This window comes from Apaloderma vittatum, unplaced genomic scaffold, assembly GCF_000703405.1.
Source record: "Apaloderma vittatum isolate BGI_N311 unplaced genomic scaffold, ASM70340v1 scaffold6061, whole genome shotgun sequence".
Lineage (NCBI taxonomy): Eukaryota > Metazoa > Chordata > Aves > Trogoniformes > Trogonidae > Apaloderma > Apaloderma vittatum.
Genome location: NW_009699508.1, coordinates 8,427 through 68,634, shown reverse-complemented (window position 1 = coordinate 68,634; position 60,208 = coordinate 8,427). Strand labels below are relative to the sequence as shown.

General features: G+C 38.8%; 1 protein-coding gene across 1 annotated transcript; it reads right to left on the bottom strand.

Annotated features, from left to right (window-relative positions):
• Nucleotides 1-17,534: 17,534 nt before the first annotated feature.
• Nucleotides 17,535-53,116, bottom strand: LOC104280668 (GDNF family receptor alpha-1-like; the record flags this gene model as incomplete). Its single annotated transcript, XM_009878397.1, has 6 exons — nt 17,535-18,472; nt 20,449-20,505; nt 43,669-43,847; nt 47,564-47,698; nt 52,833-52,942; nt 52,999-53,116. Coding segments are annotated over 6 exons (761 nt in total), but the record flags the coding sequence as incomplete, so codon positions are not given.
• Nucleotides 53,117-60,208: the final 7,092 nt, after the last annotated feature.

Sequence of the window (60,208 nt, the reverse complement as noted above, 5' to 3'; positions counted from 1 at the left end):
CTTTCCCCGAGAAAGCAGAAAGACAGGGGTCATAATCTTGCTGTAGCTTGTACAACACTTACAACACCGATTAATGTGTATACACATGTTCCCCTCAATTTCAGTGGAAATTCTGTGTGGTTTCTGTGAATTTTGAAACCTTCGGATGAGATATTCATTGAGGGTTACAAGGAAACAACAACTATCTCAGCCAGCATTGCTTTCCAAACCAGCTTCACCCAGAAATGCAACAGGGCCAGGCCAGCCCCATGGTTTGTACTCCTCTGAAAGGCACAGCATGAATTTGAACTCCTTTGGGACAAGCTTTGGGCCTTTAAGAAATAGAAATTAGCAGCAGGAGGCAGCATCAGCACAACAGCATGCTCCAGCAGTGTTCTCCATTGAGAATCCAGGCAGAGTTGAGGTAGTTTTCTGGGAATCCCTGAGGTGTGATTGTAATTTAGGTGGGAGAAAGGTGCCCTTCTGCTCCACCTAGGGAGCCTCCCAGCATGCAAAGGGGCTTAATGAGCTCTGGCGTCCAGCATGAAGGAATTAAGTCTGAATTAATTCTGAATCTGACCGAATTAAGTCATCTTAGGGATGAGGCAGTGCGGAGAGCAAATACTGTACATCACCTTCTGAGAGGCTGGCTTCTAACTTCAATTTAATCCCTATTTAGACTGTTTGAACCTTTATGTCCTGATCCATAAAATGGATTTAATGGCATTTTCCTGCCTCTCAAGACAGCTGGGTAAGCACACAAAGGTGTGTACCTTAGCACTAATGAACTCTTATGAATACTGTAAATGAGGACCATCTAGATTAGAAAGCTACAGGGGCTTTTCTTTATTTTGCTGAAAATAACTGAATCATTAAGGTCACATTTGAGGGGATGTCCCAGGGGAAATCCTTCTATTTTGCGGAGGAAGCAGTGGGGTCAGAATCCCTCAAATGTAAAGGTACCTGTATAAATCGGCACAGGGCAGCCCAATATTTTCACCTTGGGGAACCCTTTTGTTTTATTTTGTCTTATTTTAATTTAATTTATTTTATTTTACCCACAGTAAGAAAACTTAAGAAGAGACAGCTGCATTGCAGCTGATGCTTCAGATGATGGTTTTTGAGCTCTGAACTCCAAAAGTGATGGAACAATTCCTGGGCCTTTCACTCCTCCTTTTCTCATAGAAACAGAGGGTCAAATGAGGGAAGAAAAAAAATCCATGTTTCATACACAAACTATTTAATCCAAATCAATACATTATTATAATATGTGTTTATAGACTTTGACTCTACTCTTTAACAGAATATTTTTGTTGTACAGAAGGGACAAACAAGTTTGAAATGCACACATAAGAACAGGCTATACCTACTTGCCCAGAGGAGCCATTCCTCTCATGCCTGCTTTGCCTTTTGCCCTTTACTCATGTGTATATCCCTTCCTGTGCTTGTGCCCATTACTAAAGGGTGACGCAATAAAATGTTAATTTGCGGTAGGATCAGGAAGCAATACCTTTAAGCAAGAGAGGGATATCACAGTATAAAACGACTTGAACTTTAAGTTGTCAAGTAGACTTCATTGCTTATAATTTGAACTTGAGCAAAACACTGTTCTTTACTTGGCTTTCTTTTCCAGGTGTTTGAAGTATGATCTTTCGAAGCATCCTCTGCTGTTTAGCACAAAACCAGCCACGGAGCAGAAACCTGTGAGATGTACAAGGCAAAATGAATAGAGGTTGTCATTCTTTCTGGCTTTTCTCTTCCTAAGGGGCTTTCTGAGGTTCCCTCTCAGCGATACCAATCATGTGATTACAGTGAGTATGTTTATCTCTGTATGCTTAGTACCAATTTCCGAGCTGATAACTATGATTTCATGTGTATTATTTATAAAGTTCCTGCTAGGCCTAATGCTTGTTTCATGCAAAATCACTGCTGAATGTTTGAACTGAACATGTCTCATTCCACTTAAAACCCCACTTTATCAGCATAGTGTCCAGAAAAGTGCAGAACCATGACCGCTTCACACCAGGGTAAACTTGAACTGTTCCATTACTTTGTCAGAAGGTTGGCCTTCCTTGCTGAAAAATACATTCCTAATACCTTGTACTACGTGTGTCACCTGACAAGAAGGTCAGGATTTCTCGCACACAGTTGACTATTCTCAGTTTTTCAAGTCAGCAATTGGATCATATTTATTTAGGTCTGGCTGTGCAAATATATTGATTTGTAGTCTGCTATTGTTTTGTGCCTTGTATTTATGTGGCTCTAATGGACTGAAAGTGTTTCAGAACTGAAGGGGATTAAAATATAGAGCTTTTTCTCTGAGCAAGCGTAGGGAATATTATCACCTTGAAATCTGTTTTAAAATATAACTCTACAGTATATATATATATAGATATACTGTTATTTTAAACCTAGAAATGCTCTGCCATCCAGTAATCGAGCACAAAGCCATGAAAAAAGTATACAGAAACTACTGTACAGAGAGAAAACAATGAAGTTGAAAACCCTTGTCAAATGTGAGGAATGTACGTTGAAACAGGCTCTGACTTTGACTTAGCATCACTTGCTTCGTCAAACAATCTCACCCCCTAGCCAGACGTCACCATATGGCCGGTGACAACTTCCCATTAAAGGCCTGTCATGTTTATCATCTCCTTTTGCATATGGATAAAAAGCAGTCCTGTGATCTGCCCACTGCCTCCAAGAAGTGTTTGTGCTTCTGCTTTAAAAGACATATGTGCCTAGGCTCACCCTCATCCTTAGTGCTTTAAGTTTCCCAGCCCATTTTTAGTGCTTTGAACCCTTGGCCAGCCACTGCCCACCATGAAAACTGGCCCAAGTCTGCACTTTCAGCAGTCACTAGGTATTGAGGATGGTTTTTGGAGATGCTTAAGGGCCAACTCTTGACAGTGCTGAAAATGTCATTGTGCACATGCGGCCACATGGCTAACCTAAGGGGCCTTCTCAAAGCATGGCTACACAAATATGGGTGTTGTGTCCATGGATATGAATGTTGTGCCATGCACCTCACCTGTCAAGTAAGGAAACTACCGTGTTGTAGCAGCACCGGTCACACTTATTAAGGAATGCACCCTTAATGAACGAGAGAAAGGTACTAATGATCCAACCACGTGCTCATTATTGAGATTGCTTTATACAACAGGTTTGAGTACAGGAATTACCATGTGGTTTAAGTTAACTGTATGTCCTCATATGCATGCGTGAGCTTTCCTAGTAATCCTATAGACTGCATGTGACCAAGACACTATTCAGTGGCTCCTTGCAAATCCCCACAAAGCAATTACTGGCCTTTCTACATATTCAGGAATTGTCCATTTCAGGTGCAATTAAAGTAAAATTGCTTTCAGTAGATACTTGGCTGTGATGACTTTTTCTGGTCATAATTCTCCCTACACTTTGTTGTTTCTTCAGGTAAAAATTATATTTCTCTTGTGCCCTGGAATGTCAAGCTCATTTTTGACCCAAAGTGTCCTCAGAGAGTTATAAAACTGAGATGTTATAACTGCACATTACCTAGTAATGAGCATTGTGAGAACCAGGCCAGGAAGATGAAGACAAGAGATATGAATTAATGTTTTAATAATCTTCCTCAGATTAGTACAAGTCATACAGTTAGGGATCCCAGTAACTGCTGGTGAGCGATACAGCTCCTCCTGTATGGACCAATATCACAAGGAGATGATACTCCAGTGTCTGGAAGGACAGATGGTCACTCACCTACCAGTAAAGTTATGACCTTGTCCCAGCAGTGTGGTGCAACTGTGTAGTTTGGACAGAACTGCTATTTACAGTGCCACAGCTTTTGCTGAAGACACAGGAACTTGATTAGTTTTTACTTTAATTTAATCTTAGGCTATGCAGGACATTCACTTCTACCTATCCAGGCCATTCACCATTTTTATAATGGAAATGAGGATCTGCATTCAGTTTCTGATAAACCAATGCTAGATTTGAATTGAAATACAGCTGTGAATCATGGCACTTGCTTCTACAGTGGTGTGGCAGAATACTTGCTGGAGCGATGTCTCTGACTGCACCCTCCTGATGTTAACCTTCCCCAATACAGGAGTCAACTAATATGGGACATTTTGCAGACCTACACCACACCAGCCTTCCCACGCGTACATCTATGCCATCAGTCAAGATCTGCTGGGGTTGCTCCACGTTGAAATAGCCAGAAAAATAACATCTTGCTCTTGCATTTAAGAATGAAAAGAATCTTCAAAGATAGTGCAAAGACTCTGTTCTGACATCTCAAAGTGGCAACCCCAAACAGTACAGAACTGCATACTAGAGAAACAGGTTTACCCATCGTAGACTAAGAGGCTGTCCTCTGGCATGGTACAAGGTGTAGGACTTTCCTGAATTATTCTTTGAATGCAGCTTTTCTTTGGGAAAAACACCTTGTCTGGTTTTAAAGATTTTGTTCAATGATGGAGAACACAGTACAAATCTTGTTTATTTGTTCCTCTGTTTACTTACCTTCTCTGCTAAAAATGTGACACTTTTCTATTCTGAACTGGTCTAGATTTAACATCTAGCCAGCCAGCCGTGTTAAAGCTTTGTTTATTGGATGGAAAACTTCCTATTTTCTGATTTCTGTTCCTTTTTAGGTACTTACAGTCAGTCTTCAAGACGATACATAGTGTTCTTGTGATGTCATTGCACTGTCAGAGAATTGCTATTAGCCATGCTTTTCATGCATCATCCTTTGTCTCTTCTCGGAACAATCTTCAATTTTCAGCACCAGATTGATGAGATTTACTGAAAAGAGACAGTACTGACCCAGATGGTTTCCCAGACAGGACTTTCAAAACAGAGAACACAACTTTCATTCCATGCACATTGCTATCAGCATAGCAACAATCTCTGAAAAGGATTTAATCTTACATTTTCTAAGATCCCGAGTGCTGTGAGAAAGGTGCAATGTTCCAGAAATAGCACTCAGAGAAGCCAGTGTGCTTCATTTGATTCTATTCCTCCATTTGGGTGGTTCAGAACATTTGGCTTCAGTACAAAAGGGAGTACATCTGCAGTGGCTCGAGGAGATATAGTCTTCTCAGCAAATTTCACTGATGTCAGTAAATGAGAAAACTGGGAATGGGGGGTGGCAGTTAGTAGAGAAACTATCGCTGCAACTTCCTTTGTTTTCTTTAACATACCATCTTGATAGGTTCTGTGTTCAGGGTTACCTTCCAGTTCATCGGCCACTGTTTGTCCAGCTCCTGGTTGACAAGTGTTTTAAAAAGTCAGTTGACCAATAAAAACCTCAGACAAGATCCAAACGAGCATCTGGCATTGGTTGTTTAGATGTGTCTGTGAGTAATGGCAAGCTACAGGAAAGCCAAGGCAGTATTCAGACATTACTTTTTGGCAGCGCCCTTTGCTGTGTTATTTCTCTTATGTATTAACGGAAAGGGTCTGGGTTTTTGTTTTTTAACCTTGTTGTTTCAATGCCAGAACAGTAGAAATATGGCACAAGTTAAAACAATAGCTCTTAAAAGATGTGATATTTTCTTTCATCTCCTGTTTAGTAAGCAGCCTTGGTAGTGCCATTTCATATAAAGAACTGCAAAAGTCACAAGGTCCAGAAAAACAATAATTCCAGCAATGACAGAAAAAATGACCTGCTTTGTCTTTTTATTGGCTATAAATGTGGTGAAAAAGGCCATTCCACATCCTCAGCCGTAACTAGTTAATTATTTTCTGTTGTTTCTTGTAGATGTTTCTAACTAACATTAAGCAAAATGTACATTGTGGAACAAACCATCCATAGAGTATATGCCATAATTACTGTTTAGCAATTTCACACCAGCAAAAATTTATTAAAACTTCATGACTCATTAATAGTAAGTGATCATAATCACTTAATAGAAAAGGAAACCAAGCTAATGATAGAAGTGCTGATTAATGGTTTTGACCTTAAGAAAGGAAGTCAAGTGAAATTAATGTCACTGGGTGTTGAAAGTTAAGTTATTATCAAATGTAGATAGTCTGTAATCCCAACAGAAACCCCACAACTATACAAATTCAGTGTTCTTTAGCAGAAAAGCATTCCTTTCCTATTCTGGGTGGCATTTTTGAAAAATCTCACTCCTACATTGCAAGTAAGCATAACATTGTCTTATTTATTATAAAAATTGGTTTAAAAAAAATGTTATCTAAATGTGCATGTCTATGCTTGCTTCAGGAGGAAATCTCACAGCAATACTTAATGTGGTAGCAAAAGTGCCAGGTAGCTATTTATCTCTTTTTTGGTCAATGGAATTTCTTTTCTGAGCTCAGGTTAAAGATTATTTAAGAGAATACCACAGTACAGCTCACCAGGCAGTGGCCTAATCACATACCAGATACCTGGGCACCTCCAGACCCGATAGAACTGTTTCTACAGTGTCCTGGTTTGAGAGCTCCAGGATAAAAGTTCTCCAGAGCTCCCGGCACACGTGTCAATCACAGTGGGGGAAGGAGGGCAGCTGTGCCAATGGGGAGGAGAGGTTGGGTCAGGTGACCCAAATGGACCAATCACAGTGTTCTTTCCCATGGTGCTCAGTATATAAGGGCCCCTAAGAAACATCTTAGGCCTTTACTGTGTGCTATGCTGGAAGGGTTGCCACTGGTTGTGTGTTGTTTCTCCCTGTGCTTCTGGTGCTCCTGTCTCCTGTTTTGCTGCCACGTCCAGTCTGGGACTTCTTCCACTTGGGATGTATTTGTCTTCTGGAAGGTGTATGTTTTGTAATAACATATTCTTCTCTATATGACTATATTTGCATGCTTGTATAATATCTGTATATAGTTCAGCACCTTCATTGTTATTCCAAGTGCTATTTTCTTTTTCATTATATTGGTTCAAGTTGTTTTTTTTCAACCTCAAAGACTGTCTCTCTGGTTTCTGTGTTATCCTTCTCTGGGAGGGTGGTGGTGGGGTTACACAGTGTCTGTCAAAGTGTAGTGGCTGGCCCAGTCTTAAACTTTGACATACAGCCAGCTTTGTGCTTTCACATCTGGCTGAGTCTGATGCCTACTGGGGCTGTAGCAAGAGGTGGCAATTGAGGCACAGCCAGCATTAGACTGCACTAACAGGTTCTGTGACCAACTGTGGGTCAGAGTGTAACATCCGGGTAGATCCCAATGAGCAACATCGCAATGTCCGAGGTCACACAGGTACCAGGCTGCAAGTAGAAAAGTCTCCTGCTTTAGTGGTAATTTCTTTTTCTTTTTCTTTGAAATGAGGCATTACTTTACAACAGTTACCAGGACATTTTAGTTGTTAATTATGCCACAGCCTCATGTGCTAGACTTAAGGAGGATGAAGGCTCTGGAGCCTCTCACAAATTGGTTTAACCCTGACCCAATGAAGAGGTTGAAGGAAGATGGCTTAGCCTTTCACCCAAGAAGGCAATCTTCCTTCCATATGGTAACTCAGGTTGCTAGCACTCCAAAACTCAGTTTCAATAACGTTCCTTAGATTAATCAAGAACTCCCATGATGGGCAGAGGAGAGACAAGTTCTTGCAAGTACAAGCAGAATCCTGGCTATATGTTAGTGAGCTTTAAGTTATTTGACATCAGTCAAAGTCACAGCGGGAAGGGCAATCCCTTTCTAATAATGTCACTCAATATTTAGCCTACCTACATTTGTATTAATAATAAAGCCCTCAGGCAGTGAGTTATGTGCAGCCATTGATCTCCTCAAAACAGCACTGTAGTATTGACAAATATTTTTTATGAGACAAAAGCTAAACTGTATTTATAGCCACTGGATTCTGACCTCTGACAAACAGGCAAATAGCACTTTTCAGCCAGGTTAATACTACATTTGAGGCCTCTCCAATTCAGAATGAAGCCAGTAGCGGACTGGTGAATGGAGATTTATAATTTAATTTTGGGGTTTATGCTTGTGTAGGTCTTTGTGTGTACTTTGTGAGACACTTTTGCAACTGCCTCTCTTCAAGATTTTTGCGTTAACATCTCTTTTGAAAGCAAGAGGGATGTGGCACACTTGCAAACCCAGAGATAAATACCATCTGTTTAGCTAACCTTACTGAGAACATTGCTGGAACGCTGTTCTTTTTTTTTTTTTAAATATAAATATACATAGTAGCAATTCAGAGGGTTGAATGCCAGATGCTTCCAAAGAATTTGACTACTAGTCTTTATTTTATAATGCTGCAAAACATAAATGTGGGGTTTTTTATTAAAGACTCTGTGAATTATGCTTTCTACCTCAAAGCAGCATATTTTCTAACATCCTCTTTGGGGAAAAAAAGAACCCAAACCCCAAACCTGCACAATTATTTTAGAGTAACGTTTTCCAGTTCCTATTTTGGCTTGTTGCTGGATGTTGCTCTGCAGTTTTCTGTAATTAATATAGATAAAAAAAATAAAATTGGCAATGCAGAATTACGGAGTGTAATTTGTATGTGGAGCCAAAAAGAGACGTGAGTATCACCAAAACAATTGAGTTTATTCTTACCAAAAAATTGTTTCAGGAAATCATATTCCTGTCTCTGAATGTAAAACAGAAGCAGACAATAACACAGACAGTTTTTGTTGCCAGCACACAGGAACTGTGCAAGCGTTGAGGCCAGCCGATTGCTTGGGCAGAGTAGTTTGGAGAGCTGCAGGAGCACGCTTGGAAAATGGTTAAGACCACCTTTGAAAATTCATATTCTAGACAGCTGAGCCCCTCTACAGGTTTAATGGCACACTGGAACTGCATTTCTGAGAAAACTCCTAATGGAGAGATGGCCGAATGGCCTTCTCTAAGATGTTCAGCATATACCTACTTTGAAGATGTCAAACCACTTTCTTCATCTGTTTACTAGGGTGTCATTTAAAATGCCTCTTCACAACTCAACCCATTTAACTGAAATCCTGGCATCATAGAATTATAGAAAATTTTGGATTGTAAGGGACTTTTAAAGACCTTCCTACCAAAAGTAAAACTTCGTGGTGTGATGGGCACTGTTTGTTTAACACCTAGCATCCGGGACAGTGGAGAGAGAACGCAGAATTTTTCCTGAGGACACTGGTCCTCCCTGTCACGGCAAGAGATTGATGCTATGAGGCATCATTCATTATTAATGGCATAATATATACATTTGGAAGAAAGGAAATGTGGTACAAAGGTTTGTGCACCTTCTAGGCAGACCTTTGTACTAACCTATCCACTTGGCCCTTGTCCTCTGAACGTAGCCCTGTTGTCATTATCTCTCAAGCCAGAGGGAAACTGTCAAAGTGAGCCTATGTGCTTAAAAATCAAACCCACAGACAACGCGCACAAAAGAACCCATCTGGTCATGCATAGCTGGCTGCTTCGTGGTGTTGAACACAACTTGTTTTCATCTGTCCCTGGGGAGGCTGCTGCTCAGCGAGTTTGTCATGGAGCTGTACCTCTTGAACGGAGGCTTCACTGCTGTCCCTCCCTCCCTGTTCTCCTCTGTCACAGCGCTCGTGCTTCGGCAGCATAAAGAGGGAAAGCATAGTGCTAACTCGTACTGTTGAACATTTTGATTGCTTTTGTGCATCACATTCCCAAACTCCGTGTCTTTGAAATGATTAAATACTTGGAGATGGCACTGCAGGAGCTGAAGTACCTGCAGCACTTTTTCTTGCAGGACTATACTAGCAGCCAAGTGACTCCTAAATCCAAGCAACCTCAATAGGTGGCCCAGGAACTCGAGCTGAGCTGTTGAATGCTCCCATACAGATTCTGCTGCTTTGCCCTCCTGCCTCCAAAATCCAGATCATCTAAGCAGCAAACAATGCCACAGCAGCTACACATCTCCGCCTGCTCCGATGCAACTCTAGCCACTTCTGGAGCTGCCAAACATGATGGTGAACGTGTAGGATGGTGACCTGCTCCTGTGTTAGCTGGTAAAGTATTTTTTCAGCCCTAAAAGAGCACCATTTTCATCTTGGTTTAAGGTGCATTTCTACCACTCCCATGTTTTCTTTTTGCATCCTGCCCTCAAACCTTATTTCCCCTTTCTAGAGGCAACAGCAATTGAAATTGTTTTGCCTTAAATTCGCAGGAGTCTGTGGCCTGCCCTTTGCCGTGCAGCAGTTTTTCACAGGCAGGTGTGATTTTTCTTTGCCCATAACGTATTCATTTGTCTCAGTCTGAATACGAGTAAATGCTGAAATAGTTTTCCTGGTGTCTAGTCATCAACATGTGGATCATGAAGGCTTGTTTGTCCACCTTCCCCTTCCACACGCTCTGCATTTCCTAAAACATCCCCCCACTGCCACAGACCCTTTTGTCTTCCAAACCTTTGCAGCTCTTCTGCTCCCATTGTGTTGAAACAGGAGCAAGCCCTTTCTTTCTGGCCAGGCAGGATGAAGGGGTGGGATGGATGTGGAGGCATGTTTGCGTGCCAGAAAGTGAACAAGTCTGAATGGGGCCAGCTGGCCACACTTGTGCCTGCCTTTCCAGCATTTCCATCTGATATTCCCTGCTCATGGTAATTTTGCAGGCCACTTTCACTAACACAAAAAGACTAGGGAGCAAACAAATGCACAGATATTTAAAGGGAAAAACTTTATTTCTTATTTTCTTAGATCAGAATGGACTGTAAAACAACAGGGAACAATGAGATCGACCTTTAATAAGCTTTTTTTTTCCTTTTTTTTTTTCCTGCCGGTGAAGCTTCCCTTTTTTGTATAAATCAAAACAGAACAACCAACCAGGAAATTTTCCTCACAAAAGCATGCTTTTTAATTAAAAAGAAAAAAAAGAGAATTATGTTTATTGAGAGGGATTGTTTTCTGGATATGTACAATATTAATGCAGGAGGATTATGCTAACAGAAAACGCCAAACATCATGAATTGACTTCCAAAGTGTGGACAGTGCAGAGTAATGTCCCCAGAACAATGTCTAAGTCAGTCAACAGGAACGAGTGAACAGTGTTTTTATTTTTTTTTTTTTTACAACAAATTACCAGCCATTATGACTGAAGACATGACACATAATAACCTGTAGCAAGATGTACAGAAATCCAAAAGACAACATAGAATTTACACAAGGTAACTGTTTGTATAAGAATTCCCTCCAGAAAATGGAAGCATGTTCCAGACAGATAGTTTTGGAAGAAAAAAAGAAAAAAAAAGAAAAAAAAAGAAAAAAAAAAGAAAAATCTGGAAAATTCTAACATTGGATATCCTCACTTCACAGTGAATGTCAGTCTTCCTGGATTCAAATGCTACCTGTTACCTTTGCCTATCCTCAGTTACTCCCTTTACCATTGTGATGTATCAAAAATTACTTTTACCTGAGCATTCCCCTGCTATTTTTTTCTTTGCTGCAGCTCTTGTCAACTTGCAGTTAAAAAAGTGCAAACTTAGACATACTTTCAGGTAAAAGACGTGCACCTTCCCAGCATGAGCAGTGCTGATCATTTCAACACTAAGTAATGCTACATCAAACATCATCCCAAACTTGTTAAGCAAACTCAGCAGCAATAATTTTGGGGGAGGAGAGAACACAGAGATTAATGATTGCCACCAGTTAAGTTTCCCACATGTTGCAGCTTTGAAGAAATCTCTTCCACCATCGGCTTCTGGGATTGATACACACATTTCTTTTTTTCTCCAGAAAGAGCAGAATTTGATTTTATGCCTCACTTCTACTGTGATCCTTCCAGAGATGAGGAAATGTAAGACCATATTTTTGGTTTTTGATTTGTACCTCCACTTCTTATTAAGCGGTGTGTGACTTGGCTCACTCCCGACCTCCAGATGCAAACCACTGCGGGGCTTTGCTCAACCTCTAACAATCTTCACATTCTTTTGCTTAAGGGTTAAAACCTTTGTCCCAACTCAAAGCATGCAGAGGATGTCATTACTAATAATCTGTTCTGGGGGTGTGGGAAGGAGATCCTGTGCTCCCATCAGCTGTATTTTGGTTAGCATACTCCTGAGAGAATTGCTTTACCTCTCAAAAGGAGGAACAGTTTCCATGGGCCAACTCACAAAGTCAAAGAAAAAAAAAAATATGATTTCTCTGTCTTCTACCTAGCAGGATGTACTTTTCTATTTCTCAGCAGTGTACTCTCTGCAGTAGCTTTTGCTAAAATAAATGGCGGTTCACTAAACACTAATTTTTGCTCTTCAGGCTTTTTCCTGTTTTTGATGAAAGTTTCCTGCTGTCGTATCTGTCCTCTACCATAAATATTATTATTAGAAGACCATGGTGTCTTAGTTTGAAACTTACTCCAGAGGATCACCACACTTTCTGGCCTCTGTTCTTGAAGGAGTTCACATCTCCCTGTGATTCAGTAAATCTATGGGGTTTAGCTTTTGTACCTTTTAAGCTTCGACCTAAGGAAAAATGCAGTGGTCAAAATCCACTTCGTATTCTGGCCAGACCAGCTAAAGACTTGGAGCTAGCAAGCCTGACATGACTTACTTGTAAGCTTGAAGCTCTGAAAAGGTTAATTAGTGTGGTTTAAATGAACTTCTCAGCGGCTAGACAAGCCTGGGTGATGAAGTCAACACAAAGGCAAGGTACAGTACAGCTGCTGCCTGTTAGTGCCCACTGTGGTGCTGCTTTTATGCAACTGGCCAGTAAATATGCACCAAAATTACTGTGACATGGACTCAGGTTCCCGAGACTGATATCAAGACCTCAGTGGCATCAGTCAACTATTTTCAGCTCCTTGGTGCTTCCAAGCAGATTGAGTGCATGAACTCAGACAGGAGTGGAGTGGGATCTGTACTTCAGACAAGAATAAAATGATAGAAGACATCACATTTTGCACTTACAACAGCAGGACTTCAAATGTCACCTCTTACTGTCAAACCAATGTCATAAGGAACTCTGTATCATTGGTACCAATGCTGGAAAACTACTTGATATGAGCTGGCCAACACAAGGAGTAGTGTAATGCTATGACACCATATCTAATTACTTATGTTTGTCCATAACATCAATCTGTAGGAAAAGTGTCTTGAAGAAGCCTCAAAACAAATGTGGCCTCATTTACCGGAACCTGAATCCCCAAAATTCCTGCTCGGTTTCACTGAAGGTGCTGAGCAGGAAGTATTTAATACTTTGGAGGATAAAAGTCTACAAGAGTTCAATTATTATGGTATTCTGTCAGGAGGAACGTGAAGAAAATTGTTTTTTAAAGCTATGACAAATTTTCTCCTGGATTCTAGCAAATTCTCCATTTGACAAAATGTGTTGGAATCACTAAAACCAGTGGAAAATAGGCTAAGGGGAACCCTTGCTTTAGTGGGACGGAGTTTGGCTGCCGTTATCTGGGCAGCAGTTAGCTCTAAGTATATGCATGGAAGAGCAGCTATTGGCACCCGGCGAAGGTAAAACATCAGAAACTGCAGCTGCTCTGGTTAAATGTGCTCAGAGAGCTTCAGTGAGTAGACTAGATGGTACCAAATTATAATACCACAATCTGTATTGATGAGAAATGCTACTGATAACTTGGTTGATTCTTGTGCCCTTTTAAATTTCAGATATCTTTAGGTCCCATGTTGGAATTTGTTGGTCTGGCTTTTATGAATGATAAAAGAGATGGAACATCTAAGTAGGAGTTGCAGGACTGGGCTTCTGATTATTGAGGTGACCATATCTAGTATCTATAAGCATAATTGTCCCCTGAAGGCAAACATGCTCAGATGAAGAAAATATGGAACAAACGTGTATGAAAGTCAAGATAATACTGAGTCAAAAATGGGAATTCACCACTCTCCCTGATTTTACCTTAAAATTGGACCCATCAAAATTTTCCAATGAAACTTCTTACTCTTGAAGAAAAATACTACTTAGTGAGACTTTATCTGTTTGTCTGAAACTCCAACTGGAAAATACATTAGAATTATTTAAATATTTCTAAAAGATTGTAAGACTTTAAAACTTTTTAATCCTTATTCAGTACCAAAATAAACTTTACATTCCATCTGGGGAATAACATAATGTTTGAGCTTGTTCTAGCCAAACCAGCGCTAAACAGGTAAAATAGAAACTTGCAATTTCCTTCCCCTACAAATGTGTTGGTCATTCAGTAGAGATATATTCCTGACCACATTCTTTTTCTCTGAAGTGAAGGCTATAATTAAAAAAAACCCCAAACAACTAAAAACGAAACACTGAGGCAAATCTATAAAGTGGATTGCTGTAGAGTATGGAGAAAATGACCTTCCGAAGTTAAAGGAGAAGCTGAAATAGCCAATAATTGAAATGTTCTAGGAGGAACTAAGCTGGTAAGAAAAAGCAAATATTTAAAGAAGGGAAATATTTAACAAGTCACTGGATTAATTTCTCTGCCAAGTTCATCAAAAGCAAATACATTTCTATTTGATGTCAGGGACATCAAGTAAAATCTGACTAACCTTTTGGGCACAAAACAACCTTGGAGGCTTCTGTAGCCCAGAATAATTTTAATGCAGAAGTCCTGTCAGTGAAAGTATATTTTTCAGTGAGGTAGATCCACCTTGGTATTGAAGAAAAACAATTGCATCTTATGAAAGGAAGTTATAATTGCTCCACAAATAAGTGCTCATTCTTCCATCTTTTACTGCTTGCTCTAAAGGAGCTGCTGTTCTAGCAGAATCCAGCTCTTTTATTATAAATGAAGTATGAGATAGTCTTGTCACTTGACATACACAAGATGTATGTCCCTTCAGGGATCTGCTCTGAGTTTTGCTCTTCTCCTTCACTAGTTTCTCACCATCACTCCTCCGTGAACACATCATCATGATTAAGTCAACAATCACAAATTAAAATTAAATCGAGATTTCAAGGTTTTCTGTTTTCTTTATCTCTAGCCTAATTGCACAGCCTTACCAAATGGTAAGCCGGATGGACGGCTCCTGCTCAGTGCTCGGTACCTCTCACCTCCCTCTCCTGAAGCAGCCACGATCTCAGGGAGCCGAGTCAGAGACAGGAGGGCTGCACTCCTCGTTCCTGAACAAATCTGTGAGCGGGCCCTCCCACAGGACTCTGCCCGTGGGTGGGTGGCACTGCCTGCACCAGCTCTCCTGCACTGGGGCAAGGGAAAGCCTCAGTTGCTATTACTCTTACTAATATGTGAAAGGTTCACCTTCACTGCCTCTTTCATCAGACTAGCTTGTGGAATTAATAGCTACATTCAGTACTGCGAAGCCTTAGCCATATATTTAAGTTCAGGCTGAATTTTATCTTTGCGTGGACTACTTTTAAGAGGAAACATAAACATAATCATCAGGTTATTGAACATGGCAAAGTATACACACTCCTAAGAATACTAATGACAACGTCTGTTCCGTTAGGTACCGTATAAATGAAAAAGATGATTTGTCTACGTCTAAGTCATTTAATTAATGCCCCAGTGAACTGGTTAAATTTACAATGTATGTACATCCTGTATGTACATCCTGTATTTGGATGGTTTCTATATTATTATTATATTGATAAAGTTAACAGATTAAAGGAATATATAAAGCTCAGTCTAAGTTTGTTCACTGAGCTCAACATAGGGCACTTTAGTGACTGAAAGGGAAAAAAAATTTAAACAATTTGCATACTTCAGTGCTGTAGCAAACGACTGCATTGACAAGGTCACCGTGCTAAACTTACATCATCCACACCACATCCAACTTCCAAAAAACCTCCAATATTAGCATGGTGATGCCTGTAAAAACCTCATTAAGTGTCAAACTCTTAAGGTTTTTTTTTCCCTCTTGCCTGTTTAATAAGCAATTTATTTTTTTAATTAAGAATTCAGTATGATTTTAATTTACACAGGAAAGAAAGCTTGAGTGCTGTGGGGTTTTTGTGGCAACGTGGCTAGCTATATAAAATGCCATTTCTTCCTCTACTACATACATAATTGTATTTCCAAAGGTAACTCTTGCTGAATCAGATATCTAGCCATTTTTTTTGTAATCAGAATCTAATTAGGTTGTTGTTTACAATATAAGTGATCAATAGCTTTTATTCTGGATCACACGGTGTCAAGGCTCTAATAATTGGTATTAAATGTAATAGAGATACTATAATCAAACCAAATGTAAAAAATCTTCAAAAAGTATGTACTATACTGGGAGGTTATTAAAATTCCCAATTCTGCTTAAAATCTTTAATGTGCTGAATATAAATGATATTTTAAAGAAAGCTTCGTGGATCAAAGATGGATTTAATAATTGTAATGTTTATAAATTTGTTTTGAAAATATTTTTAATTGGATAATGTCAGACTTTTTAATTATAATGCTATGCTCATTAGCATTTCAATAGGTTGTGCTAGCAACTCCTTTTGACATAGAAGAATTCGATTTATTTTTAAAATCATGACTCTCGTAATCTTTTTTTTCTGTTGTCACTAGTTTTCAATAATTTGATTAGCTTCTACAAGAAGAGCAACAGGAACCACATGGGCTTTGCTGGTAATGATGTGCCATGTATTTCTTCTCCGAAAGCAGCTCTGCTGCCTTTGAAAGTAATTTGCAGTTTCTTATCAGCCCAGAATTAAAGAGTAACATTGTCTATTTTGTTATGTTCGGTGGCACAGAGTATCATAGAATTCCATCACATGCACAGTGCTTTGAACCCTATATTATGTGACCATAATCAAGAGTATATAAATGAATTTCAGAATTTATGGAGGTGTTTATTATTAGCTAAGAAAAAGCTCAAAAGATGAACTTGTCAATAGGTTTAATAATCTCTTAGTAAGATGTGTATTTTCCACACTCTCAAACTTCACTGCACTTTATAAAACAGTAATTTGTACTTTATAGTTGTGTTGCAAATAACTGATCTGGACATTTTGGAGCAGGACAGGACATAATTGTGTAAGTCTCAGTGAAAATCCGTAAATTCAACATGATGAACTCCTTGCTTGGCGAGGTTATCTTCCACTTTCAATAGAAACAAAACCTGATTACTGTTGATCATTTAGACATAACTGCTTGTAACAGTCAACAAGCCATCACAGTAAGGTACAAAGACAGCCCTTAGGAGAAATGCTGCCTATTTGATGACATTTAAAGCTTTAAAGAATTCCTTCTAGATACTGTGCGAAATCATCACAAGCCATCACAGGCTGTCAGTGTCACTGAACGAAAACAAAAGCAATCAAATCATGCTTACTGGCAATATTGCCATCAAACCATTAAACCAATTTATGGAACTGGTCTTGCAAACAGTTCATCATGTCTGCAGTAGGAACTACCAGGGTGAGAAAAGCCCGTCACACAGGTGAGTGTGTGCAACTCTGCCTTGTAATTGGATGAACCATCCTTTTGTGTTGATTTTAGCAGTCTAAAAAATAAAATACAATTTAAATTATATCCTACTACCTCCTTTCCCTCTACATGGTTGTGATAACAGAAATAAGGCATGACATTCCTGTGGCTTTTTGAGGTGACATTATCAGCTATGTATAAACAGATAATACTGTTTCAGTAGAGAAAATAAATTTTATGTAATTTTTTATTAAACAAACAGTATAATAACTGGACTATATTATCACAATGGAAGCATAGAAGAGACCGTAGACTGTACAGCTGAAACCCTGTATTAAATTTGATTCTACTGCTTATCCTCAAATTTTTAAAAAATGTATCTTTATCAAGCTTTCACAATGGCTGCTTCTTGTTAATTTAAGGAATCTTCACCTTTGTTAAGGCTAGATGACAATAATTAAAAGATAAATGTACTGTTAGAAAGTTCTATGCCACACGCTATTTTGATGAGAATTTAACTGAAAGACATACATTATACCTGTATGCGAATTATAATGGCTTCTCAGCAGGAAACGCAGAATCACTTACAGTACATAAACATTTAGAGAGGAAAATGCTAATACACTGAAAGAGTTTAACATCAGTAGCAATTTACCAAATGAAGAAGTTTCATAAAGTCCACTCTCTGGGAGAGCATTCACCGTTAGACAAAAGCCTGGCATCCTTGAAAGCCTGAAGTTCAAAGAATTTGAAAACCAAAACCATTCAATGAGATAAACAGGATCTTAAGAAAACTGCCATCCTCCTTCTCAGGTAAAAGCCAGAATTAAAATAATTATTATTAAAATAATCCAACCAGGTCGCTTTACAGGCAAATTTACACACCGTCTCTTTAAAACACTGCATGCCCAAAAGCCTTTTGGGTTTGGAATGTAGCACTGCACCAAGTATTTCACAAAGCCTCTAAATATCACAAGAAGCTTTCTTAGAGAGAGAAAAAAAATTCCAGCTGACTGAAACTGTTCTAGCAGGAGTGCCTCAGCTTAGCTCCCAGACCTGGAACTCCAGATAAACAACAGAGGACAGGAAACAGATTTTTTTTTTTACACGTCCTTTTGTAATGCAGCTACAAGACGACTGATGAGCTTAGAAACAAACAGAGTGAGAGTGCAAGTGTCATCAGAGTGAGCGGTGTGCTTAGGTAGAAGCTTCTAGGAAGAGCGAGCGAATTCTCTGAAGATATGTGACTGGTGGAGACTCCGGCTGTGTTGTCTTTCCCAATAGCGTTCTGCAAGACACAACACTTTCCTTGGTCACCGTTACACATTTTCATTGCAAAATATTTAAAATCCACACCAGGAAATTAATCTTTTGCTTGTTCATGTCCCACCCTCCGCTGTTACCTATATATCACTGTCACAGATAGAAAGATATGAAAGTCATAAAATCAGGTGTTAAACCAACAGCATTTAAAAGTTTATTTAAAGGATAAAAACACCAGTACAGCACAATTAAAAACCCCAAACCCTACCCTTGTTAAATATGGCAATTTTTTTACCAATCTGTGTTTATGATGCCAGTTTATTTTAAAAAGCCAAATGCAGGATCCACAGGAAAACTGCAACTTCTGCACAGTCAACAGAACAACTTTGACAATAAGTTGTTGCTGGATAACAATAAATGGAGTCTAATCCATGGGTTCAGAAAATAAAGTTTTCTAGGCACTGAGAATATTTTTCTCACACCTCTCTTCCCTTATTTGCTGCATTATTTGCATTCATTGTCTTCTCTGCTACCAATACGCAAGTACAGATTGGCAGATTACAGTGAACTCTTATTTAAGGAGGAGGAATATTTCTCACTGCTATCATCCTCAGTAAAGAGGAAAACCTAGTAATCACAGAAGTAGAACAATTTAGACTAGAAGGGACCTCTAAGGTCATTAAGTCCAACCTACTTCATGCAAAATTGCTCAGACCCTGCACACTCAGGATCTGAAAATCCCCAAGGATGCAGGTTCTACAGAGGAGACGAGCTTCTCCCATCCTGGAGAGGCAATGGGTCAAGGTCCAAGATAGAAGAAATAAGAAGAGCAGATAGAAAGAACGAGTACAGAGCATCAGTTTCCACAGGAATGACTGTGTGCAAAGCCAGGGAAGCATTCATGGATAAACCTCTGTGCCATTCCCTCACTTTGATGTCACCTGCTCAGATCGGCTAACTGGAAAGCCTTGAGATGCGAACTGTTAGAAGTAGTAGGGGCATTGGGGGAATTATCACAATATGCTTTCTTATACTCAGCCCTGGGCATCTGCTTTTTGGAAACTGCCACAGAGAGAGTATGGCATAAGTTGGACCAGCAGATTTTATGGTAAGAAACAGTAACTAGGGCCTTCTTGTGTAAGGTCATCTAGGCAGTACAAGATTGTCAACAGATCCATTAACTGTATCGTTCCCTCACATTATTAGGCTTTATTCTAGCATCTATAGGAAATTCTTAATAGGACCTAAAGAATTAGCAATGGGCTATAGAACTATCATTATTTACAAGAGGTGGGCAAATCTGGACTGGTGAAGGAGAACCTGAAAGATACGGTCACATCCTTTTGGTGGCTTGTGCCTGTACAGCAGGTCTTGCTCCAATGCCTAGACTCTGTTCTTCCACCATTGTAAAAATTAATTTATGTACATCACTAATTATTTAGTTTGCTGAGAGACTCAGTACAAAGCATATGGACAGACATGGAAAGTGATGTAATGTTTACGTCTGAAAGACAGCCTTGGAGGTCAGACTACTTGAACAGCACTGGGAGGTTCACGTCTCTTGGGGCTGTCAGTCCTGATGTATGAGCATCACATCTCCTGATGTGAACATCACTTGATGCCATAATTTGGTCATTTTTGTTAGCCAAGGAATGATGTCTAGTACGTTTCTATTTACTCATTAAAAGCCATAGCCATATAATCTTGTGTTCCTGCAAATTATTAACTAATTACACTTGCTAGGTGTAATGGTAATTACCACGGGATCCATCTAAATATGTACTATACAGCTATTAAAATAAAAAGTCGGCAGAGGCCATTTTGGGCCCAGCTCCAGATTTCTGAGTAAGATCATTCCTTAGTACATTATGGTATCCCACCATACCAATACTAACAAGACTTCAGTGTGAGATAAGCTCATCATAATCTTGACAGACTTTGGACATTTTATATTATGGGGAGATACCTGTGCTGTGAAATATTCAGGATCCAAAATCTTACCTCATTAAGACAGAGCTCTGTATCTATGGATTCATTGGATTTCCGCTTCTTCTGTGCCTATGAACAAATGCAAAATTTATTCCCTGTACAATTTATACATATACCAGCACAAAACAATTAGATAAATTTGCATGGGTTGTCACACTCCTATAATTTTGACAGTGATTTGCACACGATTAGCAGATAAACTCTCCCAATGTAACTGCATGTTTTCCAATAACATTCACATTCTTATTTGAATTTACAGCAAAACTTTAAACAGTCAGCTAAGGGTACTTAGTAATTACAATGATGAGTGTCGTCAGCTGTAGAGAACATGTTATGTTCTGTGGCCCCTTAAAAATGTTGTTGGATGTTCATGAGAAGAACTGAAATATGACAGTTAATAATTACCACAGTACCACTGCATATTAACAAAAAAATCTATCACATGCCTCAGTTTTAGGAAAGTGTACAGCACAGGAGTATTTTATACTTAATGATTCTTGCAATTTCTCCAAGTATTATCATGAAAATACAAATATATTCTAAAATATTGCATAGCTGTCACAGTGCCTTTTCTAGAAAGTCACAAGAAGAACATTTAACGTCTTTTAACATATGCACCTGTAAGTCGAATTGAGCTGTTTGTTTACATTGCATTCACTGATTATTATACATGGAATATTATTAAATGCAGGAATATTTTAGATAATCAAAACCTAAAAAAAATTAATCTACTATATCTTCAGCCATGATGAGCATCCATCTGTTGAGTCATTGTGTGCTCTCCACACTCAGTCAAGTAAGAAACATTTCTGGTGGCAGCATTGTACAAAATGAAAGCAATAATGTGCACTATATCTAGCACCATAAGGTATTTACTATTTCCACTGCTCAAGTGAACATGAGAAGGCTGGGAATTTTCTGCTTTTCTACAATAGCAGTAGCAATTCCCATGGTGCTGAAGATATTTTCAGTAAATGGTGCTGTGGCTGATTTAAGTACTTCAGTGATTCTCAGTATCATTTATTTCTTTGTATATTCAAGAAACATAAACAGCTTCTTTCATAGGAGCTATCGGTGTTAAATGTACAGTCAAGTCTTATAACAGAAAACTTAGATTTACACACAGAAACTGCTGTGAATGCACTGAGCACCTCTGATACTTCCTCTTGGAAGTTTCATTGGACTTGCAATTTGTTTCCTGCAAAAAAAATGAGGGTCTGAATCTGACCATGTTGCATTCATTTCACACTGCAGAATCCCACTAGTTTTGGCAGAGATGGATTGGACTAAAACTGATGTGACGAAGTGCTGAGCATTCTGATTTTATACCCTCAAAAATTCTGTTCCACATACAGCTATTTTATATCTGAGAGCCATTGGTGATGCCTATGGATACAAAAGTCTTCAACCTAATTACTGATTTCAGAATCCAAATGAAAGAACTGAACTTCTCATTAAGAAGCACATTCTCTGCTTTACAGGATACTTTAATATTTATAGATAGATATATTAGAGGCAGATGAAAAAAAATAAAACAGTTGGGATGTAAAAGAAAGATTAGCTATAGTTAAGAATGCATACTGTATATATGTTGACAGTTTTCAATTATATGACAAAACAATAGCTCAACTCACTAATAAACACCCTCAGTGAAACCTCCCTCTTACATACCCTTTCTTTTAATTAGTATCAATAAAGTGGTTAGAGTAAGCATAAATCTATCTAAATGAAAAAAGCAATGCCTGAAAGTATATTTGCTACAACAAGAAGCAAAACAGTGCAGTGGTGGTGGTGTTCACAGAGGTTAGGAAACTTCTTTTAATGGCAGCTGGGTAGATTTCAAATCCTAATGGCTGGCTCCAAGGAGACGGGTAAAGAAGGAGAAAATGGATTTCAAGTCTGATTTTCTTGTATCCTAAACATGCACACTACACTGAACTGGAATGTGAGGCTTCAGATGAGGCCTCAAGTTCAGAGGTTCAGATCTTGACAGTGTAAACGGAAAGGATCATACAAGCCTCTACATCTCTTAATTTGCCATTCCGCGCTGAATTTCCTTGTCCTCACAAGCATCTGTCTATTGGAAACATTGTGCTTTGCAGCTTATGTCTGCTTTGGACTCATTTGGATTAACTCACTGTGCTAAGCACAAGTGTCCACTTGGTCTGAACAGCAAAGTTGGAATTTATGTTCCTTCTGTACTGTGATTCTTAAATAAGAAAAGAGAAAAATATCATTATTTTGTCTATATGTAGTAAAGTCTTCCTTTACCTCATTCAGCCTGATAAACAATAGAGCGCAGCAGCTAAAACATATTTACCTTTGAGAAGCTATTTTAAGGGTAAAATCAACAGCTAGAAAGAAAATTAACATTAAAAAAAACCCCTTTTCAATCATTTTGATCAATATTCCCTACCTTTCAGTTGAAAGGTAATACTCCCCTGTACCCATATACTTATTGTAGTCATTCTGACATCTCTATTCTAAAGTCCTCCTTTCTTAGAATTGAAAAGTAATTTTAGTAATCAGGGAGGCTTCTCTCTTATCAAAATACGAAGGAGAGTATCTTCCATTTTAAAATACAGGTGGGAGGAAGGCTAAGGGAAAGAAAAATCTATCCTTTTGAGGATGAAATGAGACATTATATGCCAGGCTTCAAACTGGAAGAGTACATTTTTACTACGGAGTTATAAATGTGTAAAAACAGGTTACAATGGAAATGCTGACATAGGCTGCACTACTGTTGTAATACAACAGTGGATCACTAAATCACAAATAGTGGGAGAAACACCCCAACCAACGTATGCATTGAAGAGAGTGTAGAGAAAGTGTGTCCTTTATTTACAATCCAAGGGCAAAAATTCTTCCTGCCCTACTCTTAGGCAGAAAGGACTCTGTGTGTAGCAAACCCATTGTATTTGTGCTGCAGTGGTAAAAAATCAGGTCTTGGAGGCTATGCTGACAGCCTTGGTGGAAATATACCCAGGCTGGGAGACATGCCTTTGAATTATGAAGGATATCCTCAGCCATTGGATATTTACTTTATAACATCTTCCATTATTCTAAAAAAATTAAGCAATAGAAATGTATATCCATCAAGTACAGCTGCAGAAAATTCTGACATAACTACGCCATCAATAAATTTGGGAAATGAGAGTTGTTCATTATATAAGTTCCCTTCCAACCTAGGCCATTCTATGACTCTACGTAAGATGTCAAAGATTCACTACCAACCCTCATCTCAGGTATCCTACATGCCTAATATACAGGCAAGAAGGTATCTTCAAATCTGTTAGAAGTACCTAATTCCACAGGAGTAAAACAGCACACACAAATAGTTAATAAGTCTGTATTCAACCTTATTTTAAAATATTTTTTAATACAAAGCTCTGGTGCCAGAAAGATCAATGAGAATTTAATCATTAAACAAAACACAAGCAGGGCTGGGCTGATAAAAATAATAATTATAAAAAACCCCACAACAAAAAAACAGTGAACAAAAAGCAGCTTAAAATAACTGGTTAAACATATGGAAAGAGGTATGAGAACTTTTCTGCTGAGGTAAAATAGCATTTGCTAATGACATACACTCAGCTGTGACATGCGTCTGACTGTAAAACAAAGTTATGTAAGATGGGTTGACACTCACCCCAGCTTCACAGGGAACTGTAATTCAGTAATGTGGGCTACTCTGACAAAGCTGCCCCCATACTGCCAACAACCTTGCACTCACTTAAGCTTTTATATTCTGTAAAAATGAATTTCTGCTTTTACAGAGAAAGTTATCACTGTGGTAGCGCAAGCAATAGGTGATATTTAGACATAATCATATTCCTGCACCTCGTGATGAGCTTCAGTGCCCGGTACACCAGTCAGAAAAGCCTTGTTTTGTTCTTCGTAACCCTTAGCTTTTAATATTTAAACTAAAGTGTTGAGTTTAGACAAGGGTTGGTGGAGAAACCAACTGCATGCCCAGAAAAGAAAAATAGTCCCATGACCAGAAGCAAAATTTTCCCTATTTCTTTCCTAGAAAGAAAGGAGAATCAGGACTGGCAGAGGAGCTACTTTACAGAGATATTTCTCCTCCAGACACCTGACTCTCTAGACCTCCATGTTTCCTTCAAATCCCAATGGCTCCTAGATGAGTTCAATCATAAATCTTTGCTCAGACACACCTTAATCCACTCTTCTCTTGTCCTGCACCTAATAACCACCATAAGATCTTCCCAAATCTAGTAGCTCTCTGCTTCCCATCCCCCAAATCCCCTTACCTCCATCATATAATACAGACCTGGATTTATTCCCAGAAACGCTGCCTTGCAATTATGCATCCAGCTTCCATAAATCACAGCACTACATGGTTAATAAATGCATTAAACACTGCAGCAGTATCTCACCAGGAGTCAGTACACACATTATTTATGGCTTGTCAGCCAGCAGTATTTTTATATATCCACTACAGCATGCATATCTATGTTGCTCACAGCAAGGAGAAGGTCTGACTAGGGACAGCTCCAAATGGAGACAAGCTTTAATTTGGAGGAAGGGGAGGAAAGGAGAAGCATGTAAATGCATTGGACCCAAACGCAAGCCAGCACAGAATGAGCATCCAAACTCAGAGACCAGTCCCTTGCTGTTAGCTACATACTTTAGGCCTTATGTACTTTATAGAACGTATTGCTTAGACATTACAGTGAGACAACACAAGCTATCATTACAATAGATATCTGTTATGCGGGTTTTCAGCTAGTTTTAATGAGTGCACCTTTGTCCCTTCCTGAGATGCCTGGTTAGTTATGCCCATATCAACAAGACTTTCTGAAGAAGAGGGACAAATGTCCCAAAATACATCCTTCAGATGACCACACTTCAGAGGTAGCTGCAACAAATGAGGACGCTTGTTCTTCTTGTCTTTTCTTGTGTTGATTATAGAGATTTGCTATGCAACTAAACTGTTCTGCTAACAGCAGGACACAAACAATAAGCAGAGAAATATACAGACTGTAAAAATGCAATTAGTTTAACTCTTCTGCATTCACTGAGCAACAGATGCCATCTATCAGACTGTCAATAGTATTTTCTTATTAGCACAGTGGTACTATGCCCTGTTGGAGTATAAATTACTTTTAACAGGGAAGATAAGCAAAGTGTGGATCAGAAACACGGGTCATTAAAGTAAGGGTCCAATTCACTAAAATAAGGATCCAATTCAGCACAGAGTACTTTTGAAACCCATAGCATATAGCCAGAGATAAAGCTATTTAAGCTATAAAAACAATCAGCTTTGCACAATCTTATAAAAAAGAACTCAGATCTTTTTTTTTTCTGCTGTATTTTTTCTTTTTTCTTTTTGTTTCTCTGCTGAATCAGCCCTTAAAATGCAAGCTTGGGGCACGAAATTATCGGTCGTCATTCTGCATAAAAGAACTGCAAGTGCTGTCATCCCACTGTTGTACAGTGAAGAAAGTATCTTTTAAAAACAAGCATTACCAAGACACTACTGGCACAAATTTCCAAAGCTATGTAGACATCACCCAGCACACTAACAATCAAATCACAAATTCTTCAGCTGGGAGACATTAAATAAAGCAAACCAATTATCCCCTCGTGCCCAAACGGGCAGCAGGGAAACACACACAGCGTTTTGCAGGCTACAGTACAGTGCCACGTCCAGCTATCACCCAGTACCTTCAGATCCCACCGCCTCCCAGCCTCCGTCACCACAGCTTTCTTCCTGTCCTAAAATCACAGTTTGTCCCCATTCTCCTGCGTTCCCCTGCAGCTGTGCCACAGCTGGGCAAGACAGCAGAGCCCAGCAGTCCCAAGTCCTGCAAGGTGGGGCCAGTGGTCTTCTGGCCCAGACACCCTCTGGTTCACCACTTCAAGCACTCAGAAACAATGAGTCAGGTCCTATCTGAGACCAGTTGCTCAGCTAGGCAACAGCACACAGTGACAGAACCATCTAACAAACTTCTAAGTTTTCTCGAGGGAACACACAATTCATTTAAAAAATACCCTTATCCTTCAACATAAGTAGATTCTTGGAAGTTTTAAGTACTTAAGCATCAGAAACAAGGGATAGAGGGCAACTCCAAAGTAGGGAGGTTTGTTTTCTGGTCAGGAACGGGAAAAAGGGATGCTGGGTCTCCTGAGAATGCCTTCAAGCACTCCTTCAGGAGGAAAGGGGGTTTAAAAGAAGTCTTCACCCTAGGACGTGCAAGAGGAATCCTCTGGAAAGAGGGCTGGGACACACATAGGTCTCTGTTCTGCTAAAGCCAGCTTTCCAGCTCTTTGAGAGAGAGTGCTGCCCAGTCCCTTCTGGACATGGCCAGGTGGGCTGGGAAAAGTGTCTCTTGTCCAGATCATTGGGTAACGACAGCTCAGATTAGGTCTGATCTAACAGGTGTCCAATGAAGACACTTGTGTTGCCTGATAGCTGTAGCTAAGAAGAATACTTAGCAGCAGACTTGACCTCAGAAATCTGACAAACAGGCCTATTAGTTGATAAAGTCCAACAGAAGTAGAAGAAAACTTCCTCCTTCTAACTTCTTCCATCTTAAAATTACAAACAAATTTGACCGGGGGCGGGGAGTAGTCCTCCCAAAACAAGCAGAAACAAGTGCATAAAGAAGGAAAGTTGACCTGTACCGTATGAATTATTGACAGACTGTTCCCAGATCCTTATGTTAGTAAAGACGAGAGCTAATTAAGTGCCATCTCTCACTGCACTTATATGGCTGGAACAATACAGCATAAAAACTGCCTAACAGCCATCTCAAAGGTTTTATAAAACACAGATCCTATCAGAAACACCAGACTGATCAAACAGCTTACAAGGACCAGACACAAAGATCTTCAAATATTTATTTCAAGCAATTAGTCTCCCAGTGAGCACAGCACAAAATATGACACCCAGCCAAGACAACTGAACTGACTGACTTACCTTTCATGGCAGTACAGGCACTTGCTAACAATTTTGTTTTTGTGTTCAGTCATTCATTTATCTGAGTAAAATGAAATTCTATAGTCCTAGATTCCTGCTTCCTATTTTTAGGAGATATTATGCAATTCTCCTAATATGGTCTTTTTATGGATTTGCCTCAAGCAAATATTTTTGCATTAAGAAGGGCAGAGGAGAAAACAGAATGCTAAAAAGCATAGATGAAATAAGTTTTGTTAGGTTAATATCTCAATGGCTTAGGCTGCTTAGGTTTTCTTTTCTTCTTTTTTTTTCCTCTAGTTATAAAACTGAACAGCCATGTAATCCAAAGTCGTTTGGGATTTTATGATTAAAACCCACTTCCCTAGTGATTCACCACAGCTACCAACCTAGTGCCATACATAGTAGTTACAGGTAGCATCTGGCTGCTGCTCACTGAACGGTGTGAACACATAGTGGTTACAATCCCAGTTAAAAGACACGCTCAGCTTTTAATTTTTAACACAGGTAAGTCGTTGAAGAACTACAGATCCCGCGACACTTCCCCAGACTGGAGTGTGTGCCCTTGCATGTCCAAATATGCAAACAAAGTTGTTCTGTTTGGCAGCAGTCGAAGTACCTACCTCCCCTATTAGACTGGGCTACGTGGTGCGCTGGAGTGTGGTGTAAACACTCCTGAGCAGCTGTCAGCCACGGCTACTCGGGGACTAAAAGCAGCTCAGCCAGAACAGCACAGACCTGCGTTGCACTAATGAGCCTTGGAAAGAGCCAAGGTGCTAATGCAGCTGCAGGGCTTCCACACCGCAGCTCACTCCTCTGAGGTGCGCCTCGGCCGAAGGGCGGCTGCGGTGTGCTGCCCTGCCCTAGGCAGGAAGGCACGATGCCTGTTACAGACAGGCAAGTTCTCCTTTGCACTGAGGACTGGGACTCTCTGCTGAGAAGAACTTGGAGTGGCAGGGAGCGAGCTCAGGAGGGATGCTCACCGCCTCGGTTGGCCCCATGAGACATCCCGCTCCGAGCTGTCAGGAGGTGGAAGAGTTTAAGAAAACAAGGTCACGCGTTGCCTCCGCACTCGGGCAGCAGGACCAGGGGTGGTGTCCTCTGGTTCTGCAGCTGGAAGGGAAGATCAGGCAAGCTTGCCTGAACACCAGCCTGCACGAGGCCTTGAGCGCTGAGCATTACAGGAAGCGTCCGTTCGTGCTATGCCAACCTTAAGCAACTGATATTATTGCTGCTTTCTTGAGCACTGCGTTCACTCATACATTTTTAAAAAGGGAAGGAAAAAGAATTGACCATGAACATCTGGTTTTGTTTAAATGACTAAAAAGGCAAGACTTTTTCTTAACGATATCTGTATACGCGTGTGTGTTGTGAGTATTGGCATGGTTACGCATGGAAAGAAAACACAGAAAGCCCTGAAAGGGTTCTGAAAACACTTCGGATAACAAGCGACTTCACTGCAATTGCAGCGAGACAAAAGTAAAGGCTGCAGATATCAAAGCAACCTTGCACAACAGAAAGGTAGAAGAAACTAGCTGCTTAGCCGAGCACTCATCATACAGCTGTGCCCTCCCCTCCTGGGTTTGTTTAAACCTTTCAGCCCAGTGTATCAGTTTCCCCACATCCATAGCTATGTGCTACGCCTGTACCCAAGTTTCATTAAATCATGACATGATTCAGAGACTGGTGTGTTGGGGTTTTTTTTAAGTAATTTTGAACAGCTGTGATCTGGATTAGTTGGTGAATTTTGCAGGTTTTGGCACAATCCGCTCTCCAGAAGTGCCACTGAAATAAAAATTTAAAGCATTTTCTCCTTGTTCCTCTAATCCTTTAGCTGAATTCTGCAGGTGCATAGATGTGTGCTCAGAACTGCCAGGGCTGAAATTTTAGTGAACTTGCTGCAGTACTTGCCTCAGTATCCATGTTCTTTCTAGCATTGAAAAGAACATTCAGAATAGAAATACAGGAGATGTTTTTTTTTAAAAAAAATAATGCAATCAAATTTACCAAGGTGAGCCTATAACAAAAAAAGTTATGGCATACTGGGGTTTTGACAGGCAGTTATTCCCCAAGAATTCAGCCAGAGTCACACATATAAAAACATGAAAAATTTCATCCTTTGGCAAAGTTCAAAGTCACTGAACACAGGATTCTTTTAATGCAAAATGTAAGACAGCTTCAACTTTAAGCATAGCTGCTAGCTGTGTCTATAATAAGCTATTTTTATTTTCATTCTAATAGCTGCCTTTATACTTTTGTAGAACAGTATTCAAATTCACTGCTAGTATTCCTGATTAAAATATTTTGATAGCATTTTAATTTCTAAAAGTGAATTAATATCATACAATTCTTATTGTGGGCATTTTATTTTCTACAACAAGCATATATATCGATGGATTTTTTAAGTCATGACTGAAAAAAAATAAACATCCAGTTGGTCTTGTCCACAGATCCCCATTAGCTAAGCTAGGCCTTGGTTTGTCCTGCCACCTTCCGAAATGTTATTCAAAAGCCCTTGCAGTATGGATCTTAAACTTTATACTTGGCGAGAGAGTTTGACTTAGCATCGCGTATTTATCTTTTCCCTGCTGAAGTGAGTGAAGGGAAGAAAAAATAACCTTTCTGAAACATACCAGGAGTGAAATCCTAACACTAATTCTCTTTAATGGGCTATACTGTAGTGGACTATACTTTAATGGATGATGTTTTAGTGGCCTTCCTCATATTCATTATTTACACATGAACGATGCTCTCCCACACAACAGTTACACTGTAGGTAATGGAGTTATTCCAATAAGCAAACTCACATGTAAAAGGAGTTTGCAGAATCATGACCTTATTAGAAAGATGCCTTATTCTTTATTGCCCTGATCCCACCACACCAACGGGAATTCTTCCACTGCCCAGGAAGCAGCAAGTGAAAGTGAAAAGTAATTTCCTAGTATCATCTGCATATATGGCCTCAAATTTTAGCTCAGTAAGAAATACCGAGAATTTTTTTCTATCACTGAAACAATTTCTGAGACATAAAAACTATTGTGAATGTTAGATATTTAACAATTATAACCCTATTAAAACAAGCCTGAGCCCATAATAACCAGATTATGGAAATAAATATCAGATTATGCAAAATTTTATTCATAGGATATGATCCTGCTTTGTTTTATCACACAAATAGTTCACAGAAGGACAGAAGGCTTACATTTTTGTTTACATTTAAGAAGCCAGAAAATACAAATAAATGAATGTTAATAATGCAAGTAATGGAGATCAACAGGATCACTTTGGGTATATTTTGTGAGGCTTCCATACTAAACTAGAAGAAGCTTTTGAAGATTTATTGTGACTAGTTTGCCTACTTTTTGAAGTATTATGTTGTGGCAGACTGGATAGTTCAGGGGATTATTAATGGGATATACAGCCTTATATTCTGAGGCAGCTAGTTTAATCTAGCTCAGGTCAATACTGACAACTATTCTGTAGTATTTTTGAAATGAAGAGGCGGTTCTGGAGCACTTCTTCTCGTAAGAGGACAGGTTCAATGCACAAAAGTGGCACTAATTTGCACCTCAGGCAGTGCACTTCATCAAAGAGACTGAGGAATTAATGGGATATAGGTTTATAACGCTGCAAAGTACTCAGGACGTTTCCCCATGCCATTCATTTCCCTTTCTGTGAGATGAGCTGTTCTGTAAAAAAGGGACAGTTCTCCTACGTCCTCAGATTCTTCCAATTCCATTGCAAACCCTTCAAGAAAAATCTTGAAGGTGCCCTATGCTACTAAATTTTAACATCTTTTAGTGGGACTCGAGAGAGAGATTAGATGGCTTCACCTAGAAAAACATATTGAGAGTGCTATCTGAAAAGAATCTTGATTGATGATGGTTGGCAGCAAATATTTCCCTGAGTGCATAACGATTTTATTAATAGTTCTGGACCGAGCTGAAGCAAGTAGAAAACAGACTAAGTGAGGGGTGTCTACCTACTCAGCTGCAACTAATACTCGCAAGCATCACCTTTGTCTTACCAGCAAGTTTCAGTGTCACCACATTTCCAGAAAGAAAGCATTAAAAAAACCCAAAACATCTGGGTGTGTGTTATAGGGCTTGTGTTACTCCTTGTGTTACTTCTACCGTCAGACCAGTGGGTGGAAACTCAGAACTAAGCCTGCATCACTAGAGATGAAGGATGAGTATAACACAGTCTGTGTCTACTGTACATTAATGTATGTATATTGTATAGGCATGCTGAATATGAACACCAGTGTATCAAGCTGTCCCAGTGAGAAGCAAATTTAAAATGTTTAAAGAGATGCTGTGCTCAGTGGCCAAAATGGGATTAGCCTCTCTGGCATCTGAGAATAGCATTCTTAAAAGGGATCTGTGATATCACTATGCTGCTCACACTCAAGTGACCACTTGAACAGCACAGGACATCACACTTCTGATATGCTCTGCATGGATGAACATAATTGCACTACAACATAACAAAGGGCAGCAGATGATGAATGAGGACTTGCAGAGCATATATGAGCAGATGCGTCTCACTGGCTGGGAGATTATTTGGAGCTGCAGCTTTGCCAGTTGCTCTCTTTAAATATTTGTGAAACACTAGAATCCAGTCCCCCGTTGCACTGACAAGAGACAGCATGACTTGTATTTTAGGGGCCGACCTTGTAATGTGGACCCAGTGCGACCAGTTAAGAAACTAAAGGGCAGAGCTCTCTCACCAAAGGTACTTACCAGAGAGTTGTACTGCTGCTAAATACAACATTGTATCTGAGCCATCAGCCTGAAGGTGAAAAGCCTCTGCTTAATTAATGATTCATAAGTATGCTCATTAAGCTGTTCTCTGGGTATAGACTGGGTGTGTTTTTTATCTAAACCTTTTCTGTTGTGTCTATAACAATCTGAATTTCTCATCTGCAAATAACTGTGACTGAATCCTTAGGAATAATCAGGAAATCGTAATCAAAAGTAATAGGGGTTAGGCCAACTCTTGATGAAAGCATGGATCTGCAAATAGCTGCAAGAATTTTTCAACCTAATTAAGTTCAAAATCAGTATGAAAAAAGGGACATTTTTTCCTTCTGAATTTGTATTTGACTTCCAAAATTGCATACAGGCAGTTAGTTCCCTGCAGGAACAGATCCCCAAATTTGCCCTCAGAACCAGATAATTACAGTGCATATGTGATTAAGTGTGCAGAATAGCCCACTGACAAAGAATTCATTATACAATGATCTTCAAGATTTTAACTTTGATACACACAAATGTTAATGCACTACTTTTTCTAGAGGGGAGCAAGCTATTGTAAACGACATATTACACTGTTGATAAGAAAAGTTCTGATCAAACCACTTTTTTTACATTTGTGCAGATACAACTTTATGTGTGTGCTTTATATGTCCATTTATCCAACTTTCTGCAGAAATTAGGTACTTATGACCACAGGTAGCTATTTAGATCCTACTTGGTACATGTCTTTCCTGCCATGCATGTATAAAGCACATTTCACATCTGAGCATGAAATCAGTACATCCAAATGTCTATGTGTATGGGGTAATGCCTATCCAGCCTTGAATAGAGGCAACTTGAGGCTTCTGAAAATGTCAATCTGGACAAATAAAGCAGTACCATGTAATGCAGTATTTAGTAAATTGCTGTCCTGAATACCTAATTCTGTTTCAAGAAAGACATGAGGGAGGATAATCCCATAATTCTTTAGGACACATGCTGAGTGAACCTATGAAAAAATATCCTGCATTATACACAACAGTCAGTCTGTTTACTTGCGGCTCACAGAAAGAGCTAAGCACACAGGAGGGCTTAACCTGAGGTGGGATTATTAGGCCAAGTCCACTGATTAGGACTACAATTTAGCATGAAATAGTTAGGCTCTCCTCCAAAGTACAGACTAAAATAAACATTTTAAACTCCTGTTGGCTTCGAAGACAAGGAAGTGAAATCGGTGACAGTGTCTCCTGTTCTGGAACTCAACAGCAAGATGAAAAATGCTGTAGAGTAGATGGCTTTGAAGGTAACGTAGAGGTCTATTACTCAGGTAAAACTGCTGATTAGGAGTCATAGGGATAAAAAGTAAGTAGGAGATAAAGGGTGTGATTTATTTCCAGTATTTGATTACTAATACACAGTGAAGACTATAAGTAAAAGGAGCAGACAGGTTAAAAGCAGAACAAAAAAATTCACAACAAAAGTGTTCAGATGTTTTGTTATCATTAATGTGGGTTTTTTTTATTTAGAGTATATGTTACTCAATTTGGTTAAAAGACTTTGTTCCATTTTCTGTCCTATAAACTTGGTTTGACTACTTGCAAAACTTAGGCAGACTATGGAAAAGCTTCCCAATTTTAGCTCCTCAGCAGTACACTATTTTTGCAGCTATGCTGTCTTGTAACCAATGTATGACTTAAAACTATTACTTATTATTGTATTCTAATTTCCATTGGGATTCTCTATACTTCATTTGCTGCCGGTTACAAGCAAGAATCTATTCCTAAAAAATCTTCTTTATAGTTACTGGAATGCTTTTGATTATATCTGCCACAGAATAACTGTGAGCCTGGGTAGTTTATTTTTTAAGGACTTTAGTTTATGGGTTACATAGAAACACCAATGAATGATGTATATGTATGTAAGTAACTGATAATTACAATGTACAATTAAGGATAATTGCAATGTACACAACTGTGAAGTTATTCTATTTTTACAACTGTATAAACAAAAGCAGAATTTGATTAGGTCATGTGATTGCCTCTTTAGACTCAAATTACTTTATGTGCATAAACATACTTCATGTACTTGGGTTTGCTGTTGGCGATGCAATCTCTTTACTCAAGGGTAAAGAAGGAGGGTTGCCTCAGACTTTTTTCCCCAAGTCAAAATACAGACCTACTCCAATTCTTAATTGCACCCCTTTGTTTTCTCCCCCCAAATCTGCATTTAGCCATTACATCATTGGGGGAGTATAGAAAAATGTATACTGATAAATTACATACCAGAATAAGTCTATGAGGCAATTGAGTGCCCAAAGATAACAAAATAGACCTGCAAGAAGAAAGGTAAAAAAAGAAAAGAAAAAAAAAAATAAATAGGAAAAGACAGATAGAAATAGGATCTAATAAAGACTAATGGTTAACTGCAAGTTAGGCTTCAGAGGTGGTGTAGATATACCAGTAAATTGAGAGCAATAGTCTAACAACTCAGACAACAAATAGGCAGTACTAGTCTTGGCTGTCGTTTCCTGAAGGGGAACTTTCCCCCATGATAAAATAGTGAGTTTCTCGAATTTCTATTATTTCCAATAGGGAGGGTTTCCAAGTGCAGGAAGGTGTTTTAAAAGGATCTTTGTGTTTAGAGATGTTATCTGTGTATGAGTTTTAGGGAATCTATCTCTCTAAAAGCTGTGTGATTTTCTTTGCTGGTACTGCAGAGATGTTTAGACCTCCAGAGGAAAGGTTGCAGTTCTGTGCCAGGGAAAGTAATATGGCCATGAGGCTGAGTGTAAGAGGATGAACAAAGATACCACATCCACTTCCACAGCTGGCATGTTCTGCAAGATGTGCAAAAGGAGAGAATATGGTAAACGCCTTCAAGCTCATTTTCATCCAGTGGGTAAAATCAGGTTATCCTTTCTGTTTTCCTGAGAACTCAAACTCATACACCTTCCTCAAACACTACAACTGTACTATATTCTTCATAATGAATCAGCTAAAATCAACAACAAAGCAATCCAAACACTTGAAACTACTAAGAAATAATCAATTAAACATGTGCACAAGGCTCCTGAGGCTTGTGGAGAATTCTATTTGCCTGATAACTGCTCAGCACCACAACAGGGCAATGGGTTCTGCACACTACCCACTTCTTACCTTCTTTAAAATTATTTTGGACTGAAAATAATTCAGACAGAGCTGTAAACAGAAGACTGAATTCTAACAAACACTTTGCTGTAGTGGTATAGAAAATACTTTCAACTACTTGTCCCAAACTAGAGCCTAGGTTCAGTGTATTCCAGGAAATAGATAATCTACGCAAACAACCTGCTGATCATTAAGAAGCACAAAAGTGTCCAGAATTGTCTGCAACAAGCAAACTGCAAGAGCCAACAAGGGCGACAGCAAATGAGAGAATTATAAAGCAATCTGAATGCAGTGGTCATCTGTGAGCTCTTCTCTACCCACTCATCCACCCAAGGACTCATACCAGGGAGCAAGGATTTGGGGGAAAGACTATGACACAGGCAGCCCCACAACCCTACTCCAGGATATGGGGACACATCTCCAACTTCTGGGTATTTCAGGGAGCGCAACAAGAGATGAGGCAAACCTCATGACCCCACACCAGGACTGTGCACAACGCATCAGGGTCCCTTCCTGAGAGTGAGACCTTTCTCCACCACGGAACAACAAATTTGTTCAACAAATTGCTGCAGTGCTCCTCTGACTTCTCATCCCCTCTGAACCATCCCCCAACAAGATGAAGAAGGCATGTAAGTCATAGACGTGTAGCACCTGTCATTAAAATGCTTTGTGATCCAAAATTATTTAGCTTCCACACTGTCACTTGTCTTAAACCCTCACACTACAAAACAAAAACATCAATATCTGCTTCAATAACAGCATTTAAAAATAAGTTTCCATTACAAAAGTTTTGTGAAATCCTTTTGCTTGCCTAGTAAATAAGAATTCTTTGCAAAAATGGCAGAATTGACATAAGAAAGATTTTTTTTTGTTAAATTTTGGTGTATTCTGGCAACTGCCAAGCTATTTCCATACTTCAGAAACAAACATGTCTGTATTGACAACTGTATCAATTATCTGAGATAGTGCCAGTCTTTTACTTTGGTTTTCCTCTTATATCTCTGTGGATACACTTTTTGAGACTAATATAGTGCATTAATATAGTTTATAATAGTAAAATATTTATTGTTTCTAGAGCACTCAAATACACTATGTGGTTTTTCAGAATAAATAAAGCCTATGAGGTGATACCTTAGCTTACTGAAGCCAACTGTAATTCACTGGGTTTTTAAGGTCAGGAGTACCTTTTCATTATGAGCCTGTGGAATAGCTAGTGTGATGGGATTCTGGTCTATAAGTAGGGCTCCTGCAAGCTATTTCAGTTAAAGTAAAAAAGTACTAATGATTCCAAGGATTCTGTTCTTTTTCTCTGTTCCATTAGAAACCTGGTGGCATGATCGCTTTTGACTGCACTTGCTCTCCAACAGGGTCAGCCTACTAGCATAACCCGAGTTACTTTCACTTGAGCAAGTATAAATGGAAGCAGAGTCATGGCTAAAACCTAGTATTTGCTAACAGCACACAATATGTCTTAAACAAAGCACTTTGTCAAATCCCATAAATGCACAATATATTATGAACTATACCTACAATGACAATATAACTAAACATCTACCACCGCAATGCAATGACCTGGAATTTTTATTAGTAGTAGCTATGTCTTAAAATTAAATTATAATACTGTACCGCATTTTATGGCTATTATTTGCAGATTATTGTCAGCTGTCTATCTTAAAAGGGGAAATACATGATGGACTAGATATCTGATTGAGAACTAAAGTTGGCTGGCATTAGGAATACCTTTAATATGATGAAGAACCACATAAAGTAATAACACGGGCTATGAATAGTTTGATTTGGCTTATCTGATGTGATCCGATTTTCTGAGTTGATTCTAGCACTTTGTATTTTTTGCGGGCATTCTTGTAAGAGGATACTGATGTGAAATGTATAAACAAGTGTGGCTTAGGGAAACACTGCAAATGCTACATCTGCTTTTAGTAGTAATAATTTGCAAAGTTCTTTCTGAGGATAAGAACTATAATCTGTCCACAGAAATTTCCATTTTCTGTAAAGGTGTGTAGTACATTTTAATAAAGTTGTATTTTTATAAGTCATTAAACTGGTTTTTAGTAACCTCGTACTCATTTTCAATTGAACAATTATTAAACTATAAAACAAAATTGCATGATTCCTAAAACTGCAGTCTGGAGTTTTACAGTCTGCTATAAAGCGCAGTATTATTATAATACACTAAAGATGCTCAGACTATTAAAACTTTTCTTTTTTAAATGAACTGTAAAATATTTTATCATTGACGAAATAATGCTAAAGTATTATGCTCTCCAGCAGTATGCATGCACAATATTTTGAAATAATAAAAATTACGCTAATAAAAAAATCATAATTCAGACTGTAATTCCATTATGCAAAATAAACCATTTTGCTGTCTTTTAGTAACAGAAGTTTATTAAACCTGACTTCTGACATTAAAAATGTTTCATTATAACATCTTTCAGTATAAGGTGTAGTCTTACAGAGAGCTCTACATGCCAAAGAGACTGAACATTAGCCAGCCTACATCTTTGTAGCTCTGATGGCAACAACAGAGATGTGCTGACTTACATTGTTGGAGAATTTTAGCCTTTATTTTACTCCACAAATCATGACTGATCTTGCAAGGGGGCCCAATGTTCAACTAAGTTCAACCAAGGCTGGTAAATGAGAACAATTTCCTACTGACTACTGACGGCTGAGGTCTCATAGCAACGCTGACACTAATATGATACATCTGAGCCTATAGGGTATGATACTTGGCTACATCCACAAATTGCTCCTCTGATGTTCAAAAGAGAGGCAAAAGACTCTCTGTACTTAGAAATGAATCAGCTTTATTAATTGGATCTTTAACTTCAGTAGGATTTCAACGAGCTTGAAAATGATCTATCTTGTGTGGTCCTGAAACTCTTTGGGAAAGATGGTGAAGATCCCAAGCACAGCAGCCTTGCTCTGAATGGGAGCAGACTGCATGACCATACCATGAGTACATATATATGCATATGTTCCCTGCAAAGCAGCCTTTTGCCACTGAGCTCCACAGTATGCACAGTAACACAGGTGAACAGCCAACCACTTTCCTGCCTGTGAGCACCAAGACTGAAACCCCAAACCTGTCCCTCACTCACAGAGACCTCGTCTTCTCTGCTTTTGTCTGAAAGGTGCACGAGCCCTGCAGTAAATGAACGCAGTCTCAGGGAATTTTATACTTGCCCATTTTTTGAGGACCCACTCCAGCACTGGGTGCTGGAGAAAACAAGGATTAACTTCGCTGAAATCAGTATCAATGCAATCATTGGACGAAGCAGTCTCTCTTTTGATAAAACACAGATTTTTGTTCAGTGGTCCCCAAATTAGAAGTGTAAGATCAAGGATGAAACTTGAAATTATCCCTGGCTGTCAGATTTAAAATTGAACACGCAAAGCGCACAAGACTTCTTTAGGTACAACTGAGGCAAATTAAAGACGTTGCTTTTTCAGAAGTAAACCTGCCAATAGGTGTTTTCTAAATCACTTGTGCCAGCAGGCTGACCCCATTATGTCAGCTAATCCTGGAAATAGAGAAGGTAATTTTTAATCTTCTCATACAAAACAGTCAATATTTTTTCTTTTTTGTTTTTGACTTGGGGTTTGTTTTTTGGGTTTGTTTTGTTTAGTTTGTTCTGGCACAGCATTGGGCATTTTATATTCCTGTCCATCTTTTGCCCCAGACTAAAACCTTCTACACAACTGAAATACCCAGAAGAGCTCCCAGTACGACTCCTCCTGAGGGACAGAGCAGGCAGGGCATTTTTAAGGACAGTGCTTGTTTTTCACAAAATAAAAAACTGTGTGAAGGGATGGGGGAAAGTGGTTGACAGGCATATGGGTGAGATAATACTGGTTCTCAGGGGATATATCAAGTTCCCCTTGTCTCTGTTCCAGCAGACAACCTCAGCAGCTGTACTATCCCCTCATCACCAACACATCTGCCTGTGTTTCCCGCTTATGTTCACCCACCAGCCAATTACCAGTCCATGAAGCTCCAGTCCTGCTGTGTCCTGATCCTCAGAACACTACACTGAAGCTTTTAACCTCTCCAAACACCTACACAATGCTGTATAATAATATTTAGTACACGGAAAGCTATATTAAAAAGTTACAGACAGAACTGCAAACATCAGATTACCAGACCCTCATACAGTGTTGATGGTCTGCAAGAGATAGATGTACAAGTGAAAAGCAGAGTCATTTTGAGTATGTGAGTCATGTTCAAGTCCTGTTCTCCTCAGAGAACTGTGAGCTGTATCCACTGTTTTTGTACAAACTTGCCATAACAGATTTTTTTTTTAATCCTAAGTTTATGTGGAATTTGTGGAAGAACAGAGTGCAATATGACCCATGTCATTCCAAACACTGGCTAATGTCACATGCAAATAGAATCAACATATTTAAGTATCTAGATTTCTCTTTTCCTCCTTGTTCCCCACAAAACGTTTGAGATTTTCAATTTCTATCTCATAGTTTTTTAATTTTGCTGCTGAGAGTACAAAGACATTCTCATACTGGACTCAACTGAAAAGTACTCACCTTCAGTTTGAAGGGCCATGTATTGCAATTACATGTCCACTGCTTAACACTTTTTCCAAAGCACAAAAATCTTATATTCCCCCTGAATGCTGAAGGTTGACTAGAGCAAGACATTTATAGTAAATGTGGGAAATCAAAGTATAGAACAAGCCAGGGAGGTTACACATTTTGATGCATAAATTTAAACATCCTTAACCATCCTGACTTCTATAATTTGTCTTGTGCAAAATGTCTTCTAAAATATTATAGCAAACCCAGTATGAAAGTCTTAGGCTTTTGTTTATCTCTGCTGATGACTTAGTAACAATTGGTCTAAGCTACTCTAATCTATCACTTGAAGTTTGTGTCATTATTAACTTTCAGTTCCATGCGTCTCTCCTAAATGCAGAGGCAGCGTTTTTCTTAAAGAATACATGGTGTGAGCACACATCCAAATTCATTCTTTCATCCCTTTCAAATAATCCAACACGATGGTTCAAGCAATGGTTGAGACTGAAAGACCATAATGATTTTTTGACTGGCGTACTGAACAGAAGTTAAGACTGAGAATGAAGGAAAATCAAATATGTCAGCTAAATAGAAAGCATTAGAGAGAAGCTATCAGAAGAAAATATAAGGATGGCAATTACTTAATAAAATGTGCCTATATAAGGAGCATGCTTTTGGCACTCAAGTTCCTTTCTGTTCACAATATTTTATAATTTAGTTTTCTGTGGTGCTGTCGAAACTTTGCAAGATGTGAAGCACCTCAAAAGCCACTTGAATTTAGCATTTTATATAAAACTATCCACTATTTACTCTCTGTGTTTAGCAATCTTTGTTAGAAGCCAGGTTTATAAAAGGGTTTATAGGATGCTTGACAAAGTTAAGCATCTTCCTGGCAAAGATGGAGCCAGGGTAGAAAAAAGAGTATATTACACAAATCCGACAAAAATAAGCATATATCAACATTTCTCTGTATCAATTTGCAACAAGAAAATACCACCATAACAGAAGAGCTGGAAATTCTATGAGCAATGGTAAGTTGAAATGAACAATTTCTTGACAGTATCACTGAAACAAAAATTATTTCTAAGTGAAAACCTTCAAGAGGTATTTGAAATAAAGATTGAGTACAGGTAAATAAAAAGCATCTCACAATTTCTTTAAGCATTCACAACCCTTCTGATTCCCAGGTTTGCGTGTGCAGGAGAACATGGCACAGTAACAAAGCCATCAGTGTATTCTTGCTTCTCATACAACCATTCTGAACTAGTCAGAAAACACGTATCAAAAATTGCTCAGCCAGTGACACTGTTGGCAGATTGGGTTAGTGCCCCGTATTTTACAACCCCAGGAGGTTAGCATTTGTTCATTTCTATGGCAATTTATACTAATCAATCACTTCCTGCTCTTTCTTCCCTTACTGCATTTATTTCTATGGCAATTTATACTAATCAATCACTTCCTGCTCTTCCTTCACTGTATTTTTAAAGCCACTAACTAGGATATGCAGCTTTGTAGCATCTCAATGATCGTTTCCTTATCCTCTCTCTGCCATTGTCTTTTTGTGCTGAGACTAATGCTTTTAATTCTACTTTCCACAGCATTTAGGCTATATTGCCTTTTTGAAACCTTTCAGCTCAACTGCTACGCGTATAACAAAGCCCTTCAGATTGCTTTTGGTCGCACTAGTTCGTGTTTTGAGAATACTACAAAGGCATATTCTTCATGGGAGGAGAGCCTTGGAATGAAAACATTTCTCCAAGTGTGAGATGAATGCCTCCAGTTCTTTTGTAAAATTTGCATTGAGGTTTCAGTCTCACATGCAAAGTGGCACCATACTGTCCAACAAACACAGGTTTCTTTTTAAAAAAGTGTGGGCTAGTTTTGGCTCTATTCATAAGTTATTTTTTTTTTAAAAAAAGCATTAAAATACAAGAGCTTTGTTCCTTATGTTTCAGTTCTGATACAAGGAAGTCATGAGCACGAGGATGTTGTACTTCACAAGAAGAGAACTGCTTGATTCACGTAACTTCAGTGGCCTTTTAGTTTCTACAAAACAGCAAAGACCATTTCTTTAAAGGAAGGTGTTTTTTCTCTACAGACATTTACTTCTTGTGTCAGGTATATCGTGTTACACCTGAAGTAATAACATAGTTTTAAACTAGTGCTGATAAACTCATGTGGGATGTGACTTCAAAACGCCAGTGCAATAGGAAATGAGGACAAGGAAGAATTTCACGCATTTTCAAAACACTGGGACATCTATTCAGGCTTGAGGAACGTTTGCAAATCAAACTAAATCCAATGGGATCTGTGATCACTTGCCATTTCTTCAGTTCATTATTTATCACATGTACTTTAGTAGCATCTGGTGGCCATACTCTACAGGGGACTGTATAAACACTGAAGGAAAATGTCATCTCTCCCATAGAACAACTTTTTAATATAACATGAGGTGAATTAACAATATCTCATCAAGGTTTGCTTTAAACGCAAAATTTTCCCAGTTTGGGGTTTAAAAGTTTACGTTCCTTTTCAGCATATTCTTCTTAGTCAAATAACTATTGCATATAGATATGCCTACAACTATCTCCCATCAATAACTTAGAAAGTTTAACTAATAATGAATGTACAGATGTGAACACCAGAATTAAATCAGAAGGACCTAATTCAAGACCATCTACTATTAACCTCATATACCTTGTGATTCTGTAATGCCTCTAAAAAACGTTAATTCATATGCAATTTGCCACTGCAAAATAAATTGAGAAACTACAGACGGATGAAGTAAGAGAGTGGTGCAGGAAAAATTAAGAAGCAAAATACATTTCTGAGGGATGTGAACTGTCCACTTTAGTGAACATGGAGACATTGATAAAGTCTAATATGAAGAATAAAAACTCATTTTTTTATAAGTAAATGAAATGTTAATATTCTAAGTGTGGAAGAGTTCGGGAATCTAGAAAAAAAAGCATCTTAATACCAGATAAGACCGTAAAACTTGGACACTTCCATTTATGTCACATAGCAATTTTCCTTCTGTAAAGACAAAAATAAACAGGCCAAGGTGATCTATCCCTGACCTAATTTTGCATTTTAACCACCAGAAATTTTTATAACCCCAGACTCTAATCTGTCCTAAGGATGTTTCCAGCTTAGAGTTCCTGTTACTGCTTTCCTGAGTTGATTTTGTAGTTGTCTCCTGCCCAAGTTCTTCAAACTTTCTAAGAGCTACACATACTGCCTTCAGCAAGTGATGAGCCTCTTTAAATCCGGAATCAATGACGCACCATGAATAGCCTAATTGACATATCAAAGAAAATTGCTACAGCCATTGGCCAAAATCACATCATGACCCCAGTTCAGGAAAGTGCCTGGTTCATAATAGCTTTTCCCAATTTATTCACCACGTAGTTTGTAGCACCAGATATTCTCTAACGTCCAGACCCAGTTAGCCAAAAAACCTCTTAAGTTTACTGCCAATAACATAAGAAGGAAGGCAGCAGGACATGCTAGCTGACATTAAGAGTTGCCTCTGAATTTGGATTACTCAGGGGATTAATTTAATCTGACATATCCTGGCAGGGTTCGGAGAGTGCCACATTCACATCCAAACCTGCGATAACAAATTAAACACTATCCTCCGTTTCTGAGTCAGGGAGGCAATAAAATCCACTTGAAAATATGCTTGTTTCTGATTTAAAATCAGAGTGTTGGATTTTGCACGGGCTTGTAACTACAACATGGGAATAAATAGACATTCCAATTTAAGCAGACATCTACGCAGCAGGAGACTACTCTGTACACATCTACGAAAAACTTGCATTCATGCACAGCAACAAGTACAAGACTTTCTTACCTGCAGGTTTGCACATGCTGGTGAATCGTTGTGGGTGGGTATTTCATTGTTGGTGGTCTCTGAACCCGTGTTTTTAAATCTGGAAGCTGTTGTAGTTGTGGCTGTAGTGGTCTGTACTGGTAAGATTGGTTGCCACACATTGACATCAGTTCCATTGCCGAAGGCTTGAATTGCATTTTCTATAAAAATAAAGTACAGGCAATTTTCTATTTCTAAACAAACAGCAGACAGCAGAACTGACTTTTTAATTATTATTATTCTTCTGATTCCATTGAAAACGTGTATTTGTAGAAGCTCAACTTTTATGCTGAAAAATGGTTCTTAATTATGAACATGTCAGAAACATGAACTGAGAGTCTCAGGTCACATAATTATCTGGTGCTGCCTCTTCTTTGTAATTTTCACAGTAATTCTTGACAGAAGCTCTAGGACTTACCGTAATCATATTTGTTACAAACCAAAAGCCTCAAAAATTTTCAAGATTTGAAACACAATTTGAATGTTGTGTCCTGATTCAGGCAGGTGATGTTACACAGCAAACTAAAACAGAGAGCAGGCTAAATATTAACTTATTTCTACAGTTTCTTGTAGTAAAACTAATAAGCCTATAACTACAAAATGGTTTAACTATGACAATCTATTCCTTACAGTTTTCAATCAAAATCTGTATAATTAGGTGAAGGAAGCATGCTTAAACTAAAACTTTAGAATATAAAAGTTAAAAAGCTTATCACAGTTTCATGGGATTAAAGAGTGTGTTTATGGCAAGAGTAAATTGGTTGGGTTTTTTTATAAACAAATAGAAAAACAGTTTTTAATCAGGTCTTTGGGGATTCAACATGGATTTAGGGATTTCTTTTTTCAAATTCTTTGTACAAGAAATCAAACAATTTCACTGGGGACTAATATGTGGAAGTTATTAATACTTCTCTTCAGTGGTGTTCCTTGCCTCATAAAATAATTTACATATAATTCTCATCTGAAAAAGATGTATTTTATTCTGGTATTAGTTCTTAGAGCTCCAAGATGTAAAGAAAAGAATTTGTAAAACGCATCACAATCAGCTAGGTTGATGGAAATAAAATGGGAAGAGTGGAATGATATTTTTCTTGATTTTCCCTGAACAAGGCAATATATAAAGTGATATTTTCCTATAATTTCCTAAATTAACAGTAACTTTGTTTCAAAAATATTTTTTAAAAACGTAATGACTGTAAGGAGGTTCTCCAAATGTCTATGTGCTCTAGTAAAGGTCCTTTCAATAATTTTTATTAACTAGCTCATTAATTTATGCACTTCCTCCCACTTCCCAATTCTTTTTACTGTAGTGTAAGGCAGGCATGAATAAATCCTTCGAACAGATAGGTAGATGTACTGAAACCCATTCAGTTCAGTAGGAATTCTGGAGTATGGAAATGAATGTCAGAACACGTTCACAGTAGCTAAAATAAAGCCTTAAGATGGATTTCAGTAAGTTAAGATCAGCCAAACTCTAACTGGTGTGGCGGCAGTTAAGACCACTGCAATATTACCAATAAATTTCCATCTTCCAATAAAAAAGAACAGAAGTACAAACAAGATAATACATGCCCCCAAATTTTAGGGTGGAATCTATTTTATTTGGGACCTATTAATTTTGATTTTTAGCTTTCCTGAAATTGGGCTAACTTCACAGTTCTGATATAAAGTTATACTCTGCAGGACAATGCTCAGATGAAGAAACACTTTGTCTAATATATGTAAAAATAAAACAATGCAATGCTTGCCTTTATCGGGACTAACCATTAGAACACACCGGAATTTTCACCCCCACCTTCTGAAATCAAAACTTCCACTCTGGTTTCAACCTAATGTCTGTTGCAAAAGACTTTTCAAGTCTAGAGTGAAAAATCTAAGCAAGGGCATACAGAGATACAAGAAAGACCACATCTTCTGTAAATACCCCAAATCACTGGTTTATTTTCCAGTTTGAAGGGGACATATACTTTAGCAAAACAGACTAGCAAAAATTTCCTAGCTTTCATCCTTCCATCTTTCGTGGGAAAGTGATTTTTGTTTTGTCTAAAAAAAGTGGGAGGGATTTTATTCTTATCCAGTAAACAAATTACATTTTCTGCAGGCACTGAAAGGCCCATTAATGACAATAACAATTGAAAAAAGAATAATAGGAACTTTTCCCATTATCTGTAAGAGAAAAAACTTTGTATTAAACCAGAGGCACCTTTAATTTCTTAATGAAGAAGACATCTCTTACAGCTAGGATGACTATAATTTGTCTCACAGTAACCTCTAATGGCTTTGATTTATCTTCATTAATGCTTTTATAGTGATAGCAAAAGAAAGGACATGGGATTGCTCTGTCTCTGTGTTCTAAGAGGAATCTGTAACATTCTAGCAATTAATACATTCACAAAGGAATAAAACCCGACACACTACAGTATATATAAATAGTAGCCCCACAGAGTCACAAAACCACAGAACGTTAGGGGTTGGAAGAGACCTCTGGAGATCTTCTAGTCCAAGCCCCCTACCAGAGCAGGTTCACCTAGAGCAGGTTGCACAGGTTGGTGTCCAGGCAAGTTTAGAATGTCTCCATTATGTCTGAAGAAAGTCTGATACTATATTTTTAATTTTTACACATAGTATGAATTGTTTTCTGGTTGTTAAATGATCTTGAATAATTGATTCATTCTTACAAAGCTTAATAAACAGTGTACAAAAGAGAAACTCAAGTCACTCACTTTTTGTACGCAAAGCTCCCCATGTTTTCACAAGAATACTGTCTACTGAGAAACTACCAATGGAGATTTTCAGACTCCATTAAAAAAAGTGACTGAACCCAGCATTAGCTCAAGTATTAGATCTGGATGGGACAGTCTGAATCATCAAGTTCATTTGCTCTTTTTTTACAAAGCAGTGATGTATGCTGTTTTTTATCAGCTGATGGAATATGACTTTTAAGATCAGTAAGAATGTTTTATCCTCCAAACTCCTGCTTGAAGCCTATTTCTCAACTTTAATCTGCTGTTTAAAAAATTTCCAATTTTGAGCCTAAATACATATGGCCAATATCTCCCTTTTTGATCTTGTGCCAACACTGTCCTTTAGGTTAAGGAATCCTCTTCCTTCCCTGGGCTTGCCCCTCTAATGCAATTTCAGAGGATTCTCACATATCCTTTCAACTTCTGTTCTGCTAGGCTAGGAAAGCCAAGCTCTTTTGGTCTCCTCATTTATCTGAAATTAAAACTCTCATGCACACTCCATATCATCCAATTATGCTGCTCCAGGCAGACAGGAAATTTGAAAAGAGAACCTGCCAAAATCGACTTCAGTGAACCATTCTGAAATTTATAATAGTCCCTAATTTTGAAGTGAGTTTGACTGAAAAAAAAAAAAATCAATAATTTAACAAAATCTTTACAATAGGTACCATCCAGACTTCTGCTAAAACCAGGCTTTTGAGATCAAGTAGCCTAGAAAACCTGAAGCCTGGCTATAAAGGGCAAGCACAATCCAATTTATACTTACCTACAGCAAATTCTTCATATCAAAACCTGCATATCTTTTTAAATTATACAGAAACACCTCACGTTTCTAGGCACGGATGCTACCTGACTGTTAGGGCCCAAACATAAATTGTGATGTAAACATATTTCTATACAATATAACTTTGTTATCTGAATTCTTTTCCAAGAGGTTTGTGTGTCTGCAATCTTGGCCACAAACCATAATATCAGGCATATTTCCTTGTTTGTTTAATTTTCACACCTACAGCAGAACCATGCTTATGAAGTGCAGAAAAGATGGCCTTGATGTATCATTGCATACTAAAACAGTAAAGACATCCTAGAAAACATGCTAAAACACATTTAAAGACATTTGATTTTGTACTCACTAAGGCATATATTGTCCTGGAAGAAATTCAGAAATTTCATGCATTCGTCTATGTCGTTACCGCTGTTGCTGCAGTCACACCATGGGGCAACGCTGAGACTATTTGAGTCTATGTAGTTTGGTGTCATCACTGTGCCTATCAACAAAGAGTGAAGTACAGCCTGATGAGCAACCTTTGTACTCTTTCCATACTAAGAAGATAGCAGACAGCATTTGGTGACTCATGTATTCGAACCGGATTCACAAGGCAGATCCATGGCAGGGCTCTAACTTCCTGACTTAACAGTTCCTGGCTCCCCTTGCCCTTCAACACCCAGCCCTGTGCTGTACTTCATGCCCTCAGTTGTTTGAATGCAATCACTTCAGTGACTGTAAAATGACTCACACAGGAGAGACCATTCCTTTCCTCCAAAAAGCTTTATGTTGCATTCCCACAGCAAGCTGCATCAGCAGAACTGGCAGGTCGAAAACGCTTGCACAGGGGAAGGATGGACTGGGAAGAGGTGGGAACCTCTTAAAAAAGCTTTGATGCCAAATCAAACATAATTGCTCCTGTGTCCTTAGAGGTGCATTTTAAAAATCCAATTTTTCTTCCTTGGTTATGATTTTTCTCATTTTTGTTCTAGTTGCAAATAAATGGCTGAAACTAGACATCCAGACCTGAGCTTCCTCCTTGAGTCTGCAGCCAGTCTGAAAAAACCACTTCTGAAACACATGAGCAAGGCGAATGCTAGTCGTGCTGAAAGGAGCCCAAATACATCTTGGAGGAGCCTTAACCTCATGGTGCTCATTAGGGATCTGCCAACAGAGTGGATTCTGGCGACAAACAAAGCAAAAACATAAGCAGCATGCACAGAGCGGTACAGGAGGTTCTTTGCAGGTAATTAATCTTGCTGTGTTACTATTTTTACACTACAGTGATTCCTAAACATTGTCAACAACTTACAGTCGCAGGTTCATTCTAACTCTGTTACAAATTTTTGAGTAAATATACTCATGTTTATATGTCAGCTCAACACTACCAAGAATGAAATGAGAGCAAAGAATGCATTTTGTGTCCTGCAAGATATACAGCCACCGCTTGTCACTCATCTGGATCAGGCAACTGTTATGTGATCGGCATGTATTCAAACAAGTCGTCTCACTGAAGGCATTGTCCTGGCAGGACAGAAATCTCAAGAGTCCCTAAAGACTGAGAAGTTTGAACCTTTATTTTATTTGTCTGACCAAACAGAAAAAATTAAATAAAAGGGGGCAGACTTTTTCAGGCAGCATGCTCCTCACTTGGTAACGCACAGTTCTAGGACAGGCTATATACATCATGAGGAAATGTGATCACATCTCCTCAAAACTGACATCAAAGTAGTCATTAAGAAGATGGACTAGATGAAAGATAAATGTTAGAGACCCAAAGTGTACGTTAGCAGAGAAAATTTGGACCACAGGTCCAGGGTCCAAGAGTCTGCAGCAACACGCAGGAAAGGGCTATCAAGCACCAAGCTAAAAAAAGGCACATTAGAAATAACAGAAATCACAGGATGACGTCAAACAGCCTTTCAGTCACCCGGCAGCGCTGGGAACTGACCAAATCAACATGCAAACTGGTTCATACATGACGTGGGAGACAAAGGAGAACAGACATTAAGGGCTGGCCCAAGAAAGGCAGTAAAGCATGTGAAAATGAATGCAGTCCCACTGCCAAAATCACAAAAAGCATCTTTTGTTTTGAGATAGTCTTAAATTACAATGCAATCCCCTACCTTTATCTACTTCCAGATCTTAACAGATAGTTGCTGTAATAATTGCTTAAATTCTTCATGGGATTACCACATGAACAAATAGCACAGTTCAAAATTTATTAAACAGAGGTAGAGAATTTAGTAAAATAGGCAAATATCATTTGCACCATAATGAAAACTTGACAGTAGACAAATAAGAGGAGGAATGATGTTAAATTAAAATAAAACAAATGAAAATATCTGTCCGTTATCCATTTGATGGTTCAGTACACTATTTCAAACATGTGACGTGATGTGAAAAGAAGTGAGAGAAAATTAAAATGAACGGGATTTTGCAAATGGAAAGAAAACCGTAGGCTTCATAATAACACTAATAAAAAAGGCTAAGTAGTGAATTCTTAGTGAAGAGTTAAAAAAAACAGAAAGGAGGAAATTAAAAAGGTCACTGAGGTAAGACCTTCTTATCACAAACAGGTAATAAGGTAATTAAAATGGGTCAAGACAGGGGCTAAAAGTGTAACGGATACCAAGGTTGATGAACACAGGAAAGACAGGACGAGGAATGTGTATACGCAGCACACAAAGTGTGCATCCAGCAAAAACAGAGTGGCTGAAAGAGCAGCTAGTAGAAAATCAGTCTGTCATTTAAACCTGGGGGCAGATGTGAACCCAAGCGGATTATATGCTTGGTTTCCTGGGGTGGATTTTCTTTTCTCTCTGCAATGTGTGTGTGCCCTCCCCTTCCCCACCCCCGCTAGCTGGCATCTTGGAAATTCTGCTGAAGGACACCAAGGGATCAGAGAAACCATGGTGGCTGGCAGTTAAATAGGACAGGCTTGGTTTTCCATGTTCTACGGATCAACGAGCTCTGTGATGGTCTCAGTAGTAGGCAGTCAGGTCTCCAGGTTTTAGACAAAAGCAGAATAGACCTGAACACAGCCAAGAGGTTGCTCAAATTTGGGTCAATTAAGAAGGAGGAGATGGACGGTCAGTCCAGGAGGAGAGGCATGTCACTGAAGTTCCTTTGGCCCAAAGCAACTCCAGCTTATTCATGCAAACTCTTACGGGATTTCTGGGAATCCCAGGGAAATTAGATGGATTCTACTGAAGACATGGGAAAATGTTTCAAAAACGTGAATGCTAAACCAGATTTTGAAGCCAGCACTTAGAGCAATACCTAACCAATGCAGAAGCGCAGACAGGTCCAGATGGCTTAACTAGGCTGTAACGAAAGCAGTGAATCTCAAATATTTAATAATTTTTCTATTTAATAATTTTTATATTTTTCCTTTATTAAAAAAGCAACAAAAGCTTTTCTATCACTATAGCTACAAGGAGCCTAAAGCAAAGAATTTTCAAAATTCCTGTAAAATATATATAGTTATAAAATTAATATATGTAACACCCTGATGCAAACCTTGAAGCATCCTATGTAGACTGTTCTCAATTCAACTGGTAAAGGAGCTGAGCCTGACCGTATTTCCACTTAAGTCATTCATTTCAGGTAGAACTCCACTAATTTCAGTGAAGTTAACTCTGATTTACACCACTGTATGTGACAGCAGAACCAAATCCACCATACCTTGCCTAGAGAATCCTGAATTTCCTAAACAATCTCTGTGGAGGTGGAATTTTTGCTATATTTAATAAAATGCTTAAATGAAATAATATTTTATTTTAATGAGCAATATTTTATCTTAATTAAAACACTAGGAGATCCTGAAGATCTGATGAATTAATAGATCTGTAACAGCTTCTTACCCATAGTCTATCTATTTCTTCTTCCTGTGTTTTATATATACTAAACAGACATTTGAAAGATTGCACCTCTGATTTCTATCTCAGCATTTCACAAATTTTATGGTCTTCACATCATTCACTTTTTTTTTTTAATGGTCTTCACATAATTCACTTTTAATTTAGCTTGATATCAGAAGCAGGAATTTCTGCTTCAGCACATGCACGTTTTGTTTTGGTAATTTTCTTGGTTTATCAGAATTATTAGGAAGAAGTAAAACATCTCAGAACTCTAGTCAGTTCCCATATTTTCACATGTGTCTAGGGTCTGGCAGGAAGGAAGAAAAATGTTTATTCTTCCCTCTGAAAATTTGATCTCCTTTTTATTTCAGCTCCTTAGGGATCCATTCCACATTTCTGATGTGTGACTGTTTTGCAGTGTGGTCATCCACAGTAGCACAAAAATACCTGCCTATAGGAGCTGGGTCATCCCTGGGGTTAAATTGAAAAATGGATCCAACAAAACTGTCAGCAAAATTCACTAGGTCCAGCAAGAACTTCTTGGCAGCTCTTACCCAGAAGTATCTATTAGTAACAGTTACTCTTTGCCAGCAGCTAGACTTCTTAATCTCATTGACTAGATCAGATTTCAAGGCTATTCAATTCCTTGTTTTAAAGTCAAATGACATTCTGTCATAACTGTTCATATGTTATGCTCTTTGCATACTGTCTTTATCTCTTAAGTCGTAGAAGCATATCCTTTGAAACCATCACATCTTATTTTACCAGTTGCCACATGGACTTACCTCACTTCTTAGCTGCTAGAATAATAGGAACGATAACAATAAGCTAGTGAATATAGCTTTCAGTCATTTTTCAGCAAACCAAACCTATTTTAGAAATACTTTATTTTGGATATTATCTCCAGAGACATTTATTTAACAGCAGGATCTGCTTCAGGGCCTCAGCTGGGACCTTCACAGCCGACAGAAGGGGATATTACTGCATCGCAGCAGGTGCAGGCTGTAAGCTTAAAAACTTCTTATCCGGTGGCCTTTAAAATTTGTTTGTTTCAGAGTTTTGACATTCACTTACTCTTCATTGCTCAACCATGGTATTTCTATAAGTTCACCTTCCTGAGATGATCCCTCTCTTTCAGGAACCGACTACAGTGTGTACATGGAATATGGCTTGCAGAAAGGCATCCTCGTGTCTCTTGACAGTGAGGAAGGTGACAGCAAACAAAATTCATTATATTGGGGAGGGAAGAGGATTTCAGAAGACAACAAATGGTCTCAGTTCACCTCCACTGACAGGCATCTCAGAAAACATTTAGAGTGGACAGAGGGACATCATGGAAAGAATAGCAGCTGGAAGTGAAACAAGGCTGGGTTGATCTATCATTCTGGTAAACTTTTCCCGAAGACTCAACTTTGTGATGACAGCTGCAAAATCAACCAAGCTGCAGTTTCACTTGGTCTTTTTAGCTTCCTACTTCACGGTCCTGTCCAAACTCAACCACCTTAATAAGCTTTACTTTATAGCTTGAATTCATTTTAAATTTAAGCCCCATTCTCTCCTTATCTTCTATCCTTAATTTCCTTGCAACGGACAACTTTACCCCGGGAATCTCAGTAAGGTAAACAGGGCCAATACACTTAGGTGCAGAATTTTGCCTAGTATCATACTGTACGGTATTATCTTCCACGGTTTTTATTTCATGCAGGCCTTCAAAATATAGTTTGAGTGATTTTCTCAGACTGAGCAAGCCCCCACCCTTCCCTGCCTTCTTACCAATAAGCCCCGAGTAAGCGAGAAGACAGTCAGCATAGTTCTCCTTCAGACAGCTACTAACAGACCGTGACTCAGGCTGGCAGTTTGTGAAGAAATCTGCGAGGCGAGATCTGCAACATGAAGAAAAATGCATATCTTTAAAAATCAAGCCTGCAGGCATTCTTACCTTTTACACTTTTTTATTTTTGGACAAGGCTTAATATTCTTTAACTTAAAGGTATATCGGATGCATTTCAGCTGACGAGAGTCTCCTTTTAAGATATATCTCTTTCCAGAATCCATTTCTGAAGTCAGAACCAAAAAAAGTGTAAGAAAACAGTAAAAAGAGACAGAACAACAGGGAAATGCCTGCCCTTTACTAAAAGAAATGCTCTGCATTTTCATGCCAGAAAAAAAAGAGCTGTTTTATCATATGAGCAGTCATTTTGTCTGGATCTGAACTCTAACTGGAATCTGTTATTCTACAGATTCAGAACACAGTTTCTGCTGTCTTACTGATTACACAAAACTGTGTGTTTGTGCTCACAGAGTCGTTTTACTACACGACTTGAGGCAGCACCTGCTTTGGTCCTGCCCTGGGTTTCCAGGGAATGGGCTTGCCCCTGAACTGGGGTAGCAGGCAGATCCAGAGAGCATGGTCTCCATAGCCCGGCAGAGCTGTGGTACTGAGCATCTATTTGTTCTTGTAAAATGTGTATTTATCTGAAGCCTACGATATTGAGCTGAGGCCTGAGAAGAAGGGAAGGTGTGCTGTGCACTGAGTTCTGCTGCTGAGTGGCCATATTGACTTCATCTACCTCAGGTACTGTGTCCACTGCTTACTTGTAGAAAAGTGCTTTAAGACTAGGAGTGAAGCTGTACTGCAGTTAACCATTTACTGCTATGTTGGAAAACAACAAAAAAAAGGCCTAGCAGCCAGGAACTCTTCTGGTTATTTGTGCTTTAGGACCACATAATGCTCCCATTCAGGTCGGCAAAATTTAAGAGGTATCACTGAGGTGGGTCAAGGTCCCACATCCTGCAGTTCCTCTCCTGCCCAGCTTGGTCTGCTCTCCTCAGCTCCACCAGTGCTTTCAACTTAGACTTGTAAACTTGGAGGAGTGACTTTTGTTTATTTATAAAGTGTCATTTAGACCTTTATCTCTGTGGACAAAATAATTTAACCTCCCTACTTCAATCTTGTCCTCTATGAAAAAGGGATAAAAGTGTTCTTTTGCATGTAACAACTCTCAGTGATGTTTCAGGATGAGGTGCTTAATACTTGCAAAGCCCTCTCAAAATCAGAAAAGTATAATCTATGCATTTTCAGCACTGCTCTAGCATTTTGTAGATTTCTAATATAAATGCTCTTTTTTAGTTCTGCAACAAAAACTCTAAAGTTAGCAGAAACTTGTGATTTGCAAGTGATTTACTGTATTTGTTTACATGCTCCAGGGACTAATTATCTTTGTTTGCTTTATTGTTTTACCTATCTCGGAATGGGATTGGATATACATCATTAATTGGCCTGAAAGTAGTGATGGGCAAACTTCAAAAGGTTTACAGGCTTAGCTTGAGAAAGCATCCTATAAATAGACTGTATGCAAACTGCACCTGAATTTATCTGAGCTATTCTTATGACCTCTTTTTAGTTCCATCCCTCTTTAACTCTGACACCAGCAAATCCACGTCTGCCTTCAAACTACAGTAAACTGTAAGCTTTTAACTTTCTCCCTTCCCTTATTTAACTGCTTAACTTTGAGATGGACATCTGTACCCAGCTGCCTTTAACAGCTTTAAAAAGTCAAGCTTTCTAATGATCCTTCAAGATGCTCTGTATGTATACGTAATTTTCTAAATTTCCATAAAATCTCTGCTGGTGAAGGTGGATGGGTTGAGAAGAAATGGATTACAATGTACAGGAAGAGGTAAAGAGCAGCATCACGAAAAAATCTGGGCAAGAAAACCCTGTGGAACTGCAGTGATTCTTCCTCAGGCAATATTTAAGAGAGTGTCTGGGATCCAGCCTTCAGAGCAATTAGGAACAAAGACAAGTGACAGTTTCTAAAGGTTTTACAAATTCTACTAATACCTGGATGAAGTCAGTTTTCGGGCAGAAAAGAGCCTATTACATCTATCTAGCATGAAAAGCCTTTGCCATAAGAGAAAGAGCAGGCCTGCCGTACGTGCAGTATTTTTTCACTTCTAAAATAAACTAGCTCCTCAGATTTAAATTACATTATTTATGTGACCACAAACAAATCTTTTCGGAGATGCAATTATATGATCAGCATTTCGATAATCCTGAAAACATTTCTTGCAATCGTTTCATCATTCCTAAATGTCCAATTCGCCCTTAGATTATTAGGTGCATTGGTCCAGAGATCATTTAGTACATTCCTCTTCTCTAAATGTTTCTAAAGACTGATAACTACGGAATAACACCAGTCATTTACTACCCAGTCTGCTTAAAGAATTTATTTATTGTAAACCCTAGAGGAGGCTAAAAATTGCTCTGCTGATCCCTTTTGCATACAGCTTGATTTCTGAGTCAATTTCTGAAGAATTTTTGTGGTCTTAAAAGGTAATGATCTGACAATGTTGCACATTTAAGTTTTCATAAGCCAAATAGAGTTCAGATAGCTCTGGTCCAGGCGTTACTGGACATCGTCATACACCTCCTCCCTATTGACTCATCCAAGCTTCATACTATCAAAGTTCTCAGTCTCTCCTGAGCTGTTAACTACACCTGATATTTATGTGGATTCACTTCCACTGGAGAGAAAGTTAAGGCCAGAAAATAAAAGCAGAGACAGACCTCCATCTGTCATAAAATAACTCTATTATTTTCAGCACAGATCTACTGATTAACACTCACTGAAGATCTAGCCCCAAACATTTCCAGTAGGTTGGCACTGATGAATCTGTGCTCATCAGCAACACTAAAACAGTGGAACTGCTATTTATTGAGAGACAAATTAGCCTAATTAGGAACCTGTGGTTCCCAGTCGTTTATCCTTAAGTATTGCAAATGGTATTAGGAATTATTTGACTAAGAAAGAAAAAAAAAATAAATCTTCTCTTTGTAGGAAAAAAACTCACAAATTAAATGAGTCCTATCTTAGCTAGCCCTGGAAAATCTCCTCAAAGTAAACTGTGGATCTTCTGGAAAGCTTACTTTAAGTATTTTGTATACCACTAACTGAAAAAAGTAAAAGTAATCTGACTGGCAAATTTAGAGAAAATCTGCTCAAACAGCAAATAGTCTTTTTGAAAAGAAGTGGAAAAATCCCAAACCTGCTATTCTCTAATGCTTTGTATTAGCACCAGTAAAATCATTTGTAACAGTTAAAAATACAAAGAAAACAAAGTTAATTTGTTTTCCTTTTGACAGTGGTTCTTCAAATACTCAGCAGGATAAATCAAAACTTTCAAATTTTTGCCTACAAATAAGCTTTGTTAATAGCAATATTGTGTTTAATCTGCATATAACATTTGAGGCAATTTAATTTCATATTAGCACACCCTGTTGCGTCGGCAACATTGATTAGGTTTTCACTATTTTTTTCTTCTCCAGGTTTTGTAAAAGTTCTTTGATGTTCTGAAGTTACCTTTGATATTTATCAGTTCTCCCTCTTTAAAGTTGGTCAACTCAGCTTCGGCACTGGTGCAGTACTTAAAAGCATGATATAAATGATGAAACTGCAGAAAATTTCTAAAACTGCATTTTTAGTTCAGAGTTGGGGTAAATCAGGGCCTATTGGGAAAGCAACTCTACAAAACAGACATATGAGCCCTTCCCAAGAAGTACCCTTGCACTGGGCTGGCAGGGGGTGCTTTCTCTTCTTTACTCTCTGGCTGTATGCATCTTCACTTGCTGGTACACGCAGGCTGAGGCTGGAGAGAGATAAATCTTCTCCCTCACTCGCTCCTGAGCTAGTGATCTTCAAGACACTGAATCCAGACCTCCTGCTGCCTGCACGCACGAACGCTGTGAAGTCCAAGCAAGTGGTTACAACCTCTTGCCCTGTCAGTGCCCGCAGGGAGCGGTGGCTGCTGTCCCCTCTGCTCCCCTCGGTGATGTTAGGTGAAGGCTGGACACGCTCACTGCCACCTCTCTTTACATCGCTGCGCGTGTTTAGGTACCTATTTATGGCTCGACAGCAGTAACATAAAGAGTACGTAAATGCCAAAGCTGAGTGACTGGGGTGACTACACTAATTAGTCAAAGCTGCTCTAGTGTCTAGACACCATTTGGCAAACACAGTATAGTCACGTAAGGGAAGTGCTTCATCAATATTCAAAACAGAGAAGAAGTTTAAATCTGACACTGAAAAAACGCAGACTAAGTCAATGAATATGTGTCATCATGATAAATGACACCATTATAGGGGGAAAAAAAAAACCAAGTCAAAACACTTCTTCTTTTGTGGGGGTCAAATGCAGTATCCTCCTCCTCTGTGGCTACAAACAGCTCCCGTATAGCTTGGGAGGTGCTATTTATGCTGGGATGCAACAGTGCCAAGAGGGGCTGGCATGTGGTCAAACGAGTGCCTTTGTTGTTGGAGGAGCTTTTTATTTTCTCTTTGTTTCATAAACACACGGTGAGTGGGCAGTGAGAAAATGAGGCAAAGGCTATGTAAGAAACTGTATAAACCACTGAGCTGAAAAAAGCCTCAAAGCAGTTCAATCACAAGAGAGATGACTCTCCGAGCACCAAGTAATATAGCTTTGACCCGTTATCTTTTCATTAGTAGATACTAGAGCTGGATAACATGAATACCTACCTCCATAGTTATGTGCACATACTGTTGAGCACCTGAGAACAACTATAAATTTCGAGGTTTTTTAAATGATCATTTTTACATATATTTATTACACAGCAAATCCACTAACTTGCTTTTAAAGTTAGTTTTGCTTTGGTTGCTACCCTCCTTCTCAAATAAAGACAGAGTCCAGTCCCTCAGGGCACTGTCTCTGGGCCTATGGCCCAGGACCCCATTCCCACCCTCCCAGGCCTCAATCCCTGCCCCAACAATGCTGTAGGACCTGGGTCTCCAACCCCACCTCCAGTCCTGCCCTGCCCCACCCCTGTGCCTCACTGAGCCAGGTCCACCCATGGCCTCATTCCCAGGGGGGTGTCTGATGCTGAGGGCTGCCCCCAGCTCTCCTGCTCCCTGGCTGGGATGGTGGGATGAGCCCTGCCTGTCCCAGGGGGGTCCCAGTGTAGCCCAGGGAGCCCCTGGCCCACGCTGCACCCTGACACATAGCTCAGCATTTGTATCTTTGGGGAAGAGAGAAGGAAGGGTAAAAAATAATAATAAAATCTGGTGGCATTTGATCCCAAGACCTGGATATTGAAAGCGGTTTCTCTCACTTGAGCAAACCCAAATCTACTGTGACACCAGCAGAAACCACTGCAGGATCCTGAACACCAAATGCCAGATGCAGAAGAAGTTGGTTTTTATCCAGTTTTGCTTCTGGTTGGTTATTTTAACTGACTGGCAGCCAATACAAGTGTTTGATTCTGGATTTGACTTATCATTAAAAGTTATGTTGTTCACCTGGAAGTAAAATAAAGACTAACACCAATTGCATACAGGCAACCCGTTTGGATTTTGCAATAGTTGGACACAGCAACAACCAGAGACCACACAAGATTAATTTAGATGGCCCTTGGCATCACAAATGCTTGCACAGAGCATCACACTCCACCACGGTCCACCAGAGCTGGTTCCTCCAGCTGAGCATCCACATTGGGTGGCTGAGTTCCCCATCACATCTGCCAGTACCTCTGTTATCCAGGCTCTTTCTTTACTAGGGGCTTTCTAGACACTGATTACCCTGCATAACAGAGAACTAACTATTAGAAATCCACTTATGCAAAATGAAAAATATTTCCATCTGTGCGTATTTATATTTTAAAATTAACAGTACAAACATCCTTTCTCTTTTTCCACCAACAAACTTTGCCTTTCCGAGTCACAAGTGCTCTAAAGTAAATATACACCATACCCATGTTCTGTTATTGTATTTTACACAAAGCAAAATAAAGTTATATATCATCTTCTGGTAAAATTATCCTTTTCCCTTTCTCATGCAGTCTGCTAGAGGTCTGTTAGATCTTATTACACAATGGCTGCTACAGAGTATCAAAAGAACTTAACAAAACACTAATCTCATAGTTTATCAGCGTTAGTTAAATCCTCTAAGTGACTCAAGAACATGCAGGAGAGTAATTTTCATTTAATATATTAGGTCTCCCTTAGGTTTAGGGAAAACTACTAAGCTCAAATGTGATTCTAAACAAGCATGATTTATATGCACTTGGGTAATATAAATATTTTTTTACTACTGACCTTTTGCGTAATAAAACCAATTTTGAAAAATATGGTGCAAATCCCAAGCACAAGGTAATGCAATAAAGAATGAGAACAGTGATTCTTAGATGTAGAGACACAAAACAGAATTTTCTCTCTCTGTGAAAAAATTACCTCATCATTTTTTTAGAGGCCTGTTTGAGAGAACATCTGGAAAGCATTCCACAGGAAATCAAACCTATATTAAATATGTTTTGCAGGGCTCTGTTTCCTTGCATTGGCTTTAAGCATGCATAATGAGTTTCTGTCTTCTCAGCTGCAAAGAAAACACTTCTCTAAGAATCCTCTACAAAAGGAGAGGCTGAACTGTCCACCTGGGATTTCTATCGGGGGTTCCTGGTAAGGTTTCTATTTAGTCTATCTGTCTCTATACCAAAGCTCTCCAATAACATGAACAAATCGGAGTACCGTGAATTTGTATATTCTCGTTTTATTTCGTTTCCTTTATACTGTTTAATTTGAAGCTTCTAAATATAAGTGACTGTCATGTTTAAAGATGTCCAAGCCTCAGAGCGTCTCTTGATAGCATGTTACTCCGTAAAGAACTAGTGTGTTACGGATAGAGCTGTTCTCACTTCATTAGCTGGGCAGACAGGAGTGTCTCTGAATTACAGGCCTGAAACCCAGAAAATCATTGTCACTCTCAAAAAGCAAGCCAAAGAAATTAATGCCACTGCAAGTCCTTGAGTGTGCCACTGGATGCTTAGGTGTTTATTAACAACTATATCGTGAGTGCACACTGAAAGGATGTGGTTTCAAGTACCTGAGAAAGATGTCCATGACAATAATATTCTTTGTAACCACTTGAATAAACTATAATAGAATATTGCTGGTTCAAGCATGAAACTGTTGTTGAGTTTGGAGACAGAAAATAATCTAAAAAGTCCAATACAAGTTCTCTCTCTAGCAGAAATGTTTCTGCTGGCCGATGCACTGAATCATCAGATTTCCTAAGGTTATGTAGGGCTGCATTTTGCTTAAGAAAATCCCTCAGTGGCACTGCGGTATGTGTGGTGG